The 54,595-nt window shown below is 41.3% G+C and overlaps 1 protein-coding gene across 1 annotated transcript; it reads left to right on the top strand.

The window, feature by feature from the left end:
• The first annotated feature begins 14,834 nt into the window (after positions 1-14,834).
• On the top strand, positions 14,835-40,120 carry LOC138592483 (mothers against decapentaplegic homolog 6-like). Its single transcript, XM_069663306.1, has 4 exons — positions 14,835-16,196; positions 18,381-18,434; positions 18,808-18,885; positions 39,161-40,120. Exons 1-4 carry the CDS (start codon positions 15,452-15,454, stop codon positions 39,811-39,813), a joined length of 1,530 nt encoding a protein of 509 aa, XP_069519407.1. The 5' UTR covers positions 14,835-15,451; the 3' UTR covers positions 39,814-40,120.
• The last annotated feature ends 14,475 nt before the right edge of the window (positions 40,121-54,595 follow it).

Below are 54,595 nucleotides of genomic sequence, written 5' to 3'. Positions count from 1 at the left end.
AATTGTCAATAATACTACCCTTTTAAATGCCACCATTGCTTCCTGCCTACTCTTATATAACTAATTAATATTGTTTTTCTCATAGGCACTGTCTGCATTAACCCATACACTTTATATTTCATATTTTCACTTATATTTGAGTTGTTTTTTGTATGTCTCTAATTTTGTAATGTATTTTTGGAGCTATGTTGCACTATAATTTCTTTCAGGATTAATAAAGTTCTTTCTTATCTTATCTTAAACAAAACAATGGCGGTTTCGTTGCAGCATGTAGTCTAAAAAGTCACCACACCTAGAGATTTGTAGTTTTCACTGGATAGTTACATGTCACCAAAAACCTCAGTTAAGTCTTTTAAAAGATTAGTTTTTATTTCCTTTTCAATATTAAAATTTTGATTTAATTCCTAGTTGAAGATGTGAACACTCCTGTCTTGATGTGGCAGCTTCAGCTCAAGAGGAAAGCAAGCAGGTTGTTTAGTATTATTGACATGCAGACTAATTAAGTGGAAGATCACATTAACATCAAACATCATCACCTGCTATGGAAACGGCTTACATTCTGAGATTAGAGCTGACAAATCAGCGTTTACATGACCAAATACCAAAGAAATGCGAAAGCACTTGGCTCACAGATGCATTCAATATTTCAGTTTCCATCCGGTGAGCTGAGCCATGTCCTCAGGGGGAACATGTTGTTTATTTTCAAGTCTACTAAGTGTCTTTACACTGTCTATCCTGTGTTGACAAAGTGTATTCAGTGATTATGTTCTTGCTCAGACTCCAAAGAGAGTGAGTGGGCTGACAAAGCTCAGATCTGCTCCCAGTATAATTACAGATTTCACATTATTGTTGCGTTAAACAAGCTGCAACCTGCGGACTTCAGATTTGAAGGGGAATCACTGCGATGGTGTGAATCCTGTTAGAAGAAAACGGAAAAGAAAGCCGACTACTGAGTTTGCTTTAATCTAAAACATGCAGGAATTCAAGCAGCTCTTTTTACCTAACTTTAAACTTTTCCTTAAATGTCAAGATCCCCACAAGCTCTTTCGAAATGACTGCTTTTACTTTGCCTGTGTCCTGCCCTCCTTCATTCCAGCCCTGTGGTCCTATACTGTCTCTATTATAGGGTTATAAACAAAGTAACCAAAATTAGAGCAGCACGGCATCCAGTTGTCAGGGCCAATCCCAGATGTGGGCTTTGAGAGGGACCATGTTGCAATGTAATTTAGCACTGGGGCCTCTCACTTGCACGTAACCCCACTCCCTCAAAACTCACATATGTACACTCTGTGTTTTCTGTAGGAAGATGTGCAGGAATTAGGCTTTTTACTTTAGTTTATCTAAACTAATTGTCTGCAGGGAAACACCCAAGGGAAAATTTTAAAATGTACCTCCCAGCTGGAAATAAGACACACAATTGTCTTTGCTTTAAGCTTTCTCATGGACGGACATTTTTGTTTCCCCTTTTCTTAATATCACAAAATTGTCGCTGCTTTTGCTTTGAGAGGTAACGTAAAATAGAGAAGTATCTCCTAAAATAACCCCTGCCATGGCTGCTGATTTAAGATGGAGAGAAAAGTGGGAGAGAGAGGCTCTTGTTTACCATGGCAGTAAAAAAGGGTTCATCCTGACAGATTGAAATAAGGGAGTTGAGGCCATTTTCCAGGCTTTGTGTGCAGCTTTGCATGCTATAACTTAAAACCCTCCACAGTTAAAGCCAGTTCTCTCTCTACTGTGAGAGTAAAATATATGCTTCACATTTATATACAAAAGTACATAGATTAAATATAGAAAGCAGGGAAGGAATCTGTTGAGCCTTTTGTCTCTTGGCTCCAACAGAACACAGCCTTCACATTTTAGACCCCATTACACTCACAGGGCCAGACAAAACAGGAAATTTGGGGGCATTTGGGCAACAGGCGAGCCTTTGACCTTTGAACTGCAGCGCTCCCCATCTTTGAAGTCCGGAGAGAGAATCCCAAGTAATTACATGCGATGCCGAGTGTGTTCCCTTGAACATTCAGCCTCCCCTGTGTAAACAGAATCAGAGCTCTCTGAGTGTGTTTGGTCGAGCCGTGGGTGTAGTCTGCTGCAAGTTTATAATCTTTGCTCTGCTTTGACCTCAAACTACTACTGACCCAAACGCTTCTCACAGTGTGGGTTTGTAGTGAAGCAGTTTATGTTGGCATTTTTTAATGTTTTGTTTAGTTTTTCTTTAGCTTAAAGATGACACCGGCCGGGCACAATCACGGCTCCTGCATAGCCTTATAAGGAAGCTGTTAAGAATTCCTGCTGCATTTGACTCGTGAGAGAGAGAGTGTGTGTGTGTGTGTGTGTGTGTGTGTACGTGTGTGTGTCTGAAAGCATCTTGAGCATCAGGCCTGGTGGCAAATACTTCTCCCTCCTCAGAGATTGTCACCTCTGTTTAACATCTCGCTCCGTCCCCTGCCTGCCGCTCATCTGCTCCTGTATGTCACCAACTGCAAACTGGCGACACAGATCAATAAAAGCATAGATGTTATGTTGTACCTGTTAACATGCAGAGTTATTAGTTGGTTCGGGAAATACGTCAGAATATTTTCGAGAGGCTCTTCAGTGTCTTATGGAACATGTACTGCTGTGGGATATAGGCCCCCTGATTTATGTGTCTGCATATAGACACCTCGGTGAAAAAGATCCATCCTGTTGTCTGCCTGTTACATGCATTGAAACTACTGCCAAACATCACTGTAAGCCAGGAAACAGTTTAGTTACTTGCCTGTTAAACTGACTGACAAGGTGCCAAATACATATGATCTGCAAAATCTCACATTTGCTTCATCCCAAAACAGCATCACTACCTGTGAAGTAATCATAACTTAGATATGTTTTTTTTAATCTTTTATCTTCTAAGGAGAGGATCCGACGATTTTAAACATATGAGCATGTTTACACTCGATGAGTAATACAGCACATAGGGAAAAAAGTGTAAAAAAAGCTTTCTTTTTGCTCCAATAGAAATGCGCTTATTGCCTCAAGTAATGTCACTTGAGTCGGTGTTTGTTGTTGTCAGCAGTCTGCAAGTTAGAAAACAAGTAGTTATAAAATAGGGATGTTACCAGACCTCTGTATCCCGCCCCTCACCACTGCTTTAAGTCGTTGTGTTTTAAGACATATAAAATGCTCTGCTTGAAGTAATACATTGTGTCTGATATGTTTTTTCAGCAAAATACGTTTAATTGCCTTGTAAAAATCCTCCCAAGGCATCTCCTCCTCCTCCTCCTTCATTAAACATTCCATGTTGTTGCCATAGGTTACACATAATGATATGCATAGCGTCACCCGTCCATTAACGGGATTGGTTCCTTAAGTTTGTGACGTCTCAAACCTGCCAATCTGAAAACGTGTTGTTCAGCCTGTCCTTGGTACACTGCAGTTTAAAAGCAGACAGGCCCAGCCATGGAGATGACTGCTTACGTTGTCCCTGATATGTCTTGTAGCACATGAACAACCCCACATGGAGATGGTTTTCTCTGGAGGGGGTCTTTAAGCTAGTAGATCAATGCTACATTGGCTGCTCCGAACACAACACACCTATCAGTCTTCAACTTAACTGTTGCATTGATCCGATCACTTTTCAAACCATCTCTAAATGTGGCTTGACTATGAACAGCCAACAACACATGTCATGTGTTTTTTTTTAGAAAGGATAAAACCTGTAAATGCCAAAAAACAGTTTAGTGATGGCGGCATGAACAAGGCTTAAAACGTCTGCAACAATCCTGTTAGGGACCTTTGTTTCACATCATTTACTGTATACCTTTTATCGTCCAATGTTTCCTGTCCTCTTGTCTGCTAAAAATAATTCAGGACTGCCCCAAAAATATGAACAAATACAAGGCAATAAATAAACCAGAGTAATAGAGGAAAGTGAACATGACAGTCATGTAAGCAACAAGCAGATAGTTGTTGATTAATGTCACCCCCCCCTATTATTTCCTGTCCTCTCTGTAATTTCTGCAATAGATGCATTAACTACCTACAAATACTGCAAAAAGAAACACCAACAGTGCATCGAAATGCCTGCAGCTTTTATCAATCATAGGATCCAGAGATGTGATGCACCCTAAGCTTTAAACTGTCAGATCCAGATTCTTTCCAGGCGCCTCAGTATAAGTGACTGATCTGAAAATTGGATAACAGCTAAATCAGGCCACATCAATCCTCAGTCCATTTTGAGATGTTTGTGCTTTCATTAAAAATAAATAAATAAAAGGTCTTCCGTGAATGACCACAGCCATTAGTTGCAGCGGTGGCGCCACTGTCCGCATGACTCCGGCTGAACCAGGATCAGTGAGCGACGGGCTCCATCACACTGGGTTCCCTTCCTCTTCCTTTGTTTTCATCCCATTTCCTTCCTCGTTTTTTTAGATACTGTTCCCCCCAATGGAAGTCTAAACAAAATACAATACTGTGAAAGTAAACAAACGCACAAATATCATGTCCTACAACCTTGGCCTTTACCAAAACCAGACCCAGTTTTAGCAGGATCCAAGGACACGGCTCTGGTGTTTTATTTTGGTACTTACTCAAGGAGCTGTAATATGGATTTACTGTAATTCCATGTATGAATGTGGTTTGTGCCTTTGGTGCAGCAAAACTATACACAGCTAAGCATTTAAAAAGGAATGAGATGGTGTAATAACTGCATGACAGGAAGGTTCGCCTGTTTGCTCAGAGATACTGAAACAGGAATAGAAGGGAGACATCTGTTCAAGCATAAATACTACAGAGCATTTCTTGCTGCACGGACATTTTTGTGTAGACTTTTTGTTTTAGACCAACAGATTAACATCAAATCCGAAAGGTTTAATATTTAACATTTCTGCATATATAATATTTTGCAAAACAACTAGACCTATTTTAAATATATTTTTGAGTTATGTACTGTACTGTAGTTATGTAATGTACTACATTATCCAAAATATTTCTTGCAATAATGATGCATTGCACTTGGAGGCAATTTTTCAGGAGCAAACAAAGTGTAAAAGGAGCTTAGTCTAGTACAAGCTACTGAGGGGTTTGACCCAGGAGCGACTTATCTGACGCGCTTAATTGTCCAAATTTCCTTACTGTGTTAGGTTCAGGAACGAGTCCACACGTCTCCATTGATTGTTCCATCAACCAAGGTTTATTCTTTGCACAACAATAATGTGAGTCCCTTCATCCAAACATTTGAGCTTCAAATCTTGTGCCTCAGTGGTCAAAAACCGTTTGCCCTTCCGGGGTCACACAACACCTGACGGCAACAGATTTCCCACTACCTTTGTTGCTGTGGCCTGAATGACCACAGCGCCACCTACTGTAACAACAAAAAATACAAATTCACCCTGCTTCCCCATAACATTGCATTTGGCTCCTACACAAAGTAAACACCATATGTCTGAAGATGATGAAGGAAATTGGCAAACAGTTTAATTTAGCAAAGATTCATTGAAGTTAAATTATTTGAATGAAACAAGGCCACCTGTATAAAAGTGACTAAAAGTAACATCGATAAAGCTTGACTACACCTCGTCTGTGAACACGATCACATTAGCTGGATTTTCCTTGGCAATGGTGGTTGTTTAACATTTAGGACAACAACTCCCATATTCCCCCACTGCTTTACAACATCATCAAGAGTCTTATGTTAATCAGCCCCTCCAGGAAGTTGCAAAGTTGCGTTCCCGCAAGTTCACGCAAATTCAACCAATTGCCGCAACTGTTTCTCAACCTTGGGAGTTTGGCCAATTGCCACAAGGTTTCCGCAAATTTGACCAATCATCCCACTTCCTCATGAAGAGAATTACGTCAGCAATATTTTGATCGCCTTAGGTGTGAAATGTTGTATAAGCATCTGAGTGCATCCTTTACTGTATTTTTTACTGGTGTTTGTGTCATCGCTGATTGTAAATAGTCATTGCACAGTGAGAGAGTAATCCCCCTGTCTTTTATCAATCGCTTTAAACTGCAGCAGCAGCTGAAATAAAGAGGACAGCGCAAATGTAATAAACAACGTGTAGATTCTCCATTGTGCATATGGATAGCATTGAATGTGAACTTGCAGTTAGCATTGCGCATTTCATAACTACTGCCTTAAGTGTGATTCATTTCTACACATTTTATTTGGCATCTTGACACAGATATCAAGTAGAAGTGATGTTCAAAGATAAACCGCTTGCTCAGCCAATAGATGGCTTTATTATTGCACAAAAAAGCCTCTAAACACAGCAACTTTCATTGCAACTTTTTTTGAAAAGCTGCCGTGGAGTCAGGCATTTTTGGCTCCAACAATCACTAAGAATGCCCGCGAGATCGTGGAGGGACTGGTTAATGTTTTTATCAAGAAACCCAGAGAAGCTGAAATGCCACTCTGTGCATGTAAATCCAGAGCTCTTACCCTGTTCACAAATCATCAATCTGCTTTCAACACTTGAAGGCAACGTGTGCCCTGAATGCAGCGTGTTTTCTTCCAACAGTGTCCAATAAACTTGCTGATAAGAAAGGATATGGTTAGCATCAGATGTCTAGTGTAACAAGATATCAATTGGAGAGGAATTTCTGCTGCACAATCTCCTGTGACTTTATGTTATGTATGATGGTCTGTGGTATTTTGCATGTGATTACAACACTCAGCAAAAGCGCTGTACTGCATGTTGCCCCAGTTTCTCTTTAGTTAAGTGTCTAAAAATAGCCCATATGTTAGTCGGCATTTGTGCATAAACACAACCAGATTCCACCTAAATATTCCTAATTGTTCTTTCAACATACAGCTGGTGATGCTGCATCCATCAACCTGCACAGACTTAACTTTGCACGCATTAACATTAATGGCCTTTTACACATTTTTTTATGCAGTTCTTGTTTCTAGTGTGGCGTCACTGCCATCACCCTTTTCCACCATTTCTAACCCATCCATCCCCGCCCACCTCACGCTATTAGACCTTTAATGGAAGTCTAGATTAATGGTTAATTTCCAGGAAACCCCTGTGTTCTGTCATAAAGTGCTTTCCATTAATTAGTGACTCTGTTTCTCAGAACGGAGGGGGAGAGGAGAAGAGTGATTAATGAGCTAACTAGTGCAGCCAGCGGCTCGCCTAGCTCCAGTGCTGAGCGTGAGAGTCAGACCCACAAAGACAGAGAAAGAAAATAAATATGTGGCCCTTGAGGGAAAAAAAGTGCATGGAAATTCATTGAAAGGGGAGCTGAGTGCAGTTTCAAAGGGATGGTGTAGCATTAGAGCTGAACTGTGAGTGAGAGGGCAGAGAGCGGGGCCTGATTACGCCCTCTCTGGAGCCAGACGTCCAGCAGACGCTCGGGGATGGGTGTGTGCTGGACGGAGAACTGTTAACAAGGAAGGCAGCACAGGCGGCTTCTTGACTTCTTTCACTCTCATAAGGTGTGAGGTTCCTGCCGAGATGAGAAGATTGGCACCGTTTTGATGTCTGGTCTCAGCCAGGAGTTGGTTAGCTTAGCTTAGCACTGGAGACAACTTGCCTGGTTCTGTTCTTTGTAAGAGTAAACCAAGAAGGTATAACTTACTAATAAGGGAACTTAGGTGGAACTGTTAATAGATTTCTTTCCCTTTGAATAGAGCTAAGCTAGTTAACTGCTTTATTCTAAGCTAGAGTAACCATTGTTGCATCAGGACCATGGGTCGCAAAATCTGGTTATTTAAATTTTAAACGCCACAAACTAGGATGTTATATCTTGTTTGTTTAATTTGTCTTAAAACCAAAATTAAAGTCATGGTGAGTTTAAAAGATTTTGGTCTTTTTTTGTCTTGCCGGTTGTTGGACAGAGCCCAGGCTCGTTGTTTCCCACTGTTTCTAGCCTTTTATGCTAAGCTAGGTATAACTGCTAGCACCTTAAAGCTAATATTCAAAGGATTTGTTTGGGATATATGGTTATCTCGTGACTGTGAAATGCAGAGCTACTGGCAGCTGCCAGTTAGCTTAGCTTAGCATAAACGCTACGAGAAGGAATATCTGCCTACTCTTAAACTAACAAATTAGGATGTTAAAGTATCTTGTTTGTTTAATCTGTCTAAAATCAAACCAGATGTCGGTTTGTTTTTCGTGTTGTTTTAGAATTAGTATGAGCCAGGTTGGCTGTTTCCCGCTGTTTCTGGTCTTTGTGCCGAAATTAAGCTAACCTGCTGCAAGCTGTAACTCATCATTTTGGGAAATATGGTTATCTGCTATTTTTCTGATAAGACGATTGCAACCACTATTATATGTGTTTGTTAAATGCCTAGCATCGGCCAGCAGACAGTTAGTTTAGCTTAGCATAAACACCAACACAAAATCTACGAAGCAGCACTTCTAAAGCTTTACGATCAAGATTTTATATCATGTTTGTAAAATTAATGAATGAGCTTAAGGGGTGCTGGTATTATTTGTAATTTCTTACCATTTGACAGAGCCAGGCCAGCTAAGCTAAGCTAACTGGCTGTATGATACCATATGAGAGTGGCGCCAGTTTTTCATTTAGCTATCGGGGAAAAAGGGATTGGGTATTTCCCGAAATGTTGAAGTACGCCTTTAATTCAGGATCAGCTTCAAACAGATAAATATTTTAGCTGGCTAATGTTACTGACCCTTGGCAGAGATTCCTCTGGACCTCAGATTAAGAGGGCAGCCTGGCGTGAGTCCAGAGGTCTGGCTAGACATTATCTCTAGCACCCCTGCATGTTTTCATAAGGGGGCCTCCTAGTCTCTCTAGTGCTGGCCTGTAAGTGGCTGGGAGTGGGCAGTGATAGTGTTTGTGCGTGCATGAATGTTTATGTACGCGTGTGTGTGTGTGTGAGTGTGTGAGTGCAGAGTAAACTGCCGCCTTGGTGGGGCAACACACTGTCTGCCATGTCTCTGGTCAAGAGGAGAGCCATTAGGGGAGCGATGAAGCTGATGACATGTTGTTCCTGTGACAGGCCGCCGGGCCCCAGACTCCTCTCTGCTGCCGCCGCTGCTGCTGCTGCTGCTGCGGGAGCTGTGGGAGCCTGTGGGTCTGCCACTGGACAGACACAGAGACGCAGGGACTGAGTTTATTTTGGGAGGTGGTTTGGTGCCGGACACCCTGTCTACTCTCCCACCAACCTTTATGCCCCCCCTCCTCTTCCCACACTCACAATGCACACACCCACACCTTATCGCCACTGATACGCAAGCAGTTTGCTTTTACATGGCGTCAGAAGTAAATGCTGAGCCAACACAGATTCTGATAAGGGGTCATTTCACCCAAATGATACAGACAAAAAAGAACATATGTTTTACTGGTAATTATGCAGACAGACTGTTTTATTTGTCTAGGTTTCAAATGACTCCTCTGTGAAATTTCAGCATCCAGTTCAACCAAATGTTTCTAATGGTGCTCAGAACGTTTGGGGTTTCATGTAAACATTTCAACATCAACATCTCTTCCCAGAAGTAGTGTCACCACCGACAGACAGACACGTAATCCACAGAACATGCAGTTAAAGGGTTTTTACAGGGACTATTTCTCAGCAGAAAGTAAAGTAAATAAAAAACTGTTAACAGTGAGGTCTGTAAACATGTTAAACTTAACAAGTCTAGAAAGCCTTCTCTGCTGGTGACTGTGAGTGCGAAGAGAAAATAGTTCCACTAATACAAAGATCAATATGACTATGAGCTGCCAAGTACTATAATGTACCAACCAGAGGAGGTTTAAGACCCTGACCACGTACATGTCTGGCTGGTTTCCTTTCTCTCTTTCCCTCATTTCTTTTCGTCTCTCGACTGTAGCTTATAAATTACGTCCATAAATAATACTTTGTTTAATTAAAACTCGGCTGCTTCTATTCTTCCTCCACTGTGCATCTTTTCTATTTCTGATAAGAGAATCAATGCACACTGTACAGTTATAATCAGTAAACATGTAATTCAATGACGGTGCGGCGGCACAGACTATTGCTTTTTTGTCAAGTGTCCAGTTTCTCTCAGGTCTGCCCGCCTGTTTGTCCTCCTTGAATTTTAGTTATGCAGACTCAACAGTTCCCTCACTATTGATTCAAATATTTGGTCCTTTAAAAGAGCTGTACTGTCATTGCCTCCATCGTATTTGCCCTTGCATATTTAATCAGGTGCAGAGTCACACAGAAAGATGAACATAGTGTTATTACAGTTTCAAAAATATACAAGAGGAGCATTTAAAATTCAGAATATGCAGTATGTGAAATTTATATTTAAATATTTAAAAGCGGGCTGGAAGGTGGTGCAGTGGTTAGCACTGTTACCTCACAGCCAGAAGGTTCCTGTTTCGGACAAAGTGGGCCTTTCTGTGTGGAGTTTACATGTTCTCCTCGTGCTTCCTCCCACAGCCCAAAGACATGCTCGTTAGGTTCACTGGTGACTCTAAAATTGCCCGTAGGTGTGAGCGTGAAAGGTTGTCTGTTTCTGTGTGTCAGCCCTGTGATTGACTGGCGATCAGTCCATGGTGTGTTCCCTGCCTCTCGCCCAATGACAGCTGGGGAGCCCATCCCAGCTGTCAACCTGAATAAGATAAGCGGTATAGATAATGGATGGATGGATATTATCAGCTTCATGTAACCATCATTGGTGTTGTACATCGTAATGTAGGGAGTTGGTAATAAGAGTATTGCAATCGTTCTCTGTCAATATTAACTTTGTAATTGTTTTATTGCACCCAATTCTTGTATTGCACCATCCAGGAATGATGTAAACTTATTGCACTTGGTCTCTGTGTATATGAGTCATAAGTAGCCTTTACAGTTGTTTTATTGCACATCATGTATTTATATTCATTTATGAGTGCATACCGGATGTATCAGAGAGGGAGTGTTGCACAGGTAGTTGTCATGTTTCCTGACTCATGTTTATTGCCACTTGGTTGGACTTTGCGTTCGGCCTTCTGATGTATAAGTTGCTTTTCATTTGTCTACCCAAACGACAACACAACAAAAAGTAGATCCATGAGTTTGTGAATTTTTTCCCACAATTTCTTTTTAGCTTTCGTTTTTCTAAATTATCTGAGTGACATCATAGAGAGCATAAACTACAAACATGCCTCCAGTGTTTGAGCCACACCTGACCCGCTCATAAACCTGCTGTGATTTAACTTTGACAACTTGATCTGCAACTGCCTGTTGACTTCCAGGAATGCATTACACCCACTCTGATTTATGTGTTTGTGCGTTCTCCTGTGTGACATGTGTGACTTCATCTGAGTTTTATTTTCTGTTGGCTTCAGTAATGAGTTGCAGAAAACAATGATAATTACAGAACAACATCAGTGTTGACAGCTGATGACTTCAGCTGGTTTTTGAAGGGCGAATGCTCCCGAAGTACTCTTGATGTCTGTGATCTATTTGGACGGAAAACAATATTGTTTAAAGGCTAATAAATCACACGAGTCCCAGTGGTGTTTATGTGGCCACTGAAACATTCAGCTCTGGACCAAACTCTTTCAAAACACTTCACTCTGTGCGTCTGATTGAGTTACACAGGGGAACACATTTTGAACAGGTGCCCAGTGAACCCCTCACACACACACACACACACACACACACTCTCTCTCTTTCTGTCATTGTAACTTGACTCCCACTTCTCCATTCAGCCCCGTCGTCCCTCACATACCCCTGTAGGCTTTGGGCACACTGGTCCTGGTACAGCAAACATAACTGGACATACCACTGACACGCTTTTTCTGATACGAGGTGTGAACGCTCACCCACCAGGAAGGCCGTGCTAATCCTGTAGCTGTAACATCCCCTTGGAAAAACTCTTGTAGTAGAGTTGTTAAAATGCCAGTCACAGGCAGTGTAGGAGGCGGCCGCGCTGGCACAGAGACGGGCAGTGGAAAGACTGGCCTGATGCCCATCGGGGATACCCTAACCCCCTGTTTACCCTCCATTCACCCCCCATACTCTCTGCTTCTTGTGCTCAATAGCTCTCTCTACTACACTGTGTTTACTATTTTTGCAATTCATGTTTGTAACTAAAGCTCTATCTGTAAAGGTGTATGGTTGCATTTATACAGTGCGTCTATCAAAAGAACTTCATAGCTATGCTATACATGAACAATACCTTTGTTTATGTTATACACTCGGATAAACATGGTCAGGATGTAATTTATTAAACCATCTTTAGTGCAAAAGTTATGCACATTCTTATACGTAAAATTAAATCTCTATTTGCTGTTAAAAGTTCCTTAAGAATGGAAAAATTGTGATGCATCATAACCAATAAAATGTCTCTTTCAATGTTGTACATTTATGATATAAATACTCAAAGCTTACTCTGCAGATTGGGGTAAAAAAACCCATATATTTTCCACTAACGTATTGTGAAATAAAGCCGTTAATTTTATGCAATCGTACATGCTTTGGGCCGCACTCACAGCTAGAAGGTTCCTAGTTTGAATCCCGGTTCAGACAAAGTGGGCCTTTCTGTGTGGAGTTTGCATGTTCTCCTCGTGCCCGCATGAGTTCCCTCCGAGTCCTCCGGCTTCCTCCCCACAGTCCAAAGATATGCTGGTTAGGTTCAGTGGTGACTCGTGCCCGTAGGTGTGATTGTGAAAGGTTGTCTGTCTCTGTGTGTCAGCCCTGTGATTGACTAGCAACCTGTCCAGGGTGTAACCCCGCCTCTCGCCCAATGAGAGCTGGGATAGGCTCCGGCCCCCTGCGACCCTGAACAGGATAAGAGGTATAGATAATGGATGGATGGATGGATGTATGGATGCTTGAGTTAATGTGCAACTTAGTTACTTAACATCTGTGGTTGATTTAAATTGTCTTGAGGAAGAAATATCAAAAACTGGCATCAAGTTTTGATAATATTTAAGATTCACTTATCAATGCATTCAATGAGATGAAGTTGTAAAGTAGTATACATACAACTACAGTTTGATTTTAGAGTTGCATCCTAATATATTTAATTTACTGCCGTGTTTTTTTTTCTCCATTACACTTTGGAGGGAAAAATTGCACTGTTGACGTTCGTACAACTTAATTAGTAGTTTGAAAATCAGCATTTTGCATATCAAAAATACTGTATGATAAGATGACAAAATATGATCCTTTCATGGTTTAGTCTTCAACATAAGGTGGTTCAAATCGCATGCTTTAGTGGGTTTATGCACATATTATCAAGATATGGCAATGACACAAATCATATGCCTTTGAAGAGACCATCTTGCATAGTTATTACTTTTATGGATCATTTTATTTGAGTTAAAGACTTTTTCCAGCACGGATTAAAAAAATAAGACCATATATCAAACTAGCCTATACTTAACACTATATTAATTGATCTAGATCTGGAACTCTTTTAATACATTTCGGGACTGTTTTATTATAATATGTTGACAAGACTATAAATATAAGTAAAGATATATGGATCAATCTTGTACACACAAAAAAAATGATCATTCTGTAGGTTTTGTTGATAGTTTGAGGTGGATATTTTCTGTTTTCTCTTCTCTCATTATTTTTTACTACACGTGCACATAGAGGCATGTATTATTTTGTATTTATGTATGTATTTCCATGTATTTATCTGTGATCACCACGCTGCAGCAGAGCAGAGGCTGCAGAGCAGAGCAGTGCAGGATGTTGCGTCTTTAAGAGTTAAGAAACTTGAAACCGTGTTTGCGCAACAATCAGTGCGGCTCCCAGCAGCCGCCAAAGTGTCTAGACTGGCACATGATGGCGGGAATCAACCAATGGCTCCAGAGCTTTCCTCTGGGGCCCCGAGAGAGAGAGAGAGTGAGAGATACAGAGGGAGAGGGAGAGAGCGAGAGAGAGAGCGAGAGAGATTGTCAGCACAGACAGAATAACACGGAAAGCTCAGTGGTGTGAGTTTCAAAATAAAAGCATGTTGTTTTGGAACAATTCGATGTTCACTTTTTTCAGTTGTCTTAATGCCAGCACTGTAATCCAATTGATCCGGGGTTTTTTAATACAAGATGTTCGAACTAAATTTCCTGCTCACATTTTATTAATATATATATATATATATAAATTATTATTGAAAAAGAGATTGTTAATCTCAATGGGGCTTTTCTGGTTAAATAAAGGTTATAATCACAAGGATGTATTACAATTATTGTATTTTATTAATGTCATTTTTTTTAACCGTCGCTTGTTTTATCATTGTTCTTAACTCTTTTTGTTCTCTTTGAGCTGTTGTAACACATTAATTTCCCTCACTGGGGCATTAATAAAGTTAAGCTTTAATTGTGGCATAATCTAATACGTTTTAGAGTTGAGAAGAACATGTCCAAATACAAGGAAACCATGGAGCATATACGATTCCAAAAGTAAGTGAATGATTTATTGATATTTACTTGGGTTAAACATATTTTTTTGTCTAGTAAAATCCTATTTTCCATGTAATTACTACCAAAAACAACATGGCCTACGTCTTACCAGGAAACTTCCACCGAAATTATTGGAAAAGTATATGTAAAATAAAGGCTTAACTTGGAGGCTATATTTTTGCGGATTAATGTGCAGTGAGTTTTACTTTTGGATGTGTATATCCATATATTGTTTCCTTGTCAACCTTTAATTTGAAAGTATTCCTATTTTTTTATTTTGAACCGTTTTCTTTTTTCAACTATATGTTCCTGAAAGAGTTTTATTTTGAAAATCAGAGCCGAATAAGGCTGTTTTACTCTGTCTGGCTTGACCCTAGTGTGTGTGCAGGAGCATGTGTGCGTGTTGCTGTGTGGGTTTGTGTGTGTGTTCGTGTGTGTATGTGTGTGTGTGCGTCCGAAAAGGACTCTGAGGGGAGTGGAGAGTAATTCCAGCTCTCTTTAAAACAACTTCTCAGCACGGAATCCGTCCCGGAGTTTGGCTCTGGAGTCCCCGAACATCTCTGCTTTATCCCGGGACTGTGCAGCGGGATTACTGCTTCTGACACAGCGACAGAAATCACCGGAATTCCAGCGTTGTGAGGATATATTTCGGGGTGAAGGAAGGATTTCACGGATCGAGGGGTTCACGGAGCTCAAGCAGAAACTCTGGGAAAGTTTTTGGATTAATGTTCCTGATGCTCTTTTTGTGAATGTAAACTGAGACTGCTCTGTGAGGGTTTAACTATGGTCTGTGGATTGTGTGCGGGATCTCCTGAGTGTTGGGGAGTTGAAGGCTTTGTGAGAGGGCTGGCAAAAGTTGTGGCTTAATTGAGTTGGCGACAGCAGGTCACTGAGCAGTGACTGTGTGGAGCCTTCTCCCTCTGCAGACTTTTGGAGATGTTTAACGCAGCGCATGGTTGAATCTTTCTTTCTAATGCTGCTGGAGAGCCACGAAACGGTGACCACCGGCTGCGCCTGCTGTGCGCACCGTGCACAGACCCTTAGTCCTGCGCAGAGAAGAGTGTAAATCGATGTGGCATCTCCCGGGACCCGGACGGGACCGACAGGACGCATCCAAAACTGTCTAGGTTGTCGTATGTTCAAGTCGAGACGCTCAGGTCTTGTACGGCGACTCTGGAGAAGCCGTCTGGTCACCGAGAGCGACGGGCGGGATGGAGGCAGAAGAGGTGAGGGAGGACGGACCGGTCCGTGTGGCAGACACTCAGGAAAGCTCCACAGGCACGAGCAGCGGTCGGTGACACAGACTGACCCGGCTCCGGGACTCACGGGGGAGGCTGGAGAGCTGACGGAGAGCGCAGAGAGGGAGGAAGAGGAGCAGCCGGACGATGACCGGGGTGCCATGTGCGTCCCGGAGCACAGAGGCTCCCGGCGAGGACAGGAGGGCGACAGTAGGACGGTGACGTGTTGTTTGTTTGGAGAATGGGATCTCAGACCTCGGAGCCCTTATTGGGCCCCGAGAAAAGACGGAGGGGGCCCTTGTCAGAGCGCACCGAGGCATGCGGGGCTGCAGGAGGAGGAACTGGCGAGTACTGCTCATGCTTTTCTGAAAAAACTAAAGGAGAGGTCTCTGGACGCGCTGGTGAAGGCTGTGGAGGCCAGAGGAGGGATATCCAGCGAGTGCGTGATGGTGCCGAGCGCTGAGCTGCGCCTCGGTGCTCATCAAGTCTCCCCACAGTCTCTCCTGTGTAAGGTGTACCGCTGGAGCGACATGCAGCTCTCTGCACGGCTCAAAACACTGAGCCACTGCCAGAGCTTTGGCGCAGAGGACAGCGCAAAGGTGTGCTGCAACCCCTACCACTACAGCCGCCTCTGTGGGCCAGGTAAGGACGTAAACATTGTGGGGGCTGTGGTGGGGGGCTAGAAGAGACTTTCCCCATAAAGAAAAGACATGTGAGGGGTCAGATGTATTAGAAACAGCTGGACATAAAAGTAAACAAACCCGTGTTATTCTTTAAGCATCACTGAAAGGAAACCGTCCTTAAGGGGGCCCTGGGACTCCATCAAGGCCCAAAGTCAGATGTAGGGCCTTGCAGATACTTGTTCTCTTAAAGAGAAGATGATTTAATCAAACTTATTTGAGCTTAATGGGACATATAGTTTATAAACGTTAATGTTACTGGGGATTTCCTGTAAACATGAGAGGTGTTTGCCTGAGGCCTGCAGCTAAATAAGAATGTTTTTAGTGTTGATTTAAGTCTCAAACAACGTCACAACCTACGAAAAAGTTATTTCTGTTTCATCAATTATCCCTAATGAAGTCATCTCACTTTCCAGGCGTGTTAATGGAGCACAGATTCATCACAACTTAAAGCTAAACTCTGAACCCACTGACAATAAAATCCCACTGACACTCTTGTTTTACAGCCTCTCATACACTTTTATAATGTCACTACACTCTGCAGCTTTTACTTTGGTAAAACATTACTTTGATTTCCTCTCCACATTCCAAACACATTACACACTTGATTTAAATTTGCGCAAAACTTCGCTGCTTCCCACATCATCCAATTGAAGGTCGCTCTCAAGTTGCACTTAGGCTCTTTTTTCTCTGACAAGGAGGTCCTCCTCTTGTTATTTAGGTGAAGGAGTGCCGATAATATACAGTTTGCATAGTGCTGGCGCCAGACTGACTCGCTGGGTATCTGACTGACTGAGGACTCCGGCAATTACTGGCTCTGCTCTTAAAGGGGCCGCAGCCGCAAAAGCAGGTCCACTGTGGACTGAAGGGACGATCCCTGCAGCAGCAGCAGAAACAGCAACACTGCTGAGTTTATGGTGCTGTTTTTACACACAAGTCCTCCTCAGAGTCTTATGTCTCAGCTGAAAAGAAAGATACAGTCTTGGAGGAAATATCTGCAGGTTCAGATCAGATTGGACTTTAGTTATGATGAATGATGACAGGTTCAAAAGACAAACAGCTGAATGCAGTCATGTGCAAGTTGTTCCACAGCTTCAAGGACAGGGTTTTCAAAATCAGAATTATGAATATATACTTTTATTCTTTTATCTGAAACTTTTTATTTTACTCATAGAGCTTTATGTTTAATTGAGTTGTAATTCAGCCAGGAGTCAAAGCAGTCTCTTTGCACGGCTGCATACAGATACAGACTAAAAAAGTTTGGAATATACTAAATGAAATCATATTTTGAAGAGTAGCAATATGCTTGTATTAGAATATACATAACATAATCTGGTGTTTCATTTACACAGTTTCTCATATGCTGGTTAAAAATGTCACCATATATACAGTGACTGTTAAAATAAGGAACATTTAGAAGTGATGATAAAGAGAGTAGGGATCATTCTTATTGAGGTACCTTGAAAGGTGCTTGGATTCTGCTCATAATCATCTGTATAAACCAGGATTATCATTATCTTTACAGAAGCAGGTGGATTTAACGGTCTAGCTGAAGAAGAAAGACTTTGTTTGATATGTGATTTAGACGAGACTGAAGATGATTTTATGTTCATTACGATGATGACAGGGCTCTGGTAAAATGTCCTTGAGTTTTTCTCAGTGGATGATAATAAGAAACTTTCACTGTGTGTCAGGAAGGAGACGTTTTTTAATTTCCAGTGGTAAGGACAGAAGATTTAAGAAGGTGCCGCCTTGTGTGTTGAAAGTTTATCCGATGACTTGATTCCCTGTTAGGGTCTAGCACTTGTATGTTCATGTCAGGATAACAGATACATTGAATCATAATCAGTTTTTATGTAGTATGCGGGCACATGCAAGAAATTTCACTCCAGTTTTTCTTAACTCTCAATGTACAGACACACAAGTTGACATGTTACACTTAAATCTACAACTGGTAGTGTATAAGACATGGTACCACTTCAGATGTCTGTTGCTCAGTTGATAATGTAGGATTAATCAGAATCAGTAATACTTTATTTATCCCTGAGGTTGCTCTGATACAGAGAGAAGCATGAAGAATTACGTCAAATACGTACATAAATGTATCCATCCTTAAACTTAACCTTGACTTCTGTTGTGTTTCCAGAGTCGCCTCCTCCCCCGTACTCTCTGTCCCGTTCAGAAGAACACAAGCCACTGGGTGAGTATGGGAAACAGGCGACCACACTCACAAAAAATAACAGGGTCATATTTTCAGAGTGGAAACGGAGATAATGTTGCTTGTGTTGAAAGTGACACAAAGCCTTACCTGTGCTCATCTTCCCTTCTGATGAGCAGGACATCTAGAGTTTAGAACTGTGAGGTGTATTCATGCAAACAGGCAGTCTGCTCCACCGTCTGGGGACTGAATTAAAGATAAAACAGCCTCACATTTCCCTACCAAACAACCTAAAAGTGAAGAAATATTTGCAGTTTTTTAAATAAAAAGTCCTCCAATTGGGAATCGAGAATATTCTGCATCTCTGTTGTCGAGTCGAATCTGTATCTCACTCTCCTTCTTCTGTGTTTTCCAGACTCTTCTCTGTCTTACACTGAAACTGTGCCCCCCCTCTCCTCCAGTCCGCCTCACATTACGCCGACAGACTACACAGGTGAGTTACCTGCATCGTGGCCGCAGGAGTACATGCACATTGTGCGAGGCGGGAGTTTGCTCCTGCAGGGATAACATGTTGAGAGTGGACTTTGTTTTCCTTGAGAATGAACTAATAGGTTTGGAGGCACAAATGGAAAAAGTTTTCTGACTTGCATGAGTGTGTTTGCACTTACAGACACGCACACACACTCGGGCATGCACGCACACATCGCGTGCATCCTCTCTAATTGTTTGCATAAAAGGGTAAATCACATTTGCTGGTGTTATTATTTTGTGCTGTCCTTCCGACTTTCAAAGGCTCTTAAAGACAACCAAAAACTCTTCTGCATAAAGCTTCTATTGTCGGAGCTTCATGGAGGGCTCGGTGGGGGTCTGGGGTCTCTCACTATCTAGATGCCACAGCAGTGTAGCCTTTCTGTCTCTCTCTCCCCGTCTCTCTCTCTCTCTCCCTGCGCTTTCTCCGCAGCAAAAATATTTCACTGGGATGAAGCTGCAATAAGATCCCCGTGCATACTCCCAACCACCCATCCCCCTCTTTCCCTCTTTCTTCCCTCAAATCCCTCCATTCCTCTCGGCAATTGAGCAGTGGAAAGAGGCTGGCATTTTGGGGGCGGGGGAGCCGAACTGCTCTGATGAGGCGGAGGTGTAGAGTTTTGTGTGCGTGTGTGTGTGTATATGTGGAAAGGAGGGGGGGACTGAGGGCTGCGTTTGGACAGGAAACAGCCCCCTCTAGATGATGAAACTGGAGCTTTATTTGTTTACGTGCTGGGGTCGGGTGGAGAGGTCCTCGTAGCGTTAGAAGAAACCCACAAACCCACTCGATCAAGCCTCCCCGGGCTCACTTGTGGACGGTGTTGAAAGGTGAATGGGCACCTATAAAGTCTGTGTAGTGTAGTCGCGGCGTCACTGATCTGTCTGAGGAGGCAACAGAAGTCCAGTTAGACTTTCTTGGGTCAGTTTATCTGTTGTGTCCAGAGATTAACGTGAGCCTCTTTGTTGAAGGTCATGTTTAAAGAAGTTTTTGAGCTGTATGTTTTACATGTTTTAAGAGCAGGGCCGTAACAAGCTTTGGAGAAATACTGAGGTCATAAGCGCTCCAAAGGCACACACGTTTTGACCCCTAGTTTAACACTTTTTTTTTTTAAAAGTTGCCTTACTTGCTTGAATTATTCTTTCTTGGCTTTTTATTTCCAAACATGATTGTTAAATTACGTTTGCAAGCCTTCTGCACACTGTCAAGGATCAAATTTGGAGTGCTGAAAACATTTATTTTTACTTTTAGTGACATATAAGTGGTCAAATTAATACACCAAGTCCAAAACTAACTTTGAAAACACCTTTTTCTATTTGCAGAATGTAAACAGGCCCCAGGGTATGTTAGCACACAAACTCAGAGGCTGTTAGGAAGGTTTTTTTGTGTCCACCAGGAGCTTGAGTTAAAGTGATAATCTCAAAGATTTTCATGTAAATAAATGTCTGTTCAGTCACAATCTATCGCTGAATGAGTTTACACAATGGTGATTGAGCCTATGGCCCACTGATGAAGGTATTATTACAGACTGGGTGTCTGGTGTGACTTTTGCAGAGAAAAATCACAAGTGGCGCCCAGTTAGTGACGTGTTTTCCATCAGCCAGCAGTGGTTGGTCTGCCAGAGAGGGTAGGCGGAGCTAAGCGGCTGCTTTTCCGCTCTCTGCAAGTCTTACGAGTAAACAGTAATCTACTATGGCTGAACAAACAAAGAAAAGATCGATGACTACAGATACAACTTCAAAAATAAGTGAAAATCCAAAGAAAAAGAAACAAATTTGGACGCTCAGATGAAGGCAAACAGTCTAAAAAGGAAAGCGACCGTCAGCGAGGAAAATCAAGAGTTACAACCGGAGCCAACCGTGGACGTCACACATGCAACACTGTCTGGATATCTGTGTGCTCCCACAATTACTGTGTATCACCATAGGTGCTGCCAAAGAGAACCAAACTGAGATCTTGAGATTATAACTTTAAATCAGAATATGAATTTGGCTTGAAGTAGGTTTACATGCAAGGAATTTGTTTTGGTGCAGAACAATAAATGTAGAACAGAATAAAAACAAAGAACAAGTAAACAGCACAACTCCTACAGGAAAGAAACTTATCAATGAACAATGAAAATGTCAAAGAGAATATACAATATATACATACATCTGTCTGGAATGTGTAGTAGAAAAAATAATTACTTAAATGAAAAATCAAAAGCTGTCTTTTTTCCCTTTGAACCCCGTTAAACTCAAGGAACAATCAAGAAACTTCATGGTGATTTACACAGAAAAAACAAGGACTCAAAGTGTTGCTCTCTGAAGTTCTGTTTAAAACAGTCAGAGTCACAAGTCGATCAAGAGTCGAGTTTTATGTTGTGATTTTAAACCATCCCCTCGCTGAGCATTAACAGAAGGTTCCTCCTTTTGTCTGCGTGTTGAAGTGAGTGGAAATAGATCCGTTTTTCTTACGAGATGTGTTGGACTGAGTGTGTTTGTGTGTGTGTGGTCTCTGATCCCCTGCCCCCCACACCAGAACGCTGGAGCCGAGAACCGGAGCTCAGGCCAAGAGCATGAGCAGCACAGAGACTTGGCAAAACAGAAGCAGTGAAAAAAAAAAAAAAAAAACCCTGCGTGTAGCTTTTGTCGTAAACTTTTACAGGTTATTCGGCTCCTCTTTTGAGCTACAGCTGGTTTAATAACAGGAAATAAGCCGAACATGAAGCTCGTATCAAAGAATTGTCTGCAGCTTACCAAAGCCCTTGATGTTTGTTAGCTCTTTAAAGAGTGTAAACGAGTCTCTTTTTGTGCAGGTGATCCTTTGGCATATCATCTAAAGCCTGTGATGTTTTCTTTAGAACAAAAACAAGCATTGAACGTGTTCTCCGCCACTTCAGCATCTTTTTTATTCCTTTTAAAGCGGCTGTGTACCCGAGCTTTAAGGGGAGGAAAAAAGGCCGCAGCAGCAGCAGCAGGGTGTGGTCCATACATACCTTTGCCCCGGCCTCTTTTATCATTCGATCAGTTAACGTTCCCTTTAAACCGCAGCTAACAGGCCCGCTTTGAAAAGGGAAATGTCTACTGGAAGTTTGGTAGACTTGTATCTGCTCGGACCGTCCCTCTGTGACTCCAACAAAACGTGTCATTCAGCTGCTTATTGTCAGCGTTCGTGTGTGCGTGTGTGTGTGTGTCACAGGGAGGCAGAGAGGGAGGAATTTCTGCCTGACTCACTGATAAGATCGTCTCAGAGTACTCACATAGGGGTTCTATCAGGACAAAACACACACACACAGACACACATGTATAAACACACGGTCACCTATCACGCGATTTGTTGAAACGGAGGCAAAGTTCTGCTTTTTTTAACCTTCATAGTTGATGTATAACAAACTGCTGCACGTCTGCTGTGAAGTGTATTTAAAACAGCTGTTGTTGCCTTTACACATCATTAGATTTTCTGCTTTATTTTCTACTTTCTGCGTTACATTCAAAGCTGTACCAGACTCAGCATTTAGTTGTCTGAATCAGATTTGGCTGTTGGTTATAAAACTTCGACTATTTCCTCCTTTTTTTTTCTCATACATGGGCCACACCGGACTCCAATATCAGCCTTCTTGAGTCTCGCGTTTTACCTTTAAGACGCATATTTTTTCGGTTACCAACAAGTGCTGACTGAGAACCAAACATTAAAGCATTTAAGGCAATTTCTTTTTAAGTGTTTCAAGTTCAGACAGTTTATAATCATCTCTAACTGGATACATGATTTTACTCAATAAGTTCAGCTCACAGCCCCTGAAGCTTCACCAAAGAGCCTTTGAGAAACACTGATTTTTAATGTCAAACTGCTTTTTCAGTGTTTTTACTCATTCAAGTTACCAGGTCTGTTTCTTGTGGGGAAGAAGAGACCTTTGTGGATAATTCGGCTCTGGATAAAAACCTTGTTAACTATAAAAATAAGGTATCTAAACACAAGCTGAGCCCCTATAGGAACAAGCTAGCAGCAGCTCAGTTTGCAGACCCTCCTAAATTCCTGTAGCTGCCAACGTGAGAGTCGGAAAATCCCCCAACTTTATTCAGTGTTTCTATTGGTTTAAATATTCAGGTGAATTTGTTTTGAACACAATTACAAAGATTCCATGTGACTGATTATTTGAATTATTGACCTTTAACCCTGACTATTGTTTGCCAGCACTCAAATGTTATGACTGTATTGGCATTGATAGTCATTTGGCCGTAAGAGTTGATGCTGATATTCATGAACCTGAAATATTTCGTGACTTTTATATAAAACAAATAACAGGACATAATATATAGGCTATAAATTATGGTAGTAATGCTTCCAAAATGAGTTCCTGTCAGCCTCAGATGCACTCTGACATTATAGCTTACATAAGACGCTAATATAGCATTGTCCCAGGCGTCTAACTCACCGCCCACATCTCTGATGCAGCTGCTCTGGTTGTTGTTAGCTGACTTGTGCAATAAAAACTAGTATGTTGGCTTTTTATTCGTTGTCAAAAGCAATAAATTATCTCCTCCGAGCCATAGCGGCTGCAGGTTCAACTCGATAAAATGAAACAAAATACGCTTCCTTTCAAATAGAAATCAACTAACATGAACACAAAGTCAGACCGAAGTCTGTGAAGTTCTCGGTCATCCAGGTCATGGTAATTTGAAGCTAAATCCAAAAGGCAACTTGACTTGGTTGAAGTTTTTGAAGACGTTTCACTTCCCATCCAAAAGTCTTCTTCAGTTCTAACTGACTGGTGGGCGGAGCTAGAGGAGCTCAAGGCTTATATTTCTAGCTTCGTCCATCAGCCAGTTTAGACCTGAAGAAGCCTTTTGGATGAGAGGCGAAACGTCTTCAAGAACTTCAACCAAGTCCAGTTGCCTTTTGGATTTAGCGTCGAAGCACATCAGGCTGATTTGCAAGCTAAGCTACTATGCTAGAATTACAATGCTAATTGTTATTATGCTAACTAGGGCTGAACAATTAATCGAAATTTAATAGAGATCGAAACATGACCTGCTGCAATTTTCAAATCTCAGGAGGTGCATTATTTATTAAAGGTGACATGTGTGTGAAAATACCATTTAAATTTAAATACTGTGCTGCAGAGATGTTCTGGCCTCCACGTCATACACAGACTTAAGTATCAGATATCTTTGTTTGGTACAGATCCCTGCAGAAAACACACCAGAATCATTTTATATGTTTTTCAATGAAAATGAGAAAAATGATCATTAAATTTAATATTGCAAATCATATTGAAATCGCAATATAAGTCAAAATAATCACAATTAGATATTTTTTCAAAATCTTTCAGCCCTGATGCTACCTGTATGCATGTTAATGTCCACAGACAGAGACGTCCAACTAATGCTTAAACCATTAATTTTTCCTTGAGCAACAAATGAATAGCTCTTAATCAGCAGGTTTAGTTACATATAAAGAAAGTGTAAATGCTATAATTTAATTTGTAATAAGCTGAATCAATAGATTATTCTTTTTAAATTAGATTTAACCTCGTTGTTTCTTCTTAATCTCTTTTCACCTCGAAGACGATATGATGCAACACAGAAATTCCCCGCGTGTAATTAGAACAAGAAGGCTGAACGTGTCGGTGTTTTCCCTGCAACTGCTCATATAAGCAGTCTGTGGAACAAAGTCAATTCTGATATGACTTAAATATAATTAAGAAACTCATAAAAACAAGTTTATTATTTGCAAACAAGGTTACATTATTGATAAAAGGGTCTAAAAGTCGTAAAAGTTGTTGAGAATCAGCGTTTTCACTTGATGGTTTAAAGTCTTGTTTTCCATGATTTCACTCTGCGATTGCGTTTGACGACTCACACACAGCATCCTTGATGTTGCAACATGACATCATTGCACTCGTCCAGCAACCGTCCACCTTGTTGTCATTAGTCTCGGGCTTTCAAACATGTGGGAACGAGTAAAGCAATGATACTTAATGCACATTAGTGTGGCCTGGATGCTCTGCAGTAAGACAAGAAGACTGCTCCCTCTCTGCCCTCACTAATCATATTTTGGTGGCTTGTTTGCTTAAGCAGAGCAAGGTATCAGCCAAACATCCTGTCTCAAAGCCCTGTCTGCACTCGCTGCAGCATTAACCCCATGAATCGGCCCTTTGACTGATGGGGCACGGCCCAGGAATGTTGGGAAATTGGGAAGGTGAGGGGGAGCGGGGTCTCGCAGCGAAAGAGGAGGGAGGGGGATAAGGGGGTCTGCCTCCTGAGAGTGACATCTGATACATGTTTGAACATATCGCCGTTAATACTTAAGAAACGCCGAGCGGAGCCGACATTCTTGGCAGAGAGGAGGACAGGTTTAAGAGTGTGAGCGCTGCGTGCTGTTTTAGTGAGTTTAGTGCAGAGAGTGTGAAGCCTTCACGGTCCGGGCTGGTGACACAGTTGGACGAGGATTTGGAAATTATTTACAGAGCTGAAGTAAAGATTTGACTCGCAGGAGCAGGAATATTAAATGAGACACTTCTGCAGAGCCAAAGTTTCAATACTGTGTCAAAGTCCTGCGATGTGGAAGTCGTGCAAAGGCCGAAAGTAAACACACATTTTCCTGCGTTCAGTGAGAATCTCTCTCCGTCTCAGTCTGGCCGGGTCCTCTCAGTGACCTGAACCTCCAGCCTGTTTGCTGGCACGCGTACAACACTTGCTCTTATGCCTGACTGAGACACATTAGACTATGGAATTCAACATCAAGTGCTGGCCCATTAACCATTTGCCATTTCCTCACATATTTTCCACCACGGCTCTTTTTCACTACGAGCAGGGTATGCAGCTAAGGACGCAGTGCATAACTCACCCAGAGCTCTTATTTTGAAGGTTGTTTTTTTCCTCAATACCAGAATGTCTCCAAGAAATTAAGTTTCAATGCAACTAATTTGCATTGATTAATTTCCCAGGTCACAGGTGTCAAAGTCCTGCTTTTTGTACCTCTATCATCAACCTTCCTGTAGCTTCAGTGGGACATGAATGCCCATTGCACCTTAAAAAACATGTTGCGACTGACGTAATATAGGAAGAGATTAAGTTGTGACCACAGTGATATTGGGAAAACTATTCAGTTATGTATAAACATTATTCTTGGAGGCAAATTTGATTATTAGCTGTGAAATTTCAGCAACAGCAGATGATGGTTTGAATCTTTATTTTCCAAAATGGCATACAGTCAAAAAAACTCAAGTTGTTTTGTTTTTTTCCGGGCGGTAGGCAATAATCGACTTCCCGTCAAGACTTCCTTTTCCGCGTGCTGCATTGTTACAGAAAGAGAAACCGTTTTCTTGTGATTTACTTGTTATTAACGGTTCTTACCTGAAATTTCAACATCATGATGCAGATTTGTAAGAAGTAAAACTTCAAGCTTTGTCAGGTCTGTCCTCAAGAGGAGAAGAAAACTTTTAAAATGCTCGTTTGTTGAACGGAGGTCGGATTGATCTGATGCATTCGAGGAAGTCGGGAAATCTGATTGCTGAACGGCTTTCGTGACACTGCGTCAAGGGAATTTATCTCAAGTTAGATTTTAGATCTAGAACAGATTGTTAGCTAAACTTGCTGCAGATGTCTGTTGATAGAGATTCATAAGAAGATAAATCGTCGTCAGATGACGCTGCTGGGAGCCGGGATGGCATTACTGCGCATTACGTCCCGCCTGCTGTTGCTCTCCACACGGACTATTTTTCTTGCATACGCCGCAGCACTGCTGTTACACGATTGGTCAATATTACTCGGACTACAAGCGTAGTTCAAACTGAAACCAGAACACTTACCGTCCCGGAAATCGACGTGCCTGCCTACAGATCCTACATTTCTATGTAGAGTCTGTAAATAGAGATTAATCTGGTTATTAACAAATGTTAACAAAGTATTACAATAAACGAGGAGGTGAAATGTTTTGGGGAAGAGCAAAGATGAAAGATGTTTTCATGTCTTCAATCAGCACATTGGCAAGAAGTGCAGCGTGTTCAAGGTCTTCCTACATTCTTCAGACATTCTGTTGTCAGGCTGTGTCGGCTGAAAATTACAACTACATTTCAGGTCACTGTCGGCCATCGTTACGCACACAAAAACACATTGCCTGATCAGCCTGATCAATGTCTCCTTGCTAAGCTTGAACTGGTTAATTTGTGCATATTATAAGGAAATTTATATTATGTCAGTCTCTTGTTTATGTTGTCTCCATTAAATCATCACAATGAATAAAAAAAGCTGTAAACTCTGAGCTGATAAAAACTTGACACCTGAGGCTTTAATGCTGATATAAATGCTGTTGCACTGATGCACAAGGAGCTGATTTCTGCTCGAAGACGCCTCCAAACAGCCAACATGCATACTTCTAAATGCTCATGCTTCAAGTACTTCAGGGCGTCTGAGGTGCTGCTCAGTACAGACAATGATTGGTTTAGCAGGAAAGGTTATCTGATATCAACACAGAACTAAAAGAAAGCAGCAAAAACACGATTATACATTTGTTCAGTTTCTTATTTTTTCTTCGTCTTGATGCAACACAGTTTTATGCGTCGGTGTTTACCCTCATTGTGCAGTCAGAAAGGATTTGTTTACTTCAGTATGGTTAGCACATTCACGTTTTCAGACATTAAATAAGAAGTGACTCTAAATTTACCGCCCTCGACCTCTCAGAGATCTTCATGGATTTAGGAAGTTTTGCACATCAGGAGTTGCCCTGACCAGAAAGCAGAGATTCTCTCTCTTCTGCAAAATCACACTAATGTTTTGCTAAACTTTACTCCCCTTTTTCCACCCCTCGTCTTTTCCCTAACATGTTTCAGTCTTTACAGTCTCTGTCTCAGCGTTTATGTTACTCCTGCCCCTTTAGCCTCCACTGTTTGTTGTACACACATTTTTCTGTCTCTTCTCCTCTTTCCCCTTCCTTTTCTCGCCCCCTCTCTTTCAGTCCATGTATTCAGGCCATCACCATTTAAAATAAGGTTTAAATTACAGGACTGGCTGTGGCTTTCCGTTGTTCCCTCAGAGTTTTTGCCAACCCGCAATTTGGCTTTTAATGGAGTCCTGCCATGCTGCTGAACCTAAAGATTCTTTGCAGATGTCGGCGGGCTCTGACTCTGTGAGACGAAGGAAACTGTCGCCTGGGCTGCAGAGAGCGCTGAGTTAAGGCTGGAGGAAGTAATGTTTTTAGTTTTTTAGGTGATGTAGCAGCTTGTTGGTGGTGAGAAGGAACAATTGTGTCAAATAAGGTCTCACTGTCTGACGCTGATGGGGACTGTGAGACTGTAGAAACACGCACTCTCTTCTTTCAACTTTGAGTAACCGGTCTTGAAAACTGCCAACGCATGAATGCAACATTAATTTCAGTCATTTTTGATACTTTTCAATTAAGTTATAGTCTTTTATTTTAATCACTTAAAGCGGTAATCTCAAAGATCTCAGTTTCCTTCTCTTTGGCGGCACCTACGGCGATAAACGGTAATTGCGGGAGCACACTTCCCAGATATCCAGACAGTGTTGCATGTGTGACGTCCACGGTTGGCTTCCTTGTTAGACTGTTTGCCTTCATCTGAGCGTCGAGTTTGTTTCTTTTTCTTTGGATTTTCACTTATTTTTGAAGTTGTATCTGTAAGCATCGATCTTTTCTTTGTTTGTTCAGCCATAGTAGATTACTGTTTACTCGCAACACTTGCAGAGACCGGAAAAGCAGCCGCTTAGCTCCGCCTACCCTCTCTGGCAGACCAACCACGCGTCACTAACTGAGCGCTGCTTGTGATTTTTTCCGTGAAAGTCGCCACTGACAGCTCGTCTGTAATACTGCAAATGCATCAGTGGGCCATAGGCTCAATCACCATTGTGTTACCTCATTCAGTGATAGATAGTGACTTAGCAGACATTTATTTAAATGAAAATCTTTTTCATTACTTTGAAGTGAGTGATACACATGACTGTTAAAGAAAGCAGGTTAAAATTTAGTGTTAAAAGCCACCACTTAAGCATGTACAGGACAAATTCAGCAAAGAGATAAGAGGTACGTCTTTGTCCACAGGGGGCGCTAAAATCAAGACAGACAGCTTTAAAGAGTTGTAAATGCTTGGAAGTTTCTGAATTTTTCAAAATACAGACGTTCTCTGTTAACTCCCATTTTAGAATAACTAAACACTCCCCAGCTGACTAGATGATCTAGATGACTAGACGTCCTTTCTTATGTGCTGATCCCATCCTGTGCATGCATAAGTCGTGTTGTCTGATGAAAAAGCTCATCCTGGGGCGCTGGTTTAGCTCAGTTGGTTGAGTAGACGCCCCGTGTACAGAGGCCGCAGGTTTGACTACAGAAAAGCCCAAAAATCTCATCCTGCATGGTCTTTTACCCGTCAAATGTGTCACTCACTGAGAATCTTTGCGGCGGAAAATGTCAAAAATGCTGTTTCGGAAGTGTGCAGTTAATCGCCTTGTCTGACACCGACCTGGTGACACCTGTTTCAGGCATTACAAGTATCATCCGTTTAAATTTCAGTCTGTTTTATAAGCAGCTAAAACTGCTAGGAACTTTTAACTCAATATTGCCTCGGCTCGGTCAGGTAGCTTCTTACTCCAAGCTCTAATAAACTCTGATCAGGGCACCTGTAGTAAATTACGAGGTTAGCTACATGCTAGTGAACATAGAAGAGTGTGTAGTAGCTTTAAAGCCGTGTTTTTTCTCTGGAGTTTTGGAGAGTAAATGATCTCTCGTTTACTGATCACATTCTCATAATCAACTCTGTGATTGTATGATTGGTTGTTTTTCTTTACTCTGGAATCAAATCAGGTTTAATGTATGTGAAATGTGAAAATGGTGTATGTGTACATGCAACATGCAGAATGTGTTTGCACGTCTTTTTAAACACATTTCCACTGCGGAGCTTCGAAATGATTGCAGGTCTCACATTCCTCGCGTCACCCTCTGACTGTGTGAGTTATGCACAGTGATTGTGCATTGTATTAGTCCTGTTTTCCCATAACCGTGCGTCCACACGGCAGTTTCACATTCAGATAATTCTCCCAAATTAAGTCTGAGAAGGAATTTCATAATTCATCGTGGAACAATTGGATCTCTTCCACCAGTGATTGTGTGTAATTATGTTGTGAGGAGTGAAGGCCATATAGTGGGACCACGTGAGGACTCAATGAGAGACTTGTCAACTTGACCCCTGTAGCTGGCCGAGCGGGGGGAGGAAGTGTCGAGGAAGAGGGCCTGTCCAGGAATGTGTTGGGAGGGGAGGCCTGTCAACTGCGGCGCTCTGCTCCTCTGGGTCTGCTTACGTCTCTCTATTCAGATTTAAATCAAAACTTTATTTAATCTGTGCAAAACTAAAGAGCGACAATGTACACCCTTTCAATAATAACCTGATTTAACTCTGTGTAGCAGCTTCATGATACCTGCTTATGCGTCTCTGTAACTACAAACAGGTCATTTCTGACCTTTAGAAAAGTGTAAGCACATGTTTAGGGGTGTAAAAGGGCTGCACAGAGGCCGAATGATTTGTGATTGAGCTGCTGTGTTTGTTGATAGTGAAGACAACATGGAGCAGGCGAAAGAAAGAGCTAATGTTCCTCTTATCAAAAATGCTCAACCGATTAGCTCATGCTAATCTAGCAAAGGCATTTCCAGTTCAAACTTTGCCTTTGATGTGATTGTTTTCGCCACGCTCTCGCAGATAAAGGAAGAAATGATAAGGTATGGCAGGAATGCAGAGCAATCGATCAAACAATCTGCTATAACACTGGTGCTACAACGCTGAAGACAAGGCCTGTACATGCAAACAATAAATCACCTCATGCTGTCGCTGCTGTGACACCTTAATGTTCTGTAGAAGTACAGTTCAGGCTTCAGTCCCACCCTCCTCCTGCTTAGTTGTTTAAGTAGCTCTAAAAAAAAAAAACAGTTGCACATGTTGCACTGAAGCAAACACGGAAGTTAAGAATCAGATCAGTTAGAGACGGCTGTTTAGCGTCTCATAAAGCTATGAAGCCTTCTGGCAACGTAGTGAGCTGTTAAATGGAAGGATCACATTAGCCATCTATGTACTCCATGGTTCAGTTTTCCACAAGAAGATCAAACTTCTACATTTTACAGAGAAGCTGTTGTTATTCTTACACATAACTCCAGAATGCCTCTAAATCTTTACTTGCCTGCTGTAAATGTGGTTATCACAGTCTTCAATGGAAGGCCTTGTGTGGAGAGAATGAGACTGTTGTCATGTGCTGGCTGGAGCCTCTGAACAAAAATCTTAACACCAGCAATTTGACATGCATTTGTACTTTAGATAAAAAGTTGTTGACTCAGAGGATTTAAACAGATGTGTTATTGTGCAGCAACTCTGTGCAGTATTTAGTACATATTCTTTATCTTGAGTTAATAGAAAATGTATATAGCATAGTGTGATGACAGTTTCATGGAAGAGCATCCATCCATCCATCCATGATCTACACAGCTTATCCTGTTCAGGGTCGCGGAGGGCTGGAGCCTATCCCAGCTATCATTGGGCGAGAGGCGGGGTCACACCCTGGACTTATCGCCAGTCAGTCACAGAGACAGACAACCTTTCATGCTCACATTCACACCGACTGGCAATTTTAGAGTCACCAATGAACCTAACGAGCATGTCTTTGGACTGTGGGAGGAAGCCTGGATTCGAACTATAGGAACCGTCCAGCTGTGAGGCGACAGCACTAACCAAGTGACAGATAGTTGAAGTAGCTTGTCTAAAGATTACACTTGTGCACATTAACACATGTATTAACATGGCGATGTTGTTTTCTTTGTCTTCCAAAGAATATCATTGCACGCCATCTTTGCTTGGAGACCTGCTAGCTAACTTGTTCTTCTGGTCCTAATGAAGTCAGTAAAAGTGTTTTACCAACAAGTTGAAAGGGCTTTGTTAGATATATTCAGCTGAAGCTGGAGAGCTCGTTCAAGACACGTCCTACTCCACCAAAGTCATCACGAGACCTCCCACCATGGCGATGTAATGTACAGTATGAACAAACCACAAGCTGGACTATATTGATCCCAAACTGGGAAATAGTGGTGTCACAGCAGCAAGTTATGGAAGCAAAATAATATGGCACCTGAAAAATATAAATACACAGTAAATATGCCTTGGCACTAGAAGATAAATATGTAGGCCTACTTCAAGAAATTATAGAAAACTATAACAGAATATAATAAATATATAAGCATGAACAAAGTATAAAGGGAGATAGAGGTGTTGGTGTGCAAATACAATGTGCAAATTATTATAATGGGGTATTTATCTTTATTCTGTAGGCTAACAGTAAAGTCCTATAGAGGGAGAGGCCTACATGGAGATATAAGTGGCAATAACATGCGAGAAAGTTTACTTGTACATGTACACGTCTTAACCACTTGACCACTTGATAAAATAATCCTTTATTCCCACAATAAATAAGTGTATCCTGAAAAAATATGTACAGAACTAATAAGATAAATAAAATAAAAAAACGTTTCACCGAACTTCAGCGGAATAAATGTCAACAAGGTACAGAATCAAGTTGTTATATACACTTTATATCAGCTGAAACTAATCAGAAGCATAACTAACATAAGTACCGTTTAGCAGAATCTCCTCACTGTAATGACAAAACTACATAAAAATGTCCAGCGTTTCTATGACAACTATGACGACATGAACTTGGTATGTTGATTGATGTTCGAGACGTGACAGCAGAGTTTGTCCAGGATGCAACGATGATGTATGCAAAAAACCTGAGACATTCTTTGGCTCACGTCGTCTGGCACTTTGAAGTAGCAGCAGAGCTGCAGGAAACTGGTTACTTTCTCTCTTCCTCTTGGAGGAGCTTTCTGAACTGCCTTCCACCGAGCACGTCCTCCCAGGAATTTTACCGGCACACACAGTAACTTTCCTGTCGCTCCATCGGCCTGCAAGTTCAAGGAGTGTGCTCTCCTGCTTGTGTGGAATAATGGATCAGGAATTGCAGGGAAAGAATTGTAGTTGCAAACTGAAGCAGGCTACATCACAAGATCTACTTTACAATGGAAAAAAAGGAGAAGGAAGGAGTGTGTGTGTGTGCAGGAATGTGTGTGTGTTGTGTTTGTGAGCGAGCCCCGTTGTGTTGCTCTGTAAAGCCCATGTCTGGCGATAACGCAGCTCTCTGATGGCAGAGATAGTCGAGACGCCAGCTTAAATGTGGCTTGCTGGATTGAAGTTGCCCTGTAATGATAGTTGTCTCAAACAACACGGAACCTACCATTTGCAGCCAGGGAGGGGTGTTTCCTTCTTCCCCCCTCATTTTATTTTATTTTAATTCTACTTCTCAGAGCTTTTGGTTGAAATTTGAGGAATCAAAACAAAGCATCTCGACAATGGTCGGTAGCTGAATTCTATCCTCCCCTCTCGTCCCTCTGTCCCCCCCTACACTCCCTCCCCCCTCCTCCTCTCTCTCCCCAACCCACCCGCTTCTTTCAGCACAGTGGAAGAGTCTAATAACTGGAGGGGAATCTAATCCTTGGCACTGGATGAAAGACGAGGGTCTCCCTCCCTCCCTCCTCTCTCTTTCTCACAGTCTCTTTCTCTCTTCATTTTTTCCGTGGATGCTGGTTATGCTTGGCAGGTTCTCTCCCTCTCTCCCTCTCATTTTCCCGCTCCCTCTTTCACCCAGTCTCTCCCTCTTTTTGCTCCTCTACTTCCTTTTTTTCACCCCAACTTTCTTTCCCTCTGTGCAGGTTAAGGTTAGCAAGAGGAAGCTAGTCACCGGGAAAGCATGGAGTTTAGAGGAAAGGTTTTGAGATATGCTTGTTGAGAAGTTCCAACTGTTTTCCAACAAGTTTTTCTGTTGCATATGAAGCTACAGCTAGCAGCCGGTTAGCTCCGCGTAGCATCAGTACTGGAAACAGAGGGAAAGGGCTAGCATGATTCTGGTACAAATCTACATAATAGCGCGTCTAAAGATCAATAACTAACATGATTAACCTTGTGTGTTTAATATGTACCAAAAAAAAGTGTGGAAACGTGTACATGTTTGTGTCAGTTACTTCCTGTGGTCTTGTTGTCACACTTACAACCAATGGAGACTCTAGGAAGTCACTGCCTCCAGCTAACAAATAATCAGCCACATAACCCTGATAAAAAACCACAGTTGTGTGGTTTCTACAGCTCTGTACAAATTAAATGTAACGTGTTGATTAACGACACTTGGAAGTGGCAGTAAGCAGATTTTCCTGACTTTTGACGGAGCCAGGCTAGCTGTTTCCCTGTTTACAGTGTTTATGCTAAGCTAAGCTAACCATCCAGCCAAACGAGGGAACAAATAAGAGTTTCTAACGGTTAATTTAATATCTAATTAGCTTAGAAAGGGACAAACACAAAGAAAGACGAGGAAAAGAAAGAGGAACGATGAGCTGTGCTGTTAATGTTTGAAGTCCAGGTTCGACCGTCTGTTGGGAGCTGGCAGGAAACTGACTGTCTGACCTCTGAACTTTGATTGCCACTGCTTTATGTCAGTCCAGAACTAAACCCTGTCCACACATCTTAGCTGTGGGTTATTGTGATTTAATTACAGCGAGTTATTGATTGTATATTCGACTTATCTTCCCACCTTTGCTCAGGCCTCGAATCAAAACAGCAGTGAAGTGTAGCGGACGTTTTCGAGAGATTGGCACTAAAAGACAGTGATTTTGAAATGAAACAACAAAGGCTACTTATCTAATTGGTAAACAGAGCTGTTAAATGGTGGTCGGCTTAAACGCTTGCAGGACGCTGTAATTGCTGCCAGCCCTCACGTACAGATGCAGGCATGCGCACACACACACACACACACACACACACAGTTTTCGACTTCCTCTGCTCGAACATAAACACGCTGATAACCTCCAGTCTGAACCCGTCTTTAGAAATTCCATTGAAGAAGTCGGTCGCCCACCAGCTCCTTCCTCCCTCTCCCTCCCTCCCTTGTCATTCTCACACGAGCTCATGATACCTTTAGCTGGATGATAGCCAGACTGAGCGTGATGACACGAAAGACTGTGCCAGAAACATTACACATGGCGGGCTGTACCACTCGCGCTGTCAGACACTGGTGGAAATCATGATCGAGTGTTTTTAACTTCACAGCGTGTCAGTCAGTCTTCATGAGACTGTGGTGAGGAGCTGTCAGAGAATGAAGTCTTATTTGTGAGTTTATGAGGCTTTTAATGTTTTCTTAGAGTTTCTGGTCGTTGTCTTCATCCCTCCACGCCCCCTGAGGATGTTTAAGGACAGCTTAACATGGCAGAAAATGATAGCAATAAAGTGCATAGACAGGGATACTTGTAATCCACTTATGAAACCAAACTGTGCACAAATGCTACACATTATATACATAATTGATAACTAAGGCTCTGTGTCCACAAATGGCTTTTTTGTGCTGGTAGCGCCGTCCTCAGCGCAAAATGCCCTGGGCGCCAGCTGTGGTCACGGCGCTCTTAGACTTAAATAGTTAAACTCTTCATCAGTGTCCCTTCTCTGTCACCAACCAATCAAAATCAAGACAGAGTGGGATTAAAGATATCAACTTTGTCAACAACAATGGCGGCAACAGCAATCCTTCCGTTTTTTTGGAGGTTACAATTTCCAGGTCTATAGCCACTGCTGATCCGAGGACACGAGTCCTTTCCATCGTTTTTTACGTTTTCTTCCTAAAAAGTTCTTGAATAAAAGCAAATATTAAGCATACAGAGCGATTTCAAACAGACTTCACTACCAAGGGAAGCAGATATGCTGCCAGACAACTTTCGTAACCTCGCAACAGTAAGTGTCGGATAGAAGCGCGGACACAGGCCCTGTGGAAAAGGCCCCAGAATTGAGACACCTGTGTGATTCTGATCGATCACCGGCAGCAAGTTACTAATCAAAGTAATCCAGCGTTGTTTATTAGCAGAGAAGCAACACCTTCTTCACAGGCCCTAAATAAACAAGATCACAAATGTGCAAAGACGCACACCGGTAAATATTTAATAGTAACTTAAAAGAATGAAGTGGGCTTCTGAAGGAGCTTTATTTCCTTTCAACAACGATCAAGGTGCTTTAAGTATGACATAAATGGCACAAAGACTTAAAAGAAACATAAGACATTAAACATGGCTTTTAAAACAACAAAATAAACAGGATATAAATAAGAAAAAATAGATAAGAAGAGAGGATGAAAATCACAGTGCCTAGACTTCAATACACGTATAAAAAGCACCTTATTTAATTTGATGTTTAAAGCTTGATTGAAGAGTTCTAACAGATCTCAAGTTTTCTGGTAGTTTCCTTCAGGCATGTGGTGCAGAAAAGTTTTGGTTTCTAAACATGTATCTGCAGACGTCCCTGTTTGCTTCACATATCTGTCCTATGAAAACGGAGCGCATGGGAAACTTAAAAGCCAGGGCTTAATGCTATATTTTGTGCTGCGTCATTCATTATGTGATAGAAATTAAAGTGCACTCTGTTTAAAAAACCCTGAAAAGTCCCAGTTTGTTTTATGTCTTGGGAATTAATTTGATCATGAGCTCATAAAGCCTCCCTGTGTTTCCCCAGACATGTTTGTGTTGCCTTATTACAGGGAAGAGCAGGGCTTGTAAAAGTGTGTGTGTGTGTGTGTGTGTGTGTGTGTGTGTGTGTGAGTGTGTGTGTGTGTGTGTGAGGGAGTCAGAAAGAGATAGAGTGAGAGAAAGAGAGAGAGATCCTGCGAGCTGAGCAGCCTGCTCTCTTATTGGAGAGCTGTAAAAACTCCAGACCGCAGGAGTTGCCAGCCTGGAATTCACTAATGACACACGTGGGCCTCAGATGAGAAGTGCAATTTTGTGTGTGTGTGTGTGTGTGTGTGTGTGTGTGTGTGTAATAGTCATACTGTTTGGATCAGAAGGCCCAATTTGTGTGTGTACATGTGCTTGTGTGAGGCCCTATCTCATCATCTAGTGTGTGTGCTTGCATTGGCGCACAAACACACACATCTCCTCCTCCTCCTCCTCTTCTACCCCAACCCCCTGAAACAAAAATGGCCGCTGTGCAAACATAACACACCTAGCCTAATCTCGGCGCTGGTTTCACCCAAAAGCGGCTTGTTAGTGGAGCAGGGCCGCAGCCATCCCGGCCCCTGCTGGATGAAGAGGGGGTGCTGCTGGCTGGAAAATGAAAGGAATGGGGCCACAGGCACATGGGTCTTTAAATCCTCTGTGTCAATAGAGTCTCTGGAGCAAAATAATGGCATCACTCTGTGTGGGAGTTAATGTGAGCTGATAGCATGAGGGCTGGGGGGTCAAGGGTTCACGGGCTTGCGCTAGGTTGACAGAGAGCTGAATGCTTTCCTCCCCCCCTCACCCCCTCCTGACTCCCCTCTCCGCTGCTCTCTACCTCCTCTTTAACTGCGGACCTGAAGGAGTGTTACGGAGGGAGATGATGAGGGATGTCAGAGGAGGAAGTGGCCTGTTTAGTGTTGGCAGTTTTAGCCCGCTTCTCAAAATATTCACATGAGTGACAAGTTAAGGAGGAAACAAGGAGGGCAAAGAAACAGAGTGAAGGCAGATGCTTCCATACAGAGTTTAAGGAGGTCACTGAACAGTCTGATGAGAGTGGAAATGTTGGGAATCAACAAATTAACTTTATTTGTTTGGCACTTTTAAAAAACAATGTTTACAAAGAAACAAAATAAAACTTATGAATGATGGTTAAAGTTTTAAACTTGATCTCAGTTTCTTTCTCTTTGGCGGCACCTATGGCGATAAACGGTAATTGAGGGAGCAGTGCAACAGTGTTGCATGTGTGTCGTCCACGTTTGGCTCCGGTTTTAACTCTTGATTTTCCTCGCTGACGGTCGCTTTTCTTTTTAGACTGTTTGCCTTCATCTGAGCGTCCAATTTGTTTCTTTTTCTTTGGATTTTCACTTATTTTTGAAGTTGTATCTGTAGTCATCCATCTTTTCTTTGTTTGTTCAGTAGATTACAGTTTACACTTGCAGAGACCAGAAAAGCAGCCGCTTAGCTCCGCCTACCCTCTGTGGCAGACCAACCACTGCTGGGTGATGGAAAACGCGCCACTAACTGGGCGCCGCTTGTGATTCCATTCCGTAATACTGCAAATGCAAAGGCTTTCATCAGTGGGCCACAGGTTCAATCACTATTGTGTTACGTCATTCGGCGATAGATAGTGACTTAACAGAGATTAATATATGAGGAAGGCAAGCACAACTAAAAAAAGTAAACAGTCAGAGATGCATATGATTCAAGAGCAAATCAAAACCATCCAAATACTGCAGAGCAATCATCAGGCAGTAAATACAAGCCAACAAATTACTTTCAGAAGCAAAGGGAAACAATTATCTGCACAAACAGACATAAAAATCACTGCTAGCTTTTTCCCAATTTTTTGATTCATTCTTCACTACAGACACATCCATATATTTAGAATATTATAAATGTCTTTATTTAACATTAAACATGCATATAAACATTGTCACATACGGGAAGCAATGCAACAGCATCTAATCTGCAGCCTCTGTTTAAATATAAACAATAATTGGTATTATAGGGATGTATTTTTTTTTTCATTTTTCAATCATACAAAGTCGTCTTTACAGCCATTAGATTGCATCCCAATTGTGCGCTTCTGAGACATATGAGAGCGACGTGTTTTCTGTAACTTCTTCTGAACACTCATCTTGATCAGTTATTTCACTCATTGTTTATCTGCTGCTGTTGTGTAAATGCCTGCAGTAATGATCATTTTTTTAAATTTTGCACATTTTATACATCTTTTATCATCAATGGCCTCGGGTTTAAACATACATTTAGTGAAATTATGAGCATAGTATAAAGAAACACTTGTTTTGCATAGCCCTAAGTGGCAGTGAATTAAGTAGTCTTTTAATGATGCGTTCACCTCTTAAATCATGACACGTCTCCAATACATAATTGCACATTAGCTGCTTTTAATATGAAAAGTATTGATAATGATATGAATAATTCTGGCCCTTGTATTGTTCTTGGATTGCAACCACATTTTCTCCAGGGATGCACACCCCTCGTGCAAACAGAGAAAAGAATGAGCATCCAAACATTTAAGGCCTGCTTTCATAAAGACTTCCTCTCCTCCCATCCTCCTCCCCCCTTAACACAACATCATTCTCCTCCCTTCAAGAGGAATTACTGTCGTAAAAAATTAGCGCACTTACCAATGTAAACACTAATACGTCCTTCTCTCTTCCTTCTTCAGACACTGGTACCTCCCTCGGCTCCTCCACCACCGGTGGACATCGCTCTCACTGGTGCAGCGTTGCCTACTGGGAGCAGCGCACACGCGTGGGCCGCCTTTATCCCGCCTACGAGCCCTCGCTCAACATCTTCTATGACCTACCTCAGGGCACGGGCCTCTGCCTGGGCCAGCTCAGCGCCAACGCATACCACAGTCGCCGTGAGGACCCGGGCAGCCACGGGACATCGAGTCTTTACGGACATCCCACCCATGGAAGTGGAGGGAGTAGCAGCAGCGGCAGCAGCAGCAGCAGTGTGCAGCAGATACGCAGTAAAATTGGCCACGGCATCGTGCTGAGCCAGGAGCCGGACGGAGTGTGGGTGTACAATCGCAGCCTGCACCCCGTGTTCGTCCACTCTCCCACTCTGGACCCGCCCAGTGCTCGAGGACTGAGCGTGAGGAGGGTGATGCCGGGCTTCTCCCTCAAGGTGTTTGACTATGAGCGCTCCAGCTGGATGGCCTCACATGGCGTGAAGCCGGAGAGCCAGGAGGGGCCCTGGGACCCCCACAGTGTTCGCATCAGTTTTGCTAAAGGATGGGGCCCCTGCTACTCCAGACAGTTCATCACCTCGTGTCCGTGCTGGCTGGAGGTGCTGCTCAACAACCACAGATAGCACACACTCACTCACAGACTCCTTACCCAGTATCCTTATTGTAATCTACCTAGATTTAATATAAGATTTATATATTATATAAAATATATTATACATGTAAATACTTGAGTCCTTTTTACAATGCAATTATTTATGTATAGTGTAATGTGTATATGGACGAAATAAAAAAGGAACAAGAATATGCACTTTTCATTCTATATATGCATTACAGTTTCTCAGTGTCGTTTTACAAACAGATATAAAGTGTAAAAGAAGACAAACCTGGTTTATGTTCTCATGATTTCGCAATTCCATCAACAAGTTTGCCATACACACATTGTCAATAAAGTATTTGTATTAAATGAAGAGGTCTCCAGTGCTTCCTGAGCCATGAGTAAGTTAATATGCAGGTTAACGGTTACATAACAGGAATGGTTCAAGTCGTGGTAGGCTGGTTTTTTGTAGGCTAGCTCTTCCCCCCTGCTTGATGCTAAGCTAAGTCTTGTGGTTGTAGCTTCATATTAAAAGGACAGGTATGAGAATGATATTTGTTAGAAAATAAGTATATTTTACAAAGTGTTGAACTTTTTAATGTGTGTTTCATGTGTGTAAGTCAACCGTGTTCTGTACCAGCCAGGAGCTGCTCTGATGGTCAGGTCTGGGAGCAGTATTACACCACATTTCCACTCCACTACATGTTAAATGACACAATCCAAGCCTCCTTATAATCATGGAGGTGAAATTTATGTTATTGCTTAAAGGGCCAGTTCGCCGATTTTCAACCTCAGTCCTATCATGCTGTTATGGGGAGCTAAAGCCATTATGGTAGAAAAACAATGCAATTTCACTCTGTGCCTTTGGAGGACGCTATCCACTTCTCAGATGGGCCCTGGAAAACCTCCGCCAGACTACGCTTGCTCAACTACTCTTCCTCAATCTAGGACGCCCACCTCCGATGTCATGTCTCGTTCAAAATCGTCAGGTTTGAAATGTAGACTGCAGATCTGAAGTTTTAATAGACGATACACCGGTATATTCTAATCGTATTTCATTTTCTGTACCGCTCTGAGCTGTCGCCTGCAGCGATCAATGTCCTTGACTGGAAAACGGTAGTATTTCACTCCAGCGTCTCTCGCTGGGCCGTTTCTTTTAGAGGAGGGGCGCAATGCATGCTGGGTGTTGTAGGAATGTAGAATGGGCGAAACAACGAGCTGTTTGTACAACTTTCTCCACAGCTATGGCGCCAATTTCAAATATTAATCCTTCTATCGATTACAGAGAACACCAGCTGTGACTGACAGTTGCTTTTTCCAGGGGGGAATTGCTGCTTTAATGTAGGTTCAACTTTGCCTCTGTGACAAAATAATCTCAAAGGGTCAGAAGTCTTGACTTTCCTAGCTCTCTGGAGCTTTTAACTGCATCTCAGGGTCTCTCAGCTAATAGTGTGTGAAACTCTGGTCAAGTCATAACAGGTGCTGGCATATCGAGAGGAGATCATCAACCGTGGCCTCTTCTATTTGATGTGGACGGCCTCCTTGATCTTTCTCCCTGCGTCCACTGATTCCTTTCCCTGTCACGTTATGACCGGTTGTTACCTTACAAGCAAAGTTAGCCAACATAGCTACACTGAAGCTAAGGTGCAGCTCTTTAAGATGTAACATCATATCGGGGATGTTGTGTCCTACAAGTTTATGAGTCCAGTGGAGATTATTGATAAGACAGAAGAGAAAAGGGGCGCTGGTTTAGCTCAGTTGGTAAAGCAGGCGCCCCATGTACAGAGGCAACAGTCCTCAATGCACTGATCGCAGGTTTGACTCCCGGTCTGCCGATCATTTGGTGCATGTCATCCCCCACTCTCTACTCCCCACATGTCCTGTCCTTCTTCAGCTGTCCGATCAAAAATAAAGCCAAAAATAATATTTAAAAGAAAGAGAAGAAAAGACATTTTTCTTCTCCTTTTCAGATTCACATCTCTTACAAAGCTCTCCTTTGTAACATTTCTATCTACATCTCTATAATAGTGGATGAAGGAGCATGAACACAATAATTGCAACAGTCCTTCTCTCAGTAGCGACACCAGGCAAAGTAAAGGTAATCTGGTGAAACTCTAGTTCTTAAAGCATGTGCACAGCCTGTCATCTCTCTAATCCAGAAGTTAATCAAAGAATGTAAACACAGTTACTGTGTGGTGCATGATTAAACCACAGCACAGCCTGATAATGCGCAGCACTAGCACTGTGCATCTAGTTCTGCAGTGGTAAAATCAAAGAGTAAATACTTTTTTTGTAAAGTAAAACTTAGTTCAAGTTTACACATTCTAACACTCAAAGCAAGCTTGGTTTGCTGAGGAAGATCAGAGGAAATGAAAAGTCCTGAGGCGCTGGTAACCTTTGACCTTAGTCAATTTAATTTATAACTTTCCCAAAATAGGAACTTTCATCTTACAATGTTTTCTTGTTTGTGTCTGTATGTAAGTTTTATAATGATCACACTTTTTAAAAACTGTGCTCCAACATTATAAATCACAATGAAGTTTTAACTATCTGCTTGGCATTATTAAAAAGGGACCAGTGGCAATGGAAAACAGCGAAAGGCGTCACAGTGCCAGTGGTAAGAAAATAAAGTGCATAACTGAGAGATTACACAACAAACCACAGCAGGGCCCAAACCGGCTCTGGTAGGAGAGGGTTCTGCGTTTACAGCGTGATGGCATCCTGTTTGAGCCTTTCAGCAACACAATTATTTATGGTAACTCATATTTGGGCAAGAGGAGGAACAATGAGACGAAAAAGCAAAGTAAGCAAAGTTAGAAAACCTTTCGAGAGACGTTTTTTCAAGAAGCAGCAGCAGAAAGACTCGCTCGGCGCAGGCAGGCAGGCATTTTTGTTTTGACCCTGAACCTCTGCAGGCTGCTTGCTGAAACCTGTAATTAACTTTAGCTGTAAAAGTAAAGAGGGGTTGATTACAAAGTCGCAGCACTGCAGAGGAAAAACGGAGCACTGAAGCATTGAAAATCTCTCCAGTGTTACAGTACGCTGCAGTCGGAGCTTGAAGTGAAGCAGCCGTTGGATCAGTTGTCCTTCAGGTCACAAAAACAGTCACATTTGTTCATTAGAAGTAAAGTTTCTTTCTTTTAAACTCTTATTGGGTAAAAAAACAACAAACAGAACTGGATAAAACCTTGAATAAAAGCTCTGGGCATTCCCTTATACCCCTAAAAAATTCCAATGTATATTTCAGAGTCTCCGCTCTGCTTTTCCAGACCAAGTGTGGGATCTGTGGTCAGGATACAATGGAAGGATTCAGAGGAGGGATTTGGGTGGGAGAGTTGCTTCTGGCAGGCTCAGTTAAAAAACGTACAATGTTTCTCTTCCATCTCTTTCTTGGTTTCCTCATCTGAAAACACGCCTGCCCAGTCTCCTGCCTTAATTGTTTTCCTTTGTCAGGACTCAGAGTCATTGAGACGATGAAATGGATCCCAGGCAGCGAGCGGTGGAGGAGGGTTTCTGGCCCTCGTCTTCATGGCTGCGGTGCGTGCTGACCTCACTGTGAACTGAAGGAAAACGGGCTAATTCTGCCGCTGGCTCCCGAGCTCCACCCCTTCACCGTATAATTATCCCCGTCCAGATTATGATGTTATAATTATGTTAATGAATACATCAGGGATGGGTAATTAATGGATCACATTTTCTGTTTTTGCTACAAACATGATGAGGGATCGCTCGAAGGACCACACCAGTTTGTTTACAGGTTTTCTTAAATCACATATACTTTATATTTTATTGATCCTTTTCAAAAGCAGGATTTAGAGCAATTGTTTCCAACCTGTGGTTTGAGGCCCCACACACAGAAAGAAATGTTTCGGCTCCCGGAATGATACATTTTTCTCTATTTGGCATACCCAATTTGGAAAGTTTTTTTTTTTGGCTTCGCCTTTATTATATAGGACAGTGGATTGTCAGAAATGTGGGAAAAGAGAGTGGGGATGAAATAAAAGGGTTGGAGTGGGGCCGCCATGTCAAGGACTGATCCTCTGTTCATGGAGGCCACGCTTTAACCTCTGAGCTAAACCGGCACCCCCCAATTAGAAACAATTTAAAAGAAAAAAATATAAAACCAAAGTGCGTTATTGAGGCCTCATTTTAAAGACAACCTTTTTTATTTTCTGGAAAAGTGCTTGTTTAGCAAATACAACTGCACAAGTGTCACAAGTAGAGATGGCTTCTTTTCCAGAGGAGGTCAAAGGCTTTTCCACCCTCAGATTACCAGGCAAACTTTTCAGAAGGATTGTTCAGGCCATCGTCGGTTTCCAATTATATCTGGGTAGTTTGACAATCTGTTGTCACATCCTTAAACCTGCTAGGAGCTTTAATCTTTCATAATGAACATCAAGTTTGCTTCAGTTTATATTTATTAAATGTTTATTTGTATAGGGACAAGTATGAAGCAAGTAAACCGATGCCACACACTACAGCATTTTTTTCATTAACTTTATCTTTGTGTGGTAAGCAAGTTAATTGCAGATTAATCTGACAGCACAGATACTATACCTCATAATGTAAATGTAACAAACACTAGAGCAGACTTGATGACCTCGTGATGCCTGTCAATAGAGTTTAAAGTTGGATGGAAATAACTGTAATCCGGTTTCTGAATTGAAATTTTGAAAATATGGCAACATGGTTTTGCATAATACTGTAAATAGCTGTGATGTAAAGGTAAAGCTATTATAAATGTGAGGTATGGAAAATCTGAAGCACATGAGTCCAAGAGATGTAGGCAAATCAAATTCAGCCCAAATTACACGTGATTCATTCACAAACAACAATGTAAAATCTACCTTAATAACCTGATTCTGCATCTAATTTTTCTGTAACACCAAGCTGAATAAAAGTGTTTTTCCCCTCTTACAGGTTTAAATTTTACCTCAATGTAATCACATCAAACACATGACCCTTGAATGTATTTGTATATTTTTATATTTCTGCCTGTGCCTTAAATGTATATATACATATTTTAATGTCTGAGATGTATATATTTAACTCAAAATGTATTTTTTTCCCCCTCAAATTTTCTCATTAAATTTTAATACCGCTTCCCTGTTTGTTATATATATCTTATTTTATGTCTTTTATATTTATTATGTCCCCCTTTTTAAATGGAGCCCCCTGGCTAAAGAATTTCACACAGTTAACTTATATAACTGGAGTGACAATAAATATCTTGAATCTTGAATCAAACATTGATGAGTACTGGAGTACAGCTGTTCATAACTTTAGACATTTGAGGTCAGCCAAACGGCCATGAAGTTGTTCTTTCAAAAAAAACGAGGCCTTGGAAAAGGTAGGTAATAGTTTTAAGGTGCCTTAACCTCTTAATAATATCTGAAAGTTTACTCAAAAAGTAATTTCATTTGATAAAATATTGACAAGTAAGACAACAATCAGTCAAGTGGATTCTGAGTACCTTTTTAAGACAACTGTATCATTAAGCAATATAATAAGAAAAGCTTTATCTGATGCCTTACAGACAAAATCCAAAGAGTGTCCAGATAATGAACTCGCTCTGAATTATCCCATGAGTGCAGAAATCTGAAGCTTAACAAGTGATCACCAGAGGAAAACACTCCAACCTCAGATTCCACACTCTGCTTCCTTCATCACACCATCATCATCATCCTGACAGTGTTTTGTCACTCTGCTGCTCAGAGTGCTTGTGGATCGATACCTCGGCTGTTAGCGAGCCCTCTGTGTGAAACCACAGACAGCTCAGACGTCTCCTGACTGTCATGTTGCTGATTGCACATCACTGTTTATTAATGTCATCCACACAACCAGAGAATGATGACAGACACGCCTTAAACAGTCTCCCACTAAAACAGCAAATAAACAGTCGGCAGTTTGTCAAAAATTAATACACATAAACACATATTTCTGATGTTTGATCATGAATGATGCTAAAGTGCATACATATATCGATAACAAAAAAAAATTCAATTAAAAGTTTAGATTTTTTCCCCCCTGTAAACACAGACATTGTTTGTGGTCTCATCACAGGTAAGGAGTAAATACAGCTGTTTCAAGACTGTGCTGACCTGACCCAGGCAGAGAGTCAGTTTTAGGTCATCATACATTTTAAATAATACCAAAAGAAATATTAAAATGTGTTTTAGATTAAAATAGGTAAAACGTTAGCTTGCGGTCAATTCGCTATCTAATGTTATTTGGTTTTTTTGTTAATTCAACCAATAAGCATTTAATCTGTGACCAGTTTAGCTACGTCATCCACCCCATCCACACACCTGAGAAAGGCTCAGTCCCCCCCCTAAGCCTCCCCTCCCCTCAGTAACTTTGTGATGAAAGTACTTGCTTAAGTAATTATATCATCTAAAAAAATCATGTTTTTGATTTACGTAATGACGTTTCAGTGACGCGAGTGATAATGACCGTTAAACTTGTTCTATCGTTGCCAGTGTGATCAAATGTGTGGGACAACATTAATATACATTATTATTCCTGTCTAGGAATTACAATAAGTGTCTAATCGGTTGAGGGAAATACAATACGTTTTATTAATCAGCTGATCATGACGGATTACTTTTGTTATGATGAGAAACGAGAGAGTGTATGGTTCCAGTGAGGACGATCACAGACTGCTAATTTCAGCAATAAGGATGCTAACATTGTGGAGACTTGTGATACCACACATGGAGGATAATGAAGACGACGAGGACAGCGAAGAAGAGGACAGTCTGAACAGGTTACATTAAAAATGTAAGTGAGCTTCGTGAACTGAAATTAAGCTAGCTACTTCTGTCCTTTGCTATGTGCCTGCGGGCTAACGTTAGCTACAGCTATTTCGCAGCTGCTAGCTAGCAAAAAGTGTGTGTTGCTTTATTTAACTGTAGCGAGGGCTGACGTCGTGTTTGCTCACAGCTTAGGTATTTTGTAAATCCACAGAATTTTTCTGTGGTGACATTTGGAAAGTGATTGTTGTTGCTGTTGTTTACTTATACTTTTTATTTAATAGTACTGTACAGAATGAATTATGCTCGGGTCGTACATTTAATGACGTGCATTTCACTTCTAAACCCGGGAAAGTTCAATCTCAACTTTCTGTGGTAATAATACTTGTTATTTTTAGTTTTGTCAAAGATCATTAGCACCTCCTACAAACAATCAAGCTCTCCCAATAACAATTTTCTGGCTAATGAAAATGTAATTTAACTATTTACATCTCTGACAGTTCATGTCTTTTTTTGTTAGGGCCAATAAAGCCAAAGATATCTGGTGTTGCAGTACATCATCACTGTACACACTTCTACTCTCAGGACAGCAAAAATCACAATCACACATCTGGGGCTCAAAATAAGAACTACTTTTCCAAACTTTGATTCGTCCATTGATCACTTTCTTATGTGCGTTTATATGGGTAGAAATTAATCCCAAACACCTATCAAAGTTTCTAGACCTTTACACTTTGTCTTCCTCACTTTATCTGATCAGTTGCCAAAATTGTAAAGTATTTATCTTGTGTTGTTAACAGAGAATGAAAGATCAGCTTATATAAACATACAAATATTTTGAATTTAAAGTTACAATGGTTATGTCAACGATTTTTTTGTTCAACAACTAATAAATAAATTAACCAAACACCTTTCTCTTGAGCAAACAGTAACACCCTCACTGACACACAAACCATCTATACATTTGTTTGCACACACTCAAATACACACAAACCGACACATAGACAGTTTTATTTCTGAAATTAAAAACATCAAATAGCCATAATCTAATTACACTGAAAGAAACATGACTCACTTGTGTTGGTGGACATAACAATAGCAACAGTTGTGGTTGTTCTTACTGGCACTTCATTATAACATGGAAATGAGTAATAAGATGACTGACTGTCACTTTTACGTTGTCCAAAGACGTATCTTTGCTTTCACTGCAAACTGTTTCCCGTCTCCTCTAAACTATTAGTATAAACTCGGCAATGTACACATCTCAGGCTCGCCCTTTCAATGAATGACTGAGGTGCTGTTTATTTTCCAGTCCGTCTTTGTTTTGTTACTTTAAGCACCATGTCTGTCAGCCATAGTGTAATTATATGGAGACAGAGACACAGGAGGGGGGGAGGCGTTGGAGACAGCCTTCTCTTTCAGCTGCTGTGAGCCGCGACCAGTACCGCCTGAAGCTGCTCGCCTCTTGAATAGCAGCCAAGAGACTCTTCGACTCCCGTTTAACCCCTTAGATCACCCGAAGAGCTTTTTTTTCCTATTTCACCTGAGGTTTCCTCAGAAGGGCTCTGATGCAGAGGCAGACTCTAACAGGTCATGAAAAGTGACTGACGTGCGATTTAGGGAATGTTTTTTATGACCTAAGTGGTCATAATTATGCCGAAGATTTCCTGGGAAATGTCTCAGACATACTTTATTGATCCATGAGGGGAAATTGTGTCATGTTACTGTTGCTCCCATTATTTTTCCTTCAAAGCCAAACTCTTTGCTTTTCCTACAAGCCATGTCTCCATTCTCAATCAATCCTCCACATTTCTTCCAGCATTTTGTTGATTGTTTAATTTAACATTTTTTTATGTGGGTCTGCACAGTGGTGCAGTGGTAAGCGCTGTCGCCTCACAGCTAGAAGGTTCCCCGTTCGAATCCCAAATTGGATATAGGGGGCCTTTCTGTGTGGAGTTTGCATGTTCTAACTGTGCATGTGTGGGTTTTCTTTCAGGTATAACATTTTTTTCTCACGAACCATGACATAATACCAACACATTAGTGACAGACTGTTACTTAGTCCATACACTTTTTATAGTATTTGAGGTCTTTGTTCTTTTCTTGAGTATCTCCATTTATGCATACTGTCCACTAAATACCAAGTATATCCAAGTTTGGTGGTTTTGAATTTGACATATTTTCATAAACTAAGGATTCGAGTGTTTCTTGGGTTGAAAAAAAAATTTCACTAAATGAATTATTTAAAAACTTCACGGTGTGATGAACTTCTAGAGATGATGCATTGGCATTGCAGAACAATAAACCACCTTACAGTATATAAAGAGTAAGTACACTACCAGTCAAAAGTTTGGACACACTTTCCCATTCACTTGTATGAAAAAATGTGTCCAACCTTTTGACTGGCAGCTTATGTTAATATTAGCTCCGCCTTTAACATACACAAAAGTTAGATGCAATATATAGATAGATAAACATTAATGCAGCAGTAATATTCATCTAAATTCTCCTAAAATTTAGTCTCAACTGAAATTATCGAAATATCAATACTGAACGAATGTACGGTATGATTTCTGTGAATGTTTGGCAGATTCATTTAGTATCAATGTTCTCCCATTTTTTAGTTTTATAATGTAAGCTCATATTATTGCAATATGTTGGTGTTTAGTCTTAAGATATATATGACATTTAAATGAATATAATGTTCAAACAATGTACTGTAATGTAAGACATTATAACCAGAAAATAGTTGCCCAACCATAAGAATCTAAGATAGTTTAACAAGAAAACAATGCTTTTTGTGCTTAAACATAAGGACGCATTCGTGTGTTCTTTCAAGGGCTTACATTATTGCATCATAACAAAAGGAAAAAGATGAAAAGAGAAAATGTTCATGAAGTGTATATCCATTCAGAGAGCGTGTATGTGTGTACGTTTTATCTGATAACACAACTATGTTCTCCAATTTGCTGCTTGTGAAAGGTGGACAGTTTTTGACTCATAAAAAAATTGCTTTTCTATATGATTATAATATTGAAAGTATTTGACAAAAAAGGTTGAAAAATACCAGGAAAAACAAGACAATTGCTGTTGAATAATTCCATGTTTCAGTTGGGTCACTTACACAATACATGAGTTGACATTTTTCTTTTTCTCTTCTCGCTCTCTCGCTCCAGTATCCATTAAGAAAATTAAAAATGTAAGTAGGATGTATAATTTTGAATAGTCGTACATTTTAATTTGAAAAGGGGATGTTCAGAGCATGCTAGAAATCTTCAAAAGTAATCCAAACCAAAAAAATATTAGCTTTATCTGGTGTAGACTTGGCCTCTGATGAGCAATGCAGAACCTCATTTAGGAAATGTTTGATATTAAGTAATGCTGAGTAGGTTTTATACCCAAAGTACTCTCCACATATGAAGCAAACATAATTCAAAAGACAAACTGAAAGTTTTTATCTGAGATGATCTGAGATAAACGTTTCCAATATGTCATGTTTGTGTTTCCTACATGCTTTAGGAGGGGATGCAGTTACAGCTTTAAACAGTGAAATGTATACAACATATGGTGGGTAAATAGTTGTCCAACAGTGGTTAGTGTAAATGTCATGCCTGGTTATCCTGGCAGTAGGCCACACCACCGAGACAATAGCTGCAGCACATTTCCACAGACTCAAGAGGATGTTTGAGCATTTTCATAGAAATTTTGATATAATTCGTTTTACAAATCCCAAACAAAGAACGATTCTGCCCAGAGACCACACAATCAAGTCTGAAACCAACTCCCCTCCTGTTTTCAATTTGTTATTGTTCACAGATAAAAGGTTTCCTTTACAAAACTCGCATTTACACAAAATGCCACCAGAAAAAATCTCAACGCAAACCAATGTATTACTTTTCTTCTTTAAGAGGTCTAAATGTTTTCCATATTGTGGGACTCTAAATGGATGCAGGAAATGCTGTCACTCCTCTCTGCTTTCCAAACTTCCAGAATGAGGTTTTGGCTCCGGCAGATGCCAGTGCGGTAGATTCCAGCGCGGCACCGACCCTGCTCAGGTTTCCTCTCGCTGGGAGAGAGACTCCAGGAGTCCCCGCCCTCACTTGATTCTCCAGCCTCAGATGAAAACACCGAAGGTTCCTCATGCTGTACATTCAGCTCACTTCAGTGGAAAGATGTTTGCTTGACTTGTGGGTTTCCTTTTGAACACTGCATGCTCCTTAACTGACCCAAAGGAATCCTTAAATTGCTGTTGACCAAACCCATTTAATTTTACATTGGGCAAAACAGACCTTTTGTTAGGAAGATCATGCACAAATCTATACAGTTGACAGTTTTAGCTTAAAGTAAACAAAACGAAACGAAAGTGGAGCTACAAGGGAAGCTTGATCAAAAATACAAATACATGCAAAAAGATGCATTGACGTGGTAAAAGGCAGCTGAAGCAGAGAGCAGCAGAACATTATCAAAGAAGTAAAAAAGTCATGCAGACACAGTTTGTTTCAGACATCTCTGCAGCATTTATTCTGCCCACTGGCAGCCTGTGAAGCACTGGGTTGGGCCTGTCACAGATCTCATTGTTGGAAATCGTATAAGCAGCGTTTAAAACTGACAGGAATCATTATAAAGAATGAGCCTTTGGCTACACCCTCATGAACCTGACATTATTATAAGTAGTTAAACTTGTTAATTAAGATAATGGCTGTTCCCTTAAACACTGTGAGGGGAACAAATTAAAAAAACTGCACGCAAAGTAGCGGTAATATGAGACTCTAGAAAAAATATGAACCAAAATGAAAGAAGCAACAAAAGTATTTTGATATAAAAGGCAGAAACATGCTTTAAATAGATGGAACTTACATTTTGTGTCCAAACCCATCATGATAAATGACAATATAATTGAGTGGCTTTCTGCCTTTAGATCATAGACTGTATAAAACAATTGGACATAACATCTGGGTCTGAGAAGTTAACCTGCATTCTTTCTAATGGCCAGCAGGGGGCGACCCCACTGTTTGCAAAAAGGAGATTGTATAGAAATAGATTAAAAAACAAAGGGGGACCCTTCTTCTAACTTGATTTGCTAAAAGTATAAAAAATATGTATGATCTTAAGTGTTACAGTCAAGTTTTCTCCAACATAACATGTTCATTCTTTAAATCATGATCCCATTTATTGTGAAATAGACGGTAAAGCAGGGTATGCTTCAGGGTGTTGCTACCTTTTGATTGACAAGTCATTACCATGGCGTCCTGTCAATCAGGATAAAGGTGTAGAAATGTTTATCCAGTCACGTTGGCAACGTCGTTTATACAGTCAGTGCTTCAGATAGTTTATATTTGCTGACAACCGAGGAATATACTTTTCAACCAGATTGACGAGTCTACAGCCACGCTAGCAGCTCTGTGAGGCTGTATAGCCTATATGCACAGCAGCGCTTTGAGCTAAATGCTAATATTATTATGCTAACATGCTCTCAAGGACAAAGCCAACATGCTGATATGCTAAACATCTTTCAGTGTTGGTGCCCTTTCACCTGCGGAAAATACCTAAGATAAATATATACATAAGTTTGAAGTTGTTCCAGAGCTTTTGTTCAAGAAGACAGTTCTTCACATTTCATCACCTGCCTGCATTTTAGAGCCGTCAACAGGATTGCAGATTGTTTCGTTTCTAATAGATTACATTTTTGAACTGTTCCTTTAAAACTTCCTCGCTGCAATAGGCCTACCTATTCATAAAACCATTGAAATCATTAATTATACATTGGAAATGTAATGGGCCTGCTCTGAAGCCTTTCATCTTTGTAGGTATAATTACCACTCTAACCTTCTGAATGCATGTCATCTACAAACTGCGGTATCAGCATTATTTCAGACCGAAACTAAACTGTACTCCAACATAATGAAAGTGCACGTCTACATCAGACGAACCCAAACGGTTGGAGACATTAAACGTGACTCTTTCATCTCTCCTCCTTTCTTCTTCTCTTTCTCTCGTCGACACACACAGACATTATTCCTCATATCAAAGCGTTTTATTGAACCGTGGCGGCTTTCGAAGGCCACAAAGCTGTATTGTCTGACCTCCTCTTGAACCAGTCAGAGGTATACAGCCATGTTTCATCCCTCAGCCTTTGTCTCAAGCTAGGTGTTAAAAAGAGAAATAAAAGGGTGGAACTGAGAGGTCTCACTTTCAGGGAACTCACTTTCAGCTCATCATATTGACAAGAGAAGATAAAACTGCCTTGTTTTCCTGCAGCCGTAATCGGATACTCTTTCAGAAGAGGAGTTTGGGTGTAGGGCAAGAGACGCAGCAAGTGAAGCATCTCATTAAATCAAGGTGTTCAGCTCTGCGCCTTTGACAGGGGCTCTCGCAGGTTTTTGAATGAAGCTGTCAATCAAACAGAGGTGGGGGTTAGAAAACTATGTCAGCCTGTCAAAGTTGTAGTGTTGCAGGTACTAGCCTGGGCCCTGAAGGCAACATTACCAATATGACTACTGATGTTCTCAAGATTGTTGGAGGAGTTGTCAACACATGCCCTGCAGTGTTACGCTTGGCCTTCGCTGCTGCTGTAAAATCTGATTTTTTTTATCGCTTTGCACGTAGTTTTGTTCTTACATTTTTTTTTATTCTGGTCTGCTGGAAAGTCCTAAAAATCAAGACTTCCTCAAAACAGAATTTACCAATTTTCTTGCAGAAAAAAAGAGGAAACCAGAGAAATGTTGGTGAGATATTGCACCAGCGTTTGCCTTGCAACTTATGATATAATCTCTGAATCATACCTGTACAATGTCAGGTTGGCACCTTCTCACTAAACAGAAGATGCCAGGGTTTTCCCTATCACATAAACTCTTAGGCGCAGTGCCTAAGAGTTTTTGCCGACCACCCAAGCCGAATGATTGTAAGAAGGCAAACAACAGTGAGCATTCTTTATGTGTGCGCTGCAGGTGTAGCTGTTAAGTTAACTCCATGAGCGGTCCGTTTATGTAGCCACAGCATTAACGTGCACCGGGACGAGGTGCCGCTGATAACAGGAATACACACACTCAGCCACTTCGCGTAACTGCCCGTTTGCCTCGATCATCCTGCAGGCGTATGTTTGCAGTTTAGGTGACACACAGACTCTGCATGCACAGCAGTCAGTTCACTCTATGCTCTCACAAAAAGCTGCACTATGGGTGTTACGTGGGTCCTCAGCGTTGAGGGAAGTAAATCTCCCTCTTGTGTGTACGATAACTAAAACGTGTGTGTTTGTCCCGGTAATGACGGTATTGCAAAATCCATGTCAGTGGCTGAACCAGTGAGGTAGCCTCACAAAAAAAAGGATGGCATATTTTAAGAAAGGGCTGATGACAGAGAACAACGTAGAACTTAAGTTTATCACGATCGGTGATGGTAGTACCCATTCTAGTGAATGAATGAATTTGAATCTCTGCTTTGCTGCGTGTACGATTAAGGGACCATCAACAAATTGCAGTTTCAACTGCCATAATGTTATGAATATTAAAGCGTGCATATTAGCTTTACCTGCTGTTATTTTTACCACTAAATTGACACCAATTAATCTGAGGGTAGCTGATAGCTAGCTTGCGCTTCATCTGATCACATCAAGCCGTGTGAAAGCACGGTCATTATACCAAAGGCTCCATCCAATAGGTACAATTTACACATGCTGATTGAGACAGCTCTTTCATGTTTCATAAAATGTCATTTCTATTCATTGCAATAAATTCAGACTTTTGTGATGTGGTTATGGTGAATGCTCATTATGCGACATCAAGTGACTTGAAGGCTCAAACCATCCTCCTATCGACCAGGCAGCCATTGTTTCCACTCAGTTCGGTCCAGTCAGGAAATCATTTGTAGAGATGTAAATCAGGGGAAAGAGAAAAACTAACACACTACAGTCATTTAAAGTGTGCATGAGGAGAGTAGCACCTGAAACGAGCGCTCATGTGCCTCTTTGATTGCTGCGATAGTTATTCCAGCATCTCAGAGCCAGTTATCGGGTATCACATGTGATGTTATCTGTTTCTGATGATATGAAACATCAAAGAG

Source organism: Semicossyphus pulcher, unplaced genomic scaffold (genome assembly GCF_022749685.1).
Source record: "Semicossyphus pulcher isolate SPU_LCO1_2020_fin unplaced genomic scaffold, fSemPul1.0.p SCAF_1, whole genome shotgun sequence".
Lineage (NCBI taxonomy): Eukaryota > Metazoa > Chordata > Actinopteri > Labriformes > Labridae > Semicossyphus > Semicossyphus pulcher.
This window is presented reverse-complemented; position numbering and strand designations above follow the sequence as displayed.

Excerpts from the sequence above, each read along its gene's own strand:
- LOC138592483 (XM_069663306.1), top strand. The coding sequence starts at position 15,452 with ATGTTCAAGTCGAGACGCTCAGGTCTTGTACGGCGACTCTGGAGAAGC. Across the intron at positions 16,197-18,380 it reads CAGCCGCCTCTGTGGGCCAG|AGTCGCCTCCTCCCCCGTAC; the intron begins GTAAGGACGTAA and ends TTGTGTTTCCAG. Across the intron at positions 18,435-18,807 it reads AGAAGAACACAAGCCACTGG|ACTCTTCTCTGTCTTACACT; the intron begins GTGAGTATGGGA and ends TGTGTTTTCCAG.